At 35.6% G+C, this 72,089-nt stretch overlaps 1 long non-coding RNA gene across 1 annotated transcript; it reads right to left on the bottom strand.

Moving 5' to 3' along the window:
* Positions 1-34,118: 34,118 nt before the first annotated feature.
* LOC113324709 lies at positions 34,119-35,011 on the bottom strand. Its single transcript, XR_003347944.1, has 4 exons — positions 34,898-35,011; positions 34,748-34,812; positions 34,565-34,663; positions 34,119-34,162 (listed from the first exon to the last, which is right to left on the bottom strand). It is a non-coding gene; the product is annotated as an uncharacterized LOC113324709 (long non-coding RNA).
* Between the last annotated feature and the right edge of the window lie 37,078 nt (positions 35,012-72,089).

Below are 72,089 nucleotides of genomic sequence, written 5' to 3'. Positions count from 1 at the left end.
TAATGTTTGATCTATCCTTCTTTTCTTTCCCTTGGTTTTGGTCATTCTGACTTGTTGTTCTATCTTGTGAGTTAAACCTTTCTCCCCTTCCTCGGCCTCTGTTTACTCTACCACCTCTTCCACGACCTCTTCCTCTTGTTGCAGATTTTTGTTGGTAAGAGTTTGTGTACAAGAGTTTTACTTGAGTTTCTCCATTGTTTTCTTCATTAGAAATTCTCTCTTCATATGCTTTCAATCTTCCAATTATATCTTCATAGCTAGTTTTCTTTAAATCTAAGACTTGTTCGAGAGAAGCTATGATATGAATATACTTGGATCTTGGTAAACTATTGAGAAACTTCTTTACCAGTTTATCTTCATCAATGGATTGTCCAAGTGACGCAGCTTTTGAGGCTATCTCTAATAGCTTTCCTGCAAATCTATCAATAGTATCAGTGTCTTTCATCTTCACTCTTTCAAATTCAGACATTAAGATTTGCAAACGGGCTTCTTTAACTCGATCAGCTCCGAGATTACGTGCCTTTATTGCATCCCAAATTTTCTTTGAAGTTTCCTGTTCACCAACTTGTAGAACAAGACTTTCTGGTATTTCTTGAAAGAGTAATCCAATGGAAACATTGTTTTTGTCTGGGTCCAATGTACCAGGATCAATTGTTTCCCAAACTCTGTTGATTTTCATCAGTACCTTCATTCTCATGGCCCATACTGTGTAGTTTGTGGCGTTGAGGATTGGAACTTGTATTGATGGTGGCGTGAACTGTTTTGCACCCACAATGGTAGTTTCGTTTTCCATGGCTCAGAAACAAGCTCTGATACCAATTAATGGAAACTGCAAGATGAAACTTAGCTTATATAAAGGCAACTCTCTTTATTGATGTTTATAAAATCTCTCAAAACTAAACAAAAGCTCTAATCTTTCTCATGTGATCAACCACAACTTTGGTGATCATATATATATAGAACTATGAATTATTTTTCCTAGTCCTATTACCTTATTACATGTCTTTCCTTTTCTTAGAACTAGATGACTTCTAATTCCCTTAGGATTACATCAATTTCCTAATCTTGTCCTAACCATCTTGTTAGTGACTTCTATGTTGAAGTTTAACCAACATTCTCCCCGTTAAGCTTCAACCTTACCCGTGACATATCTTGTACTCCAATCAGTTGTCTCATTTCTTCAAACTTGATCCGAGCTAATGCCTTTGTCAATATATCTGTTTTCTTCTCAGTTCCTGGTATGTGTTCAACGTTGATGATCTCCTTCTCGATACATTCTCGTATGAAATGATACCTTTTGTGAATGTGTTTCATATTCCCATGAAACACTGGATTTTTAGTGAGTGCAATTATAGACTTATTATCAATCTTGATGAGAACTTTTTCAGGTTCTCTTCCTTTGATTTCACCCAACAATTCTTGAAGCCATATTGATTGTTTAGTTGCTTTTGTTGCAGCCATAAACTCAGCTTCACAGGATGAGAGGGCTACAGTGTCTTGTTTCTATGAACACCATGTAATAGGTGCTTCTCCTAGATAAAATATATGACCAGTTGTACTTTTTCCATCATCTTGGTCAATATTATGACTGCTGTCACTATACCCAACAATTCCTTTTGATCCTCCTCGACCATACTTCAATCCGTAGTTGATTTTTCCCCTTAGATATCTCAATATATGTTTTATTACATCATTATGAGACTTGCGTGGACTCTGCATATAACGGCTTGCTACTCCTACAGAGAAAGCCAAGTATGGTCTTGTGTGTAACAAGTATCTAAGGCATCCAACATTTCTTCTATAACTCGTTGGATGAATCTCAGCTTCTTCTTGTGCCTTTGAAACTTTAAGTCCAAACTCCATTGGTATGTTAGTTGGATTACAAGTTTCAAGTCTTGCTTCTTTCAGAATTCTCCTTGCATATGCTTCTTGTTTAATCTGAATCCCATCTACTCCTTGCTGGACTTTTATGCCAAGGTAATAAGTGAGTTTTCCGAGGTCTGACATCCCAAACTTTGATGACATTTCTCTCTTGAACTCATTGATCACCTTAAGGGAGTTGCCAGTCAAAAATAGATCATCTACATAGACTGCAATCACAAGAAGCATTCTCTTTTCTTCTCTTCTGTATACTGATGTTTCTTTAGAGCACATAAAAAATATGATTTCTCTTAAGATTTGATCTAACTTTGTATTCCAGGCTCGAGGAGCTTGTCTTAGACCATATAGAGATTTTGATAACTTATAAACCTTATGCTCTTGTCCTTTTACTTCAAAACCTTCTGGTTGTTAAACATACACATCTTCTCGCAATTCACCATGTAAGAATGCTGTCTTAACGTCTAAGTGGTGAATTTCCCATGAGTTTGATGCTGCTTCTGATATTAAAAGACGAATTGTCTCTAGTCTAGCAACTGGTGCGAAAACTTCATCAAAGTCTATGTCTGATTCTTGAACGTATCCCTTAGCTACAAGTCTTGCCTTATATTTGTTGACAGTACCATCAACATTCCGTTTTATTTTTAAGATCCACTTAAGACCAATCACTTTTACCCCACTTGGCTTATCAACTAGAAACCAAGTCTTGTTTATGTTGATTGAAATAATTTCTTCTCTACATGCTTGTGTCCATTTAGTCGATACCTTTGCTTCCTGAAAATTCCTTGGTTCATCATTAACATAAAGTAGCATTATCTCACATTCTTCTGCAGCTTGAAGAACATAATCCTCCAGATACTGTGGCTTTTTTATCTGTCTTGTTGATTTCCGCAGTGGAATGGGTTGAGTTATTTTATCGATCTCTTCTTCTTCTTCTTCTTCTTCTACTTCTTCGTTATTCTCAGTGTTTTCATTATTCTCTTCTTCTTCTTGATTAACATCATTGTTTCCATTGGTATTGATGATTATGGGTCCTTCGCCTTCATCAATTACTTGACCCCATCTCATGTGAAACATTCCTGGATCCCTACTTGGTCCATTATTAGTTTCTATCCAGTTCCAGTTTGCTTTTTCATCGAATACCACATCTCGACTCACTATCACTCTTTTCGTTGTTGGATTGGATAATCTGTAAGCTTTGAATCTGTCAAATGCTTCACTATTTTCTTTCATAAGAATAGACCACATATATCTTGAGAAGTCATCTATAATAAAAAATATTTATTTGTTATTTGCAAGGGATTGTGGTGTAATAAGACCACATAAATCAGCATGAAAAAGCTCTAATGGCTTTGAGGCTCTGAATGTTGTTGCTTTTGGAAAACCTTGACGCGTTTGTTTCCAAACTAAACATGATTCACAGATCCTTGATTCATCGTTTATTTGTAGTAGACCTCGAACCATCTTGTTCTGAGACATTTACTTTAAAGTTCTAAAGCTTATGTGTCCTAACCTTGCGTGCCACTTCCATGTCTGATCTTCAAGTATCATATTCATACATAATGGCCTTCCAATTATGAGACTTATCTTGTAGAGTCTATTCTGTGAGCGTGAGATTCTAACTAAAAGTCTTCCACTTGGGTCATTAACTGTTAGATAATCCGGTCGCATTCTAACATCACATCCAAGTTTTGTAGCTTGTCCTAAACTTAGAATGTTGCTTTGTAAGTTTGGGATGAAGTAGATGTTTGTGACAAGCTTCTGTTCTCCGGTCTTGCTCTGAAATAAAATTGATCCTTTCCCATCAATTTCTAAAGAAGATCCATCCCCAAACTTCACTTGTCCTTTGATTTTCTCATTGAGTTCAGAAAAGTAGTGTCTCTTACCAGTCATGTGATTGCTGGCTCCATTATCTAAATACCAGATTCCTTCTTCTCCATCCTTTGATTCGTAGTTCTTTGGTATTAGTTTACCTTCGTTTAAGAATACAACTTCGTGCATGAAAAGAGTTGTATCTGCTTCCCTTGTTTCATTCTTGTTTGCTTCTTCCATATTTTGTATTCTTTCAGGGCATACAAAGGAGAAGTGCCCTGGTTTATCACATCTATAACAAATAATGTTTGATCTATCCTTCTTTTCTTTCCCTTGGTTTTGATCATTCTGACTTGTTGTTCTATCTTGTGAGTTAAACCTTCCTCCCCTTCCTCGGCCTCTGTTTACTCTACCACCTCTTCCACGACCTCTTCCTCTTGTCGCAGAGTTTTGTTGGTAAGAATTTGTGTACAAAAGTTTTCCTTGAGTTTCTCCATTGTTTTCTTCATCAAGGATTCTCTCTTCATATGCTTTCAATCTTCCAATTATATCTTCATAGCTTTTAAATCTAAAACTTGTTCGAGAGAAGCTATGATATGAATATACTTGGATCTTGGTAAACTATTGAGAAACTTCTTTACCAGTTTATCTTCATCAATGGATTGTCCAAGTGACGCAGCTTTTGAGGCTATCTCTGATAGCTTTCCTGCAAAGCTATCAATAGTATCAGTGTCTTTCATCTTCACTCTTTCCTGCAAAGCTATAAATAGTATCAGTGTCTTTCATCTTCACTCTGTTTCAAATTCAAAGATCTATCAATAATATCATTGATGTTTGGATTGACTCACGTAACTTAAGCTTTGTGTTATTATCATTACAACGGGTGTAGTTGTGGGATTTTCCGCAACTACATTTTGGCGCTAGAAACAGGGAGGATTTATCCTCACCTGCTAGTAATCCACTAGGAATCATCAAATTCCCGAGATTACTTGTTATTTTCATGTTTATTATATTTCAATTCATCATGAAACTTTGACAAACACACCACTGCTTCACTCATAAATTCCGTCAAAACCCGTTCACCAACCAGAAAACTCTGAAGGATATAACATTGATGTTCTCTAACACAACTTTTAGCTCAGAAACTCTCAGCATACCTCCACAGAAGCTGAATACTCATTAATTAGCAGGATGGTACGAACATTCTTAAGAGTCGGGCATGTTATCGCCACGCGAAGAAGTAACATATTAGCAAACAGAAAAGGAGTGAGAAATGAAGCAGAGACTTCATCTGCTGGAGAAAGGCGAGGTGCAGAACAACAGAATCGAAACCGCATCGTGCTTTCTATCCTAGAAACAGACCAACAGAACAACTACACTGTCTCCCAAAATCAAAAAGTGCAAAACCATAATGAAGAGAGAATCATCTACGAAGAAGGTGTTGTACACACAACTGATACTGAAACAATGGAAGATGAAAATCAGGCTATGCAAGGTGGAGGCGAAACCAGGCAACAAGGACAACTTGACCATACAACAGTTAAGGGAACGAATCGCTCAAGACAGGAAAATTGAAAAAGAACTGAGGCAAGAACGCGAACGAAGTATGGAAAGAGATGCAGAACTAGTAGAAGAGCGATCAAACCTAGCACGACAGAATTCCATGCTAACATAGGAAATAACCGATTGGATGAAGGTATACGGACGTGAACTCATATTTGGGAAACCGGAACTCATACGATTAGAAGTTAATCAAGACGAATAAGAGAACATCGTGCTCAAAATAGAGAAGTGAAAAACGTCCGTGAAGAACACGAACAAGGAGTACGCGAAAGAGAACGGGAAAGGGAAATCATACATACGTGACAGAGAAAGAAGGTTGCAAGAACGAGCCGAGAGGAGAAGGAATCAAGAACAAAGAGAAAGCCCAGAGCACAAACTTCGGAGATATGATGGAAGAAGAGGAAGTAGATCAGAACGCGAAAGTCAAAGGTGTGGGAGAAACAGACCTGGAGCGAGATACTAGAAGGGGGATAGAGAGAAGCATGATAAAACAAATAGGGTTGGAGGCAATAATGGAGCCAAGACAAAGAGAAATAGAGCAGATCGGCGTGAATCAATCTATACTGCAACAACTCGAAGAACTCAGAGCAGCGGTGAAGAACAGTAATAGAAGGGGAAGAGGAAAGATGAAGTTATCAGAAGTCATAAAAGAGGCAAAAAGATCACCATTTTCGTGCGAGATACTACAACTGCCAATTCCCGCCAAATGCCCCTTCATGTATTCTCCAGCATCTTCTATGGAACGGGAAATGCGGTACAACACATGAAAGCATACAACCTCACAATAATACCATGGGCCCAATACCAAGCGGTATTATGCAAGTATTTTCCGGCGAGCTTAATAGGGGAGGCTTTACTGTGGTTTGATAATTTGTGCGAAGGATCAGTGACCTTGTTCGCACAATTACTAAAGCTATTTTTCAGAAATTACCGTAACTACTGGAAATCCAGTAGCACACCCAAGTAAGAAAAGAAACAGATCTAAGACATGATAAAGGTTTTGGATAAGAAATTCTTTATTGATTAACCACTCCAAGTAATGAAAGATATAAGTTATTGAGTACAAGGAAACCCTAATCTCTCACTTAAAGCAAAGCTCTCTCCTTCCCAAAAGAATCTGACCCCTCATACATTGCCCAAGGACCCTTATTTATAGACCAAGCAACCCTAATGGTGTACAACTCATTTTTCTTCGCCTGGATCTCGTGAAGATGCTTTATACTTCGCCCAGATCACTTTCCATGAAGTTTTTCCCTATCTTTCACCGACAACTTTGGGTGTTTGTCGGGATAGCTGTCTCTTTTCTTGTTCCATAATTTTCTCACTTCGAAAGTTATCTTTCTAGCCAAGTAACCTTACTTCGTCCATCTTTATTTCGTGTCTAGTGTCTTGCCGGGTACTCCAACTGATTCTTTGTAGTCTAGATTCCTTGTACGAGGTACTTCGCTTTTAGGATACTTCGTGTTTTGTGTTATTAGTTAGTGGCGAGATAATTATGACATTTGATTTGACAAGTCAATGACCGAGATCTTTAAGTGAGATTCTTCAGTCTCATTTCGTTCCTTCCTGTGCGGCCACGTGGCGAACCTATTTTGTGTACCTACATTTTTCCTTTTCTTATTTCGTTCGAATCTTATGAGAATGGAATAAGAACCGGTTGATATTCCTTGGACGCCACGTTCTCCACCTTCTTGCTTCCACGTGACCACGTTCTCCTGGTAAACGGCTATTACCAGTCGAGTTTCCTCGAACGTGTCGACAACTTGCTCTACCAGTAATCCTCCACTTGCTATAAATATCTTGCTTTAACCCTAGTTTGGGTTTCTTTTTCCTTCTCTCTTCCGTGAACTCAAGTTATTACTTCTCCTTCTCCTACCCTCGTTGTTAACCCTCTTTTCTCTTACTTTTCTCATTTTTCCTTCATCGTCATGGCTTCAAAGAATGTTTCAATGTCTGTCACCCTCAAAACCCTTGAGGAATTCCAGGCAGATTTTCAAAAGATGGGTCTTACTTTAACCCCTACCGTCGATTCTTCTGTATCTCCTCTTATTTATGCAACTCAAGACATGGAGCTGAACTATAGATGGATTCAGTCCGATACTTGGTCTTCAGACAAGATGATTGTTACTGCTGGTCAATTGAGAGCTGGGTTATCTTTTCCTCTCTAAAACCCTTCTAACCCTATTTTCCTGGAGATTCTGAATAAGCTTCAGTGAAGGGTTTTCCAACTTTCTGGTAATGCAATTCGTAACTCTAATGAGTTTTGGATTCGCTCCGAGGGAAGCACTTCGCAAGCTTCGTCAGGAGTTGAGAAGTATGACTCCCGCGATTACAATGTGGATTCTTTCGTGGCTAACTATTCGTCTAGGTTTACCAGCGAGAGGAAGTACCAGGAGTGGGGCATCGAGCTCATTATGAATGTCATTTCCGCTCCCTCCAAAGCTATTATGTTAGACCTGGATCCCTTCAAGCTTGGGCGAAATGACCAACTTCGCCTTTCTTGCGATGATGACTGGGCGATGTTTCCTCTAGTAGTTGGGGGCCCCTTCATTTGGGGTGTTGATGAGAAAGGATTTCCTTGTGAGGGTCCTCTTCCCAAACATTGTTATCTCGCGGGATGCAATCCTTGGAAGCTTCGATGGTCCGTGCCAGATGAGGTATTATCATATCTCTTAGGTCTTTCTTTTGTTCTGGGCTGTGTTGGTTTTCTTACCCATCTTCCTCTTTTATTTAGCACAAAATGCCTACCGCTGGTCTTCTCAAAGATCGAAAGGAGAGGGATGTTACTGCTGAATCTTCTGTTTTTAAACAGGTAGCCACCTCTCCCATTACTTTCTTTTAGGTGTGATAACCTTAAATTCTAACCATGTATTCCTCCCAGGATAACGTTCCCCTTGTCAAGCAACCTTCTTCTGAGTTAACTAAAGGACGGAAAATGTATGATCATCCTACTCCGTGATAAGTGCATAATTCATATGATTTTAGTGTCAATTCCATACTTGTTTTTAGGTATTATTCTTGCATGTATTCGTATTATTACGATTGTTTTCTCTTATTTGCCTCCAATATGTGAATCATCCAAAAAGGAGATACCAAGTGCTGAAAAGAGCTATAAAGATAAGTATTCCAAGTATCCAAGTTCTCAAGTCCAAGAGAAGTGGAAGAAATGCGACGAAAAGGAGCGAAACACTCATAATCAAGACACAGGCCAAAGACCGATATTAACTTATTCAAATTAAGGATTTATCATCGTCATCTTGAATATAATTTAAATATAAAAAGAATTCAAAAAGAATGAGGACATTCTGAGTTCTGACGAAGAAGTTGTGGCCAAAACAGTTTTCATTGAATACCGAAGACAGTGAAGTCCGCGAACTGGGTTTGTGAACCGAGTTCGCAGACTTATTTCCAAAAATATCTTCTGGAATTTGAAGTTTTCGGACTGGGTACGCGAACTTATCAAATGGGAAACGTGTATTCAAACCTTGGAAGGCCTAAGGGCACGTTTGGAGTCGTTATGTCATATTTTTGGGTCGGGTTCCTAAATCTAACTAAATACTTGGAGACCAAGAAATGTAAACCTATAAAAAGGTATTAGGTTATGTAAAAATATCATTGAGTCTCATATCACAAGTTCTACATCAAAACCTAGGGTTTACCCCTTTAGGGGGAAACCACCATTATTCATCTTCTTTGTAATATGAGTAGCTAAATCCTTTGTTGATTAAGGATGAATTCAATGTTCTAAGCGTGAAGCTTTATTAATAATACAAACCTATTGAGAGTTTTTATCATCATCATTTTTTTTACCATATCTAGGGTTTATGAGTGATTATTGGATTGATTTGGAGTGCACGCTAGATTGATCTATTAATTTTTCTATTTCTAGTGGAAGTTAGGAGATAAGTAATCGTCGAATAACTCTCTATACAAGTAGAAATCACGAGACCTTACAGAGGGATTCTGTGGAGGAACCGTGTATGAAAAAAACACCAGCAAGTAAACCTTGAGCTAAGAGTTTAACTACTGGGATTAACCTAATTCACAAAGCTTAAAGCATTCATTGGATTGCACCTTGACCGAGCTACTACTTGGTGGTTCAGTTGAATAGAATCTTATATTGAAGAGCTTCCGTATCCGTGGTATAAGGAGTTTTGGGGATAACACTGAGCTAGCTGTTATTCTACGGTTGGTGATGAATGGTTTTTATGAATAATAGATAAGTATATTAATCCAGTTACCGCTTGGTGACGGCGAAGGATTCCTTAATCATCCCTTTCTTCTTATTGTCTTTTCAATTATATCTTATAAACCAAAACTCCCTTTTGTTATTTACTTTATTTTGCTAATACAAATAACCTATCAATTACACAGGTCTCTGTGGGAACGATATCTTATTACCGCTATATTACCAGTTAATTAGCGGAAAATATATTTATTAATTTGTTGAGCCTACGACAGCCCATACAAATTTTGGCGCCGCTCCCGGGGAGCAGTTGCTAATTGATTTGTTATTTGTTTAGCTTATTTTTACTTTCTTTTAGGTTTTTGTTTTGATATTGTCTTTTGTTCTTGTGAGTCGTCATGTTTCCTTACGGAAATAACATGTACGGAGCACAAAATTACAAATACAACAGTGGTAATCAATATGGTTTTCAATCTCATTCATATGAAAACTACCAACCATCCCATGGGTATAATCAAAATCAATCTTTTGGCTGTGATCAATATCCTACGGAACCTTATGGTTATTCTCATGCATATCAACAACCTTATGACGGGTATGTAAGTGAAAAACCACAAGGATGAAGGGATATTTATGCTTCTAATCATGATTTTTCTAGTCTTACAGATCTAATGCACCGATTTATGGATAATATGGATCGAAAAAATCAAAAGTTGGACCAGCACATTCAAATGATGGATGAACGCGACCAAACTAAGAAAGTTATGCTCCTAAAGATAGCTTCTACTCTCTAAGATCTAATGAACCAATTTATGAATAATTTGGATCGGGAAAACCAACAGCTGGATAAACACAACAAAAAGACTGAAGATACACTTCAAGAACTTCAAGAGGTTATTGACAACCTAAGAAGAGAAATGGATCAAATCAAGAAGGGAATAATTAAGGAAGAAGTTTCGCCTCAAAGCAAAATCAATTCAGACGTTCCGGTATATTTTCCATTAAAATTTTCTAATTATCCAGAAAGAAACTAGGATATGAAAAATAGTATACTAAACAATTTGGAAGATCGATGGTTTATGTGGAAGTAATTTGAATTTCTTTCAAGTTTTTGCAAAATCCAATTTAAGCAAGTAAACTTCGACGGAGGGAGTATTAAGGAGTGAGTGAGGCCTGAGGGAGAGAGATATATAAACTCATTAAGGAATATATATTTTTTTTCTCGGTAAATAGAAATATATTAAGAAAAAGGCAACTTACAAAGTCTGCAATGCAGAAACCACCAAGCAAGGAAAGAGTTGACACAACAAAAGAAAACCAAAACCCAAAGAAGACTAGGGAGAATCAAATAACAGACCTCTCCAATTAGAAATTAAATAATGCCGGAAAAGATTTGAAGAGGTTAAACTCTTAGGAGCCCAATGAAAAACTCTGATTTTAGAATCAGAAATGATAGCCTCCAAAGTAAGCTTCCTTTTTGCCCGAAAATCCAGTACTGGTTCATCCCGAAAAATCAGAAACGCTCATTAAGGAGTAGATCTAAATATTTCTTTGTGCCCGAAAAATCTAGCTCCAACGCGGCCTTCCAAGAAAATAGTGGATTATCCGGTACTGGTTCATATACTTCCATTGTAACTACTAATGCCATGCACTAATTTCTTATCTGATCATTTCTTGAAAGGATTCGGATCTACGTAAGAGTATGAAATAAGAAATGAGTACCTGTAGGTGAAAAGAATTAACATTGTGCAATATTTTGTTAGGGTTTGAAGATCTTGGTGAGGATTTAAGCTTGATAGGTAATCTAATCTGATCTCAACAATATCAACTCTAGTTTCAAAAAAAAAAAAAAAACTCCAGTTTCTTTAGATTTGTCTATATCAATAAACATCTCATTCATAGATTTTCACAGTATTGGAGCACATATTAACGTCGAATATGTTCCCATTCGTCACTACAACGCAGAAATAAACAAAGTTCTATGAAGCAAACTAGATGGAGGGAGAAAGAGGCAGAGCATTTGTCTTGGTGAGTGGCTAAGATTAAATAAAATATTAAAGTAACTGGATATGGCCAGTGCTACATTCACTCCTGGGAAACATGAGACACAGACATGACACGACGCGGGCACACGGGCTGGCAAATTTAAAATTATTTTGACACAGACACATTTATATTTATATTAATTAAGTAAGTTTTATATACTAAGATCATAATGTTATACTATGTCAAATATATTAATCACGCAAATACATGAATATAATTTAATTTTATACCGTTAGATAAACCTACCTACAAAAAAATTAACTATTATACTATTTTTTGTAACACTAGATTACCCAACTAGTAGAGTATACATTTCTACTTATGCATCATGTCGGTAATTAACTATTATACTATTTTTTGTAACACTAGATTACCCAACTAGTAGAGTATACATTTCTACTTATGCATCATGTCGGTGTTCCATACGCGTCATGTGTTCGACGCAAGTCTAACATGGATACAAAATCAATATTGACATGTCTGTGCTTCACAGAATTTCGATATACTAAAATGCCGTCATCATCCAATTCAAGCTAATTGGCAATGCTAATATTTAAGCTGGCTTGATCGAGGTATACTCAGATTAATTGGGGTATACCCAATTTTAAGTGGACTCTATTTAAGGGCTAAGGGAGAGTCCTAATGGGTGAAGTTACAATACTATCCTTGCCCTTTATAATTCTATTACCCTAATCAATTTTTTATTTTCATTTCATCTTCCTTATTCTCTTCTTCTTCTCCCCCACCACCATACCGACCTCCCCCACCACCACCATCAAAACTCGACGATTAAATCGAGTGGATCGTCGATTCAAAAATTCCTATTAATCTTCAAACATGTATCCGCCACGACCTAGGGCTAGTCGTATGAAAGACGCTAATCGAAACCCTAATGAGTATAACCCTAAAATTGCAAGCTTGGTTCAAAAGAAAGTGAAGAAAAAAATGGTTGAAGAAGAAGAATTTGTAGCCGCTGAAAAATGAGAAATGATGCGATTAAGAAAGTAAGGGCTTACTTAAACTCACTCTAGTACTTGAATTTCATGTTTGCATGTCAAATTAGGTCGGCAAATCGAATGTTTGAATTTGCAGTTATTTGGCCGGCAAGGTGTTTGTTCCACGACCTTGCCGGCTTTTCATATTTAGGGTTTGGCTAGCAGGCTCTTAGGTTGAAGATCTTTCCGGCTGTTGAATACCTGTAACTGATTTTGCAAGGTCGGCAAGTTATTCAACCTAAGACCTTTCCGGCGGTAGTTTTTTTTGAAGCCGGCGTGTTATAATTTTTTACCCCCCCCCCCCCCCCCCCCCGGCGGATTGTTTTGAAAATAGTGGTTCCTGATGCCTAAAGCCGGAATGGTAATTGGATAAAACCATGCTGGCTGTTTTGTTAGCCGACAATGTATGGGTAATGGACCTTGCCAACCTGTAATGTGGAAAATCCTTGTATCCACTGTGTTCATATTTGTTATAAGCCGGCAGGTTATTTGAATGATACCCTGCCGGCTATAGTTTAGCCGACATGTATCTTTTAGTCTACCATTCCGACCTTTGGAATGGTAGACTAAAATCCAAAATCCCGACCATTCCGGCGCTACTTGGAGGAAAAGGGGGAAGCATTCGCATTCGATGCAAGATATCAATACATGATATCCAAAATCCCAGAGTATGCCCCGGACTTTATTAAGGGGGGAGATGAATGGGATTCCTCCAACGAAGATTGATGGTTTTAGTGTAGGTTTTGTGAGTAGATCCCTATGTAAACCCTCACGAGACTATAACTCGTCCACTAGGGTCGCCTAGGGGTTCAAAGGCTTGATGAATATGCTAAGTGCATTCGTTTTTCCGTCGAAAAGGAGTTGTATTTTATGTTTCAATCAATGTAGTAACCAAAATTGCATGAATAAAGTGAATTAAATCTGTTAGAATTCAGTTTTTTTTTTGTTTGGGATAACCAAAGTCGGCAAGGTTGTAAGATTACTACATTGCCGACTAAATGCTAGCCGGCAAGGTATGAAAGTTAATAAATGCCGACTACAAAAAGCCGGCAAGGTAATAAATCAATACCATGCCGACTACCTATGCATTTATAACAGTCTCTTATGTGTCAAAAAATAATAAAGCCGACATCTTCTTCATTCGTATACCTTGCCGGCCATGATAAGTCGGCATTTTCTTCATTCGTCGACCTTGCGGGCCTAAGATGGTCGGCATGATCTTCATTAGTCGAGTTTGCCGACTTTTCATACTTTCAGAACTGAAACTGTTGATTTCTTCTTTGATTTTGAGTATGATTTCATACAACAGATTTGCAATCCCCTTTTTAGAAGTGTTTCGGTTGTGTGCTTCATTTTCGTTGCAAGAGATATTCTCAAAATAAAAAATTCATCAAAAATCATCCTACAAAAGTTCAATCAAGAACAAAATTTCATAACTTAAATTCATAAGTTTTAATGTATTCAATCAATTTAAATTTAATTAATTAATCTAATCAGAATTTTAGTGTTAATTAAACGAGGATAACTTAGCCATTTAGAAAATACATGGTTAAGGGGTGGCTTGGTTTACTTCAAAATGATCCAGATTTTGTCTCATTAGGTATACCCCAATCAGGCCAGGATATTTAAAACGTTTTTTTTCTAAAGATAAATTATATTTATTCAAAATGAATAATGCCGAGAAACATTAAAATGATAGTACAACATGTAGGTGTCTAACCTAGGGCTGTCAATGGGTACCCATTACCCGGACCCGCTATATTTGGGTCCGGTTCCGGGTCCTAAAGTTGGACCCATTAGCTACTTAGGACCCGGCGGGTAATTACCCGATTGGACACGAATTTAAACGGGTCCAAACGGGTAATACCCGTTGGGTACCCGCGGGTATCGGGTACCCATTTATTCATTCTTTTATTCATGTTTTTAGCAAAATTACAAGTATTTTTGCTAGTTTTAGCTTTGATATTTTACTCATTTAAATTTTTTCTCTTACATTTAACCTTTATTTAGTACATTAATAAGAAATAATAATAAACTTTTATAAAAATTACTTAAATTCAAGCCAAAAAGAGAAATATATTAAGTTTTTGAGGTTTTTTTAATAGTTTTATTAAGACCCAATGGGTATCCGGAACCGACGGGTACCCGGGTATTTAAACGGGTCCGGTTCTGGGTCCACAAATTTAGGAACCGGACCCGGAACCGTTAGGAACCGGACCCGACCACTATAAGTAGGGTCCGGGTCTAGTGATACCCGGGAGGACCCGGACCCGTTGACACCCCTAGTCTAACCTTTATGTCAATCAATTGGACACCGACACAAGTTTTCTCTGTATGCTTCCAATATCATGGGATGTCCATGAAAGAACCATCTTTTGACCCATGAGCGTCAATGTAGGGACAAATGAAGGGTATAATATGCATATGTATTGCATTTTACATTTTTTTTTCTTTTATGACTTAAAAGGTTAAATTCCATTCATTAAAAAGAGAAAAAGAATACAAGAGAAGAACGTCTGGGCGAGTCCAAAGGTGATGGCAGATTCACCACCAAAACAAAGAAACCAAAACCAAAAGAGTTGCACCAAACAACTCCAAGACCAAAGAACAACCACAAAGGGAAAAAACTGACATAAACAACTGTTATCTCTATATCTTAAGAAGACAAACCACCAACTATTTGTGTTTTCTAGCAGCGGATCATTGACCTTTACCCAGATTCTCACAGTTCGGAATTTCGCCATTCCATTTGAGTCTTGAACGCTCTTTTTCTGTTTTCTTGCAAGCTCTGTCTTCGTAACCCAAATAAGGAGTATATCTATCTGATCCTACGTCGTAGAATTCTTCATTATCCTCCTCAAAATCTTCAATAATAACTATATCTTCATTTTGAGTAGTCTTATTCAACACTTTGAAAGAGTTGTTCACTTTGACCAGAATGTCACTGCTCCTATTGCATTTTACATTCAACTAACCGGTACACCTAATTTTCTCAATTTATGTCACCTAGTACTCTGATGGTACAATGTGGGTGAACCTATCTTTACACCTTCTTCATTAAATCTTCTACTAATCATATACGTATTTCTCTTAATTGGTGTGTCACCACCCAACTGTCAATTTTTATCCCAGCGATTACTCACCCAGTTAGAGCTGTCAAACGGGCAAGCTAGGGTCAACCCGGCCTTAGCTTGCCAACCCGTACTAGGGTTAGGGTCAACCCTAGCCCTAGTACTATTCACGAACAAGCTCAAAACCCCAACCCTATCCCTAGACGGGTCAACCCTGACGGGTTGGCGGGTTGGCTCGTTAACGTTATCAATTTAAAAATTAAATTTAAAATTTATGATTGTTTAGGATTTTTTATTTAGTAAAGGTCGAACCTAGGTCAATTTGGTGTTTAACTAGAAGCCCCACCACTGAGTTGTAAAGTGGACGTTTTTATTGCCACTTAATCAACGATATAGCCGGTTACAGCGGTTTAGTTTTCTTAGGAAGAGAACCCTAACATCAACTAAGCATTTTACTTTTTTTATTTATCATTTTATAAGTTTAAATTAATGTGAGTAAGACTAACTCACTGTTTAAATTATGCTAGTCCTTTTATCAATTTAGGACATCCCGAATAAATATGTGATTGATGAATCTAAGTTGTAATTTAATTTATTGGTTGATTATTTAAAATCTAAAAATTGTTATATTTGTTTGGGTGGATCCAAAATTAGCTTTATTTATTGATTTAAAATTAACTAATTCTAATATATGTTTGCAAATAATGGATTTTAAAGAGTTGCTGGGATTGAGGGATATATTTATTAATTTTGACGGGTTGACGGGTAACCCGCGTGTTGGCCCTAGCCCGGCTTGTTTTCTAGTAGGGTTGTATATGTCAACCCTAATCCGACCCGTTTAGACAACAAACCAAGCCGGGCCGGGTTGAAACAAGCCGGGTTAGGGTCAACCCGCAAGCCGGGTTATAAATTGACAGCTCCCCAGTACGCTTTTTGTTACCATAGACAATATAGTGGTAGGGTCCGACTCCCAAAGTGTTGTTCAAGCTTTTTGTAGCTTGCTAGCAACTCGGGGTACGCGAAACGTTTGGAAGGAGAGTATGAGTATTATACGAATTCGTAAAGTCAAATTTGGTCAAAAGTTTGTGATTCGGCAGTAATACAGGATGACATACTTGCATGTATAATCTGTTTTAGAGATATGAATTTGGCGTATAAAATTCGACATATACTAAACTATAAAAAGATCATTCTGGGTATAATCTCTCCTTAGATAATATGATTTTATAATTGGCTGCTCTTAAATGTAGTCCATGCTTTTATTAATCATAACTCATTTAAAATAAGTGTTTAATCTAACTAAACACAGTTTTAAAATCATTCCATATAGCCCACAAAATTATACTCCCTTCGTCCCTAATTAGATGACCTAGTTGTAGTTTGCACAATTTTTAAGACAAGGATGTTAGTAAACTTAGAAATGATTTATCTCTTAAACTATATCACGGTTTTTCGTAAACTTTATACCGTTGAAAAGCATTTTAAAACACCTACGTAACGAATATAAACATAACTATCAAATTATACATATTTCTTATAGTAACAAAAATAGGTCATCTATTTATGGGATAAAACTTAAAACCAAGTAGGTCATCTAATTAAGGACGGAGGGAGTACATAATTATTATATATAGCCGAAAATAATAAGATGATCATTAGATCCCTAAATCAACAACAACAACAACAATAAAAATAATTCAATTATCTAATTTTTATAATTAAATTTATGTAAGATATTTAACGTAATAAAGAGCATTACATTAACTAGTTGGAAGTCCAACAAGCTAAGCTCCAACAACGTACTACTACATTAATTGAACAAGTTGTCGTGCTAGCCTACCAACGAGCCTCCTGGGTAACCTAGCCAAGGGAGACGAAGCGGACGGGGGGCTGAGATTGTGTCACAAAGAGGTAAAGTTAACTCTACCTTCCATGTTAATTCCTGCAATATTTAACGTAATTAATGTTTTAGAAAAATAATCAATATCCTTAATCCACTTTGATGTAATCATGATTGATAAAAAAATCATCTCAGAGAGTTTTTTCTATAGATTATGTTTATGGAGTTTTAGGAAATTGGTCCAAAGAAAAGAATCAAAACCTTAGTTTATTCCCCTTAGATTAATATTGTTGTGAAATTTTTTGATTGTAATAATTAGAACATGCATCTCTATTAATTTTAATTTAACCATGACTAAGAAAAAAATTAAGAATTAGGGTTTATTTTGTTTTGGGAAAAAAAGTAAGAATTAAGGTTTACAATTAGTCAATTTATAAGAATACAAAAGAACAATTATAATTAATTTGAGTTATGATTAAAACAAAGTTATGGTTTATTTTGATTTTGGGGAAGAAAGACAAATTTTATTTAATTGTTTATAAAAATTAAAACTTGTTTGGATTATCATTTTAACTTAATTTTTTTGGGTTATGGTTAATAAATGTGGGGATTATATTTAAGAGAAGCCTTATAATATACATGTATTATACATATGATATGTATATTACAATCAGCAAATAACATGTTCGTTTGTGTTATTGAAATCAGATTAGTGTATGTATGATTTTAGAAGTCAAAAATATAATAAGAAATGATAATTCAGTGATGACGTGGAAAAGTATTATAAGGGGCGTATGATTCGGTAATTCGTAAATACGCGTGTAATTCGTTTTAGGATGGAAATTAGCAAAACTAAATTGAGGTTCCAAATGTACAGATCATACGTACAGATATAATTCGGGAACTTACTAACTAGATTTTGTAGTGGAAATCTACCTAAATGTGTCATGGGAAGATGGTGGTTATTGAAGATAAGCTATAATGAAATTTCTTTTAACATGTTTTTAGGGAAACTAATTTCTATGCAAATGCTATGTATAAATATGCCTAATTGAATAAGGGTGATTTTACTTTTTTCTCTGTCCAAAGATTTCGAACAGACTTCCTAACCAGCATAGAGGAGTATGGTATTAGTTATTTTAGATTCAAATTAATGCTACAATGGCCTTATAAGCCTGGTTCTTACGCTGTATTTATTGAATCTATTAATATTAATATAATTTTGGACTTAGCAAAAATGGAAAAAATGATAGTCACCCAGTATGCACTTGCTGCGAAAGAACCAAAATTTGAGGATAAATTTCTCTCACTGATCTTGAGGTATATGCATAAATATATAATAATATCATCTAAAAGTAGAGATATTTGTTGAATTTCATACATCACTAAGGGGAAGCAATTTAATTCTTACGCTAGTTTATTAAGTTTGCAGACTACGTGATCCCGTCTATATATGGCAAGTCCTTTAAGTTAACACGTACAAATTTCTTTTATAATTTTCCACTAATAAAGATTATTCACGTTCATTTGAATAATTTTGAATAAGTCTTTTTTTGACAAAAGAGAAAAACTTATTTATAATCAATGCTTCATTTTTGCGTAAAATCTTTGGATACAAATTTAACTTTAAATCGTTTAATATTGTCATACTAGGTCTGAAAGACCCACTTACTCACAACTGATTTGTGTCTTTCGAGATATTAAACAATATCTCGGACTTGATCTTCAACCATATGACTTTATATCTCATAGCATCAATAGATTAATTTGAAGAATAATTAGTTAAAAAACGAGTAAAAAAATTAATGACACATGGCAGTTTTCAATTGGTCCCCATACCCTAACCCAATTCGCCCCATCAAAAACTTTCTCGTATGATTGAGCAAACCCGACACCTACGCTACATATAACAAAATTTGGCCAAATCGTATTTTATCTCTCCTTCAAAGCCGTTCGATCTAGAACTCAAGTAGAACCCTATGTCCATTACTTGCAACTGTTATCACTTATCACTATGATTGACTTACAGGAGTAGTATGCACAGACATGGAGTTATCCTTCTTGTTCTTGGTAATATTGGTGTTAGTTATTGTTGTTCAATGGTTATGATGATCCAAAGGTATTGCTTTAGTTCTTGTTCTTGGTAATATTGGTGTTACTTATTATTGCTAGTGTCGGTAAAGGTAAACGAGATTTGGAAAACGTATCCATAAAGGAAAGAAAAAGAAGGGGGAAAAAAACTAATCGATTAATCAAGGGGAGACATACTGGAAAACTCATCATACACCAATACTCCATTTTTAAAGGCCCTTTTAATATCTCAGCAGCACTACTGTTTTTTTTTTGGTTGATTTGTGTATCAACAACTTGTTGCACTCCACTTGAATTTATGTAGCAATGGCCACCCCACTATAGCATGCAAGTAGGCGATCGGGCACACAAGTAGGAGAGGATAATATACGGGGCCGTTTGCTACGGTATATCATGATGATCACACCAAGTTGCTTATAGAAAAATAAACTAAAGTTCTTATGCCCCCATGAATCGATACCCTATAAATACATGCACCGAAAAACTAAGAGAAGCACAAGTTTCATAATTTATAGTCTTAACTAGCTCATAAATCAGTAATAATGGCTAATATCTCTTCTTCTGCTTTCTCCTTTCTGATCGTCCTTTCTGTTCTTCTTGCTGTAGCTAACAATGTGCGTATGTCTCATGGGCTAATCGTTCGAATTGCTGACATACCCGTGACTGCCCTTGCTCCGGTATTACCATCGACGGTTGTGGATATTCCTGTTGATATAACAGTAATCATTGGTAGGCTGCAATTAGTTTTGAATAGTCTTACATTGGATCTCACGTCAGCTACACAAAATATACTAGTCTTATTGAGTGATACTGTTACTCCAATCGATACGAGTTTGACTACCGTCATCGATGAGGTATCTGCTTTTACATGCAGCTTGATTGAAAATGCAAACCCTAGTGGCGTTTTGCTTGTTGGTGCAACCACAGCCAGTGTCGCTGACCTGATTAAGGAGATACTTGCCTGCCCCTAACCTCATAATCGGATACATATCAAGTACTGGATGCATGTATGTCAAGTTTTCTTATGTTACTGTGTTGATCAAAATCACGAGGTGTGACGACGAGGAATTAGAGACTGCCTTGGCTACCTAGTAATGTGCATGGCATTCTTCTTCTTACTTGTCTAATTAAGGTATCCTCTATCTTCCTCTATAATAGAGGATGGTTTCTCTTTTTTATGTTTGCGTCTCCTTTTGTTTTTTCCCTTTCTGTGTTTGTCTCTGTAAAAAAGAACAAAAACAAATAAAAATAGCTTGTTCTTGTATTACATTGTTGTTTCCTGCTCGGTATTTTTAATTTTTGTGAAGCAGTTGTTAGGGATTTACCTCGACCAAAACCATTACCTTTAGTCTCTTATCCAATACGAGATGGTATTTATTATTTATTTATTTATTTTTAAAATGAATCACATAATCATCTATACATGAAGACTAGTTCGTATACGAGTAGGAGAAATATTCCTGATGTACCGTTCTGATACGGATACGAATACGAAAACGAACGGATATATCTATATCCGTATCCATACTGATCCATTACCTCCCTTATAAAATGCTGAACACACCAATTTGCTTTAAAAAAAATATATTTTGTGTTTATCACCACAGGTCTCAAAATTTAAAAGTGCTTGAATTTTTGGCTACCAGGTCCTTTAAAGAAAGATTTTTGTGTTATAGAATGATTTAATCTTAACTGAATACAGAAAATTTAAAGTCACTTAATCATCTATACATGAAGACTAGTTCATGCTTCAGGAAAAAAAAATGAAGACTAGTTCGGATACGAATTACAGTGAAACTTTCTTAAAATAATACTCATTAAAATAATAAAATTCTTTAGTCCCAATTAGACTTGCATAGGTTAAATTTCTTCTCACTAAAATAATCAGTGTTATAAGAAATGGTGGTGTCTATGATGGACAAAAGACGGACGAGATCTTCTCTAAGTTGGACGATAGAGATTATGACCATAAGCTAAAGGCAATGTTGGGTCCAGTTGCTCAACGTCGAAAAACCCCAATCTCTTGGGTTTTGTTCGAAGGTTTAGGACATAGTGTGATGCCATGAAGATATGAAATAAGAAGTTTGGATTAAGTATGGAATGAAAAATCAGTTGAATAACAGAATCAGTTTAAGACCACACCGTACTTTTTCGAATTCTTTTGATGCTCTTCCCAGCACCATCTCATTCATAGCAAGCTTTACAACACCACCAGGTTACCCTATCATCAGTCACAAACTGCAACACCATCAGTTCCATCTCACGTTTAACAGATTGAATCTTCTCAAACTCAACAACAGTAAGGGTAAGCTTCAAACTTCAAGCCATGCATGGACCTTACGAAGTTGAGATATATCAGTTTTGGAGTTCAGGCTCTAATTAGTTTGTTTAGTTTAAAGTTTATTATTCTTAGTATATAGGTAATGTAAAGGAGAGAAATCATAAGATATTTAGTTGATACATTGATCCAGTTAGATCGAGATTTGAATTGTGGGTTTTTTTAATTTAATAAGTTTGATCGTGGGCTCCTCTCAGTTGGATTACAAAGTTGGATATGTGCAGTACCATTTGCGTCAGGTTGGTGGTTTGATTTTTCCACTCACAATTAAAGCTAACCCTCCAATTTAGCTTCAGGTCACCTGCCAATAGTCTTTTTGATCTTTATAATTTTATTTGGTTGTGCAATGTAATGGTTAAAGTTGCACAAACTTGGTGCTTTAGTTCCTCCACTAGCATTTACGGCTAGCTCCCAGATTCGTCTTTTACTATATATATGAGACCGACTAAAAAAATTTGGTTAACATAGTATTCGTTTCCGCTCCCTATTTTAGATATGCATTAGATTTGTAAAGAACTTCCAATGCGTGTCATGAAATGATATAAGAATCTTCTTCCCGCAACCACTGATAATAATAACAAAGCCTTGATATATGTGTGCATATAGACAGTGCCCTGAATTTGGATTTTATTGACATACATGAACAAACAAAGGAGCTCGGATGTAACGTTTCTTTATATTATGTCTGTTTGACATTATTATAGCGTCTGCCACACATTGCATTTGCATTTTGGTTCCTGCTACCGAGTCTTGGTATCTACTTCAGATGCAACCTCATAATGTTGTTTGGTATCGTAGATGTGATTTCTCTGTTTTCAAGTTAATGATTTTCAGCCATGCCAAATTAAGTACTCCCAAATACATACTGCATAGTCACTGCAAAATATGAACATTTCATGAATTCCGTTTCATCCCAGATTCTTGGTTGGAAATATAGCGAACACTTGCAGATATATCATCCTAAACATGTTAAAACGATGGGCAACATACACCCCGTAATTAGAACCACACATAGCATTTCTTATTCTACCAAGTCTATACTTTATGCTTCCGAGAAACAATTCTTGTCCGCAGTAAATTATTTTGGATTATATGCAGAAGTAGGCCTCGTCTGGACCCTCACTTTCATTTCTAGGCCACTTTTTTTATTTCTTGCAAAACTAGGCAAGTTAAACGGATTCCATCCACTTTAACCATCTCGGTCAATTTATCGCGTTGACTTGTCAATATCTCGCCAAAATATCATATAGGGAGATCTCATACATGTGGTAAGATTACTGAAATGTCCTTCACACGTGTGCGTCAGTCACACACGTTTAGATGTCCACCTGTCTCAATAAGATCTCCACGTGTTGCTATCTGAGAGACAAATCTAAGTAACACGAAATCTCGAGGATGGATTGAACGGCCAAGATAGTTCTTCATTGTTATTATCGACAGCGCGGGAAGGTGTAAGGAATAACAAAAGATTCTTGGATTGAGAAATCGATTCATTTAGTTTCTTCTTCTCTTTTGTTCTTCAGAGAGGGTTCTTCAGAAAGGGTTTTTAGATAAATCAGTGAAACAGTGTTTTGTTAGTTGAGATTCGAAGAACAAATTGAAGATTTCCTGCTGGTGAAGATGACGAGAAGGAAGAAGCGTTCTACAGAGAGGTAACAAAAAACACTACTCTGTTTTTTGAGGTTTCTCGGTTGATTTTAACGTTTCAGTGATGAACTTATTATGGGTTTTGTTTGTAAGGTTGATTTATTTGGGTTTGTCGAATTTCTAAGGTTTTCTATGTTTATAGAATTTTTATGAAGTTCGAATTTGTTCTGATGATAATGAAGTTCTACTGATAAATTTCTAGGGTTTCTTAATTTCAAAATTGGGTTCTGCTGATAATGATTAACTGAAATTGATTTCTAGGGTTTTTTATGGTTTGTGTGATAATTGATTTCTAGGGTTTTTATGGTTCTAGAATTTGTCTGAGATGGGTTTTCCATAAATTTGTCTGATGTATATTTTGTTGTTCTTAATTGTAGAAAGCAAGTGTTTAAAGTGGTTAAAGAGGTTCAACAGGACATATTTCCAACCAGAAATATTAAGGTGAAGGATCTAATCAACACTGCTATGTGTTTTGAGTTTAAGGGTTTGTCCAGAGAAGATATGGGTATAAATCAGTTAAAGTCTAGGATTATTCCTATGTTGAGATTAACCAGTAGGGAGACATTGGACCTTCTATGGTTTGTTGATCCATGCCTACCATCAAACATCATTAATGATGTAGAATTTTGGTTTTTCTGGGAAAATGCAATTGAAGATGAACATGGTTGGATTACATTGTATTTGCAAGTGATGCCACTAGATGAGAATGGTGAGATAGATGTATCTCAGGTTACTGCAGATTCACAGCCTCCTCCACCACAAATGACACCCAAAAAGAATGTGACTCCAAAGAAGCCAGTCTCTAAGACTCCACCTAAACCAGTTTTTACTAGTGGTTCATCACCTAAGAGATGGCATGGCAAGTCAGTTAGAAGAAGTCAAAGAATACAAGGATGAAGAAGAAGAATCCTACTAAAGTGTTTGTTGATTTAGCTGGTAGTGAAGAAGATGTTTCTGATGAATATGTTGATGATGGAGGTGTATCAGTTCCACAGTTTACTCAACAAACACAAGCAAGTGTAGCTGAGAATGATGATGGAGATGTTTATATTCCACAGTTTACTCAACAAACACAAGCAAGTGTAGCTGAGAGTAATCCTGTTTTGGAGGCTAGTGGAGCTGAACAAGGTAATGAGATACCTAGATTAGATGATTATTTCAATCATGACTTTTGGGTTGAAGCTACAACACAGGCAAAGTGGTGGAAGATTTGTTTGCAGTTGTCCCAAGAGTACAAGAAAAGTGATGAGTATGTCATGCACTTGAAAAATGTAGAAGAAGATGAATGTAACCCTGATGATGAGGATGTCCTGAAGATGAATGACAATGACAGTGAAGAGAAAGATATCAAGAGTTACAATAAGTTTCTACAAAAAGTTGAGAATGGGTATCTTTCAGATGGTACTGCAAGTGAGAGAAGTGATGGTGATAATGTTGATAATGATGCTGCAAGTGATGGTGATAATGTGATAATGATGTTGCAAGTGATGATGATAATGTTGATAGTGATGCTGGTGATCCAAACTTTGGGTAGGTGGAGGTTGAGAATGACAAGGAAGGTATGTGATTGCTTTGTCTCTTTTTAAACTTTGATGTGTTTGATTGTATAATCCTTTAATTTATTTAGTACTAATGCCCTTATCTCTGTGGTTTTGTAGAGGACCATTATGGGGACTTGGTCTCTGACAGAGAAGAAGAAGGTAAACTGTCATTTGTTTTGTTGTCTTTTGTTTTTCTTATTCTTTGTTTGTTTGTTATGTTTGTTTGTTATGTTTGTTTGAAGTGAAACTACATTTTTTTTGTACTGCATAACTTGTTATGCACATTTTTTTGTACTGCATAACGTTAGTTTTATGCATAACTTTTTTTTGGCATTATGCATGTTTTCAACTTTCTTGCATTCTAAGCTATGTTATGCACATTTTTATGCATACTTGTTTTGCTTATTGACTGCACAACTAGTTATGCATTTTTTTTGCATCCGCAGTGATTTATGATAAGCATAACCTTTGATGCATCTGCATAACTAGTTATGCACTTTTTGTTGTACTGCATAACTTGTTATACATCTGCATAACTGGTTATGCACATTTTCCCCTTGTTTGAAGGGCTCTAACTGAGACATTTGTTTTTGGGAATTTGTATCAGAAACCAACAAGAATGATGGGCTTGAACTTATAGTATCAGAAAGCAACAAGACTGATGGGCCTAATTATTCAAAGCCTAAATGTTCAAAGCCTCATGATAACACCAGTTTGAAGAAGAGCATGCACAACATTTTAAGGATGAGGAAGATGAGGAGATGTTCCCTGAGGGAATTACTTTTGAACAAGTGGATCCTTACAGCCTAGTGAAGGGAAGCAAGTTTGTCAGCAAGAATGCTCTCAAGAAGCATTTGAGGGCTACTGTGTGAAGCATAGACATTAGGTCAAGTTTAAAGATTCAAACACTCAAGATTAGGGTGAAGTGCATTCATCATGAGAAGACCAAGTGTCCTATGTTCATTTATGGAAGAGTTTTGAAGGGTGAAGGAACTACATTTACTCTGAGAAGTTGGAATGTGAAGCACACATGCAATGGAAATGTTAAAGGGGAGAACAGATGTGCAAATCCAGAATTTGTAGCTGACTGGTACATGCATAGGTTGGAGACTCTAGGTAAAAAAACAAAATCCCTGATCCTGAGTCATTGGCAAATGAGTTCAACAAAACAATGAGTGAACATTAAGTACCATACAGCATGGAGAGCAAGAAATATTGTGTTGCAGAAACTTCATGGCAGCTATGAGGAGCAGTACAAGAAAATTCCTGCATTCTGTGAAATGGTGAAGGTAACATTAATTGTTTTGTTGTTTGTTTGTTAATGTTTGTCTTAATATTACAAATTATATGGCATTAACATTACTTTGTTGTAATTGCAGGAAAAAATGCCTGGCAGTGTAGCTAGTTTCTCATATGGAAGCACAAACAACACATTCTTGTCAATGACACTCTGCTTCAAGCCTGCTATAGAAGGATTCTTGGCTGGATGTAGGAAAATCATTGGATTGGATTCTTGTTATTTGTATGGGAAGTATGGTGGTGTTTTACTGGTTGCAACAGGTCTAGATGGTCAGAATGGTTTAGTACCTCTTGGTATAATGGTGTGTAGGATTGAAACCATTGAGAACTGGAAGATTTTTCTCAAAGAATTGAAAGCTATACTGGGTGAAGACTTGCATTTCACCATTATATCAGACAAGCAGAAGGGGATTAGTGAAGCTTGTGACAAATACTTCTGCTTAGATGAGCACAGATTATGTTTCAGGTTAACTTTTATATCCTTAATATTTCCTAATAATATAAGTTCAATGACTAACTGTTTCTTATTGATAAATTGACAGACATTTGATGAAGAATTTCAAGAAGTATTTCAAGTCATACAGCTTACATGTTCATTTCTGGAATGCTGCCAAATGTTACAAGAAGAGAAACTATCAGGTATGCTCATTTCTCAAAACAATATAATGTAACTTCAAGTATTACATACATGAGTTTGATACTATTTATGTCATGTTTGTTTTTAGAAACACATGGATAAATTATTTGCTGGGGATGAAAAAGCTGCACTGTATCTCATAGATCAAAAACCTGAAAGCTGGTCTAGGTCTCATTTTTCTCAAATGACAGCAAGTGTGAGCACATCAACAATAATTTCTCAGAGTCTTTCAACAACATGGCCAATCCCTTTAGAGATAAGCCAATCATTACAGTTGCACAAATGTATAATACACAACCTTTAAGGGTTTCATATCTATCTTAACAAATATCTTTTCTTTCTTCCTCTCTTTGTGTAGAATATACTGGTAGAGTTCATTAATCCTCCTGTTATCATAAGAAAAACTGGAAGGCCAAGAAAGAAGAGGATTCCTTCTTATGATGAAGCTGGAAGTGTGAAGAAAATGAGAAAGTGTAAGAAGTGTGGAGTTTATGGTCACTATGCAATAACTTGTGCTGGTGGAGAGGTTGGAAAGAATCCAAAGGGAGAAAAACCTAGAACCTTTGTTGATGGCTCAACATCATCTACTCATGTCCCTGAACCACCAAAAAGGAAGTACAATAGAAAGAAACTAGTTGTTAGTGCTTCTGCAGGTGCATCTACTAATGCTAAGGATGGAATGAAGAACCAAAACAATTCAGAATCTTCTAAACAAGGTTCTGCAAAAGGGAGAAAGAGAAAGGATTCTTCTCAACCTGCTTTCAATCAGACTAATCAACATGTTGGATCTGTCAACAACAAAGTCACCTTCACAGTTGCAGATCCAAAGGGAAAGAAGAAACCAAAGAAGTACATGAAAGTCTGATGGGTTGGTTGTCTCTTTTGTTTTTGTTCTGTGACTGGATCTGAACAATATGGTTGATACTATTTATGTTTAATTTTGGTTATCCTTTGTGAATGGATGAATGGATGCTTTTGTAAGACAATGCAAGTTCTGAAATGGGAGAAATTTTATTATAAAATTGTTGCAGGCTACATTTTCAGATTTTTCTTAAATTCCTTGCATATTTCATACACTTTACCCTTCATTGTATCTTTGTTTTCAATGACAAGAGCATCTGAAGCCCATCTGAATGCATCACAGTATTATTTCTTGCACACAAGGTAAGCTATGTTGAAATTATGTTGATTTTTGCATATCTTCAGTTCTAATTGAGAGTTGCAGTTGTCTTTAAAGCATTTTTGAAACTTCAGTGGATAACTTGTAACACTGTGATTGTCTTCTCTACAGGCAATACAACCATGACCTGATGGAAGCTTGATTGGAAGTGCTGAAGAATGGGTAGAAGCTTGAGAAAACCACTCAAAGTAGTTGCAGGTAGGATTCAAGCATTTCAAGAACAAATTTCCATTACTTACATCTTTTTTAGACCTCAACAAATCTCTTACTCCATTACAAGGTACATGTTTGCACCTTGAATAAACCCATGGACATGCTTTTGTTTCATGATCTTCTTCCATTTCACACATTAAACACACTAGCATACTAGTTGAAGAACTTGCTTTATCATTCATACCACCACCCATTTTTCAGTTCTGAAAATGAAGAGAAGCAGAAGTATGTGGTTGTGGAGACGTTCATTTATGATTTATGGAGAAGAAGATAAGAGTGCCACGTAAGCAGTGTCACGTGGTCCTTGCCACGTAAGCAGTGCCACGTACGCACTGGGTGATGACGTATAAAGAGTCATAGTAGCTGGTTGGGTCGAAATAACCGATTCAAAGGACTTTTAGGTCTTTTTAAGTGCACCTAACGGTGTTAACTTTCCATCCATCACTTTTGGTCAAAACTTGCCTAGTCTAGCAATAAATAAAAAAATGGCCTAGAAATGAAAAACACCAAAAAACGGGCCTATTTTTGTGAAAAGCCCAATTTTTTTCAATGGTGCCATGCATCAAGAACTTCTTATGGTTTGACGGAATGTATACACTTCCATCTGTTTTCCCTCTATTACTTTAACATTACTGAAATTATTTAAATTCTTGGTTTCTTTGTCGATGGAATGACATGACAGAGATTATCTCTTGAGTTGTATGAAAATAAAATGTTTAAAGCCTTATTATTATCATATGGATTTTTCTCTAACCAAACGGAAGTCATTCTTCGGACGTTAGAGTTGAAACTCCAACGCTTTTTATCTTACTTCCCCGAATGCTGATTTCATGAAAGGAGTTTATCACTATTGCTAAAGTATGGTATGCTAAAGTGTGAATTTAGAACAATTTATGCTCACCGTATTTCGTTATTTTTTTTTTCTATTTCTTTTTTGTGCTAAACCGTATTTCGTCATATGTACCTTGCTAATTACTTCATATTTTGCATTGGTTATTTATGGCCTCTTTTGAATCCGGTTTTAGTGTCCCATTACAAGCTCGAATGATGTAAAAGTTTTGTTATGAAGAATACTTTTTTGGAAATTTACGTGAATGATGTCACGTGATATTTTGGTTTGACAAATCACTTTTACATTTTTACCCGATTATCTAATAGTAATTATGATAACCCTAGAAGCTAGCGAAGCACAAACAGGTTGAGGCCCGTTCATAGATCTGCCTCAACCGTAGACCGGGATGATACCTAATCAATGTTCTAAGGAAAGGTGGTGTCTACGGTGGATAAAGAATGGTTGGGATGCTCCAAAATTTTGGACAGAGGAGATTATGTTTTGGCCCGACCAAGTCTAGCCTTAACTTCCGGATTAATTTAATCCTAACAGTGTCTGCCCGTCCCCGGCTAACATTAAATCTGCTTTGGTAACGACCGTAGTACATGGGACTATTTGTTGGGCCCTGCATGTTCGATTAGGATTGCATGATTTATGCCGATAAAGTCCATTTCCCCCACCGATCCCATATAAGCTATTTTGGGTTAACTGAAAACAAATAGCCAAAATTAAGCCCTAATCATCATAACAAAGTGATTACATTTCCTACATTGTTCCTAAATATGGAACAAGAATGAAATAAATGACATCTAATCTAATTCAAACCCAAAGCCGAAAAAATCTCTAGGATTCCATACTCTAAATTTTAAGCAGGATTGACGTAGTTTATTTGGAGAAGCGGGTGAATTAGACTTAGGACACGATGGGACCAATATTGCAATTTAAGCCCCGAGTTGAGAGAAATGGACCTCTTTTTCTCTTACTTATGTATCCTTCTTTTTTGTATATTCAGTAGCGTACTTTGCTGATATTGTTTATGAACTAATCAAAAGGAGATGAGCTAATCAACCAAGCATTCTATAATGTGAAAAATAAATCATAACAACAAAAAGAAATAAAAAAGGTTGAGCCCGGCCGTAGGCCGGATGATACCTAGTAATCTCTCTAAGTAATAATTTTTTTCGTTCTCAGAACTATTATTTTGAAGAAGTTTTACTGTAAGAGTAAAATTCATGATATCCTTCCGTTTTGATACGAAATGTAGTCATCATATGAAAATGTCCTACTAAATCCCACAAACATTTCAGCTGTCCCTTGCCAGTGTCTATAAAGTAAAACGACCATTGGGAAACTATTCCAACACGGAAATGCTAAACATACCGAGGGAGTGAGGGGAGTATCTTGTACACTCTCCCGACTATCACATTTTTATAGGACTTATCAAATAGAAATATGACCCATGCTAAGCCCTGTGATCGGTGAAGCCCAAGTCTTTAAAACGGTGACACGTGCTTCGCAAGATATTGATATTCACACCAATGTTGATTTATCTGCCCCCATTCCATGAAATCTTTGGCAATTAAATAATTTGACGTTGTCGTGAAGGAGATATTGGAAAAAATTTCTATGTCCACACGTGATTGTGCTCTTTGACAGTGTAACAAGTCGGAACATGCTCAGGATTTCCTCAAAGCTTTACCAATTGCGAGCCTCAATCAGCAAGTGAGTGCACAAAAATTTAGAGCTTGTGCTATCGTTTGGGAATCCCATTATTTTCTGACGACAACCAATGTGCTTTATGTGATCGAGACTTGGATTGCTATGGGGATCATGCCTTATATGTTCACATGAGGTGGGGATCAAATTTCGGCATATATTTGTGCGTGACATCATAGTGGACATGTGTATTCGAGATGTTTTTCCAGATACAAAGGAAGTTTCCTTGGGGCTTACGACTAATGATGGTAGCGCTTTACGTCCTACAAATGTTTTTGTCTGCAATTGGGAAAGTGGTCGGGATATGTGCTTGGATGTGACTGGGGTCTCGCCTTTTTCTGTTAGGGGGTCCGGACCTTTCATCCCGGCTTAGCTTTGAGCAATGCTATTACACGCAAAAAGAAAAAAAAATACTTGGATAAGTGTTTGGCTCAAGGTTATGGATTTGGCACCCTGGCTTTCACGACGTTTGGAGAGCTTGGTGAGGATACAGTTGGTTTACTCAAGAGGCTGCATAATCATCTGTCTAGGTTTGATGTTCGTGCAAAGAAATGTAATTTCTTTTTTCACATATTAGGGAATGCGATTAAGCCACCTTAAAGAGGCTCGAGGCCAGCTCCTCGTTAGGATTCCAACTAATTTCTTGTCGTCTGATGATGCACTTGATATTTAAATCTAAATTGGAATTATTATTTTAGGGAATATTTCAAGAAAATAAAAACAGAGATTATGTAAGATAAACACAAGATTTATTAGGAATTTTATAACTATCAATAAATGTTTTTATTTATAATATATTAGTTTTTCTTTATCGACAAACTTGGAAGATGTTATAAATGGCTTACTAGAGGTAAGAAAGGAAGAGCTCAAAGAGCTTACAAACCCAGCTGCTTGACAAGAGCCGAAACGGTAAGCCTAAAAAAACTAAAAAGAAAATAAACTAAATTACGAAGAAGCTATCCCAACTCCCCATTACAATATCTAGACTAAAACCTTTTAATTCATTTGCGTTTCTCTTCCAAAGGTAGACTTGGATTATAACTTGCTCAATAACCCCTTGAATATCCGCATTATCATCGTCAGAAATAATTTTATTCCTAAAGTTCCAAATGGACCACTACAAGAAAAGTTGGATTAAGCGACCACGCATTTTTGGTTGGAAAAGCCCATATTGAGTCGCTCTAACCCTTAAAGCGACTTAATTTGGCTCTCGCTCTCGAGTTGCAAAAGGTGGGATTTGTACAAGTCTATAGCAGTTAGGCAATCGCTTTAGTAATCAAGCAACTATCATGTAGCGTCTGTTTTCTTAATTGCTTCATGGCTAGACCGACCTTCCTAGAGCAAGCAAAATAGTGATCGCTTTAAAGCTAGACCAACCAAAATACAACAAGTAAAACGCTGATCACTTCATAGATAAACCAACGATAATAGAGCAAGTAACGCCGATCGCTTCATAGATAGATCAACCATAATAGAGCAAGTGAAATGCCTGAAGTTAGTTGCTTACATTGTTGAGCTACCAAATTTTTTGCCCTGAAGTTGGTTGCTTACATTTTTGAGCTACCGAAGTTGGTTGCTTACATTTTTGAGCTACCAAACTTTTTGCCTTGAAGTTAGTTGCTTACATTTTTGAGCTACCAAACTTTTTGCCCGCTACATCTGTTGTTCTGGTGCCGGGACTATCTGGCCGATTTCAATTTTGATAATCAAATTGAAATTAAAATTAAAATTGATACTAAAACAAATTATGAACCAAATTAAAAACTAAATCAAGTTTTATTATATCACATAGATCAATTTACATCATTTCTTTAAAAAAGACAATCTTTACAGGAACAAAAAGATTAAAAATACAAACTAATCATTTCTTAAAAAAATGATGATTACAATTTCCTTAATTTTGAAACAAAAGATGAACACTCCTTCGACTTTGTAGCACCAAGCTCATAATAAGAGATTCATACTGCCATCATTTTTGTGTTTAAGTTCCTCTCTGATCATAGATGCAGTTAGAGGATACTTGGTAATTAACACCTATGTAAATGCCAAGATATTCAAGCAAGTTAGTTTTCACGAGAAACACAAAGAGATGAGATTGATACTATGAACTTAACAAACTGCAGAAAAAAAATGAACCAGAATAACAAAAAGCGAAATGCACAGGTAGTTCTTACATATAGGTTTGAGAAACTTTTCATTGTTAGGTTGAAACTGCAAAGTTTAAGGATCATTATCAATTAAGCCAACATACAAAACAACCTAAGACCGCAAGATGTCTAAATCTGAAATGAGTAACAACTTAAAATGTAAGGGTCAAATGACTACATGTCCAATAAGGAACAACAAACACGGGAGACAGACTCGCTATAAAAATACCCAATATACTGTCTAGTAGCATTTTAGAGGCCATACTAACCATTCTGCAACACCGAAAAAGGCATAATTGTGCCCTTTCAATTTGCACTCTCGTCTCATCTGCATCAACATGTATTCAATAAAACATCAAAAATCACCAGTAAATTCATTCACAAGCACATGGGAAAAAAATCTCAAATGGAATCAATAGTAATTCAGACAAACTGTACGGATTTTCATTATATATACAGGACAGTTTTTTTTGTAACAGATGTTTTTGATAATCATTTTTGAGAAATCAGAAAACCATGTAGTAGGTAGTCAAGACCATGTTCTGTAAAGTGATAACTATTTCCATTCACCAAAATCACTCTGTAACCCTATATGCAAAAGTACTAGTTTAATTGGATTACAATCTAACCCCCATACTTTATGTTCATTGAAACTGGAATGGAAAAATCTCAATCAAAATAAACTAAATGAATATCAGTTGGTTCTCTGGATCAATATGAATATCTTTCAAAACTGATAATAGAACTACTACAGCTTAGAAGAAAAAACCTACTTCTACAACTGTTTTATGTTCCAAATCTACGGTCTCCTGCTCTCCGAATCTAGGAATTATAAACCTGCAAAATAGAAGACGTCATCTCGAATTTTAGAAGGTTTAAGCCAATGATCATTAATTCTTCAATTATTGTATATTCCCAGTGAGAAAATTACCTCTTCTCATTTACCGTGGGGTCGATTGTCCCAGTGTACACATAAAGCTTAAAAATTTCATGAATAAAAACATTTATTCAGTCTGGAAGGAAGAGAATTACGCAGAATTACAGTAACACATAAAACAAGTGACTAAATTTTACCTAGGAAAATTCTCTCTTAGCTTCTGAAGAGCTGGAGGAGCATCTAAGATCAATATCTGAGAAGTACACATAGTCAGCAATAATAACTAAATATAAGAGATACAAATATTTGACATTTTATATATTATCATGCATACGATAGAAATCCTAGTGAGCGACAATCATTTTGATGGGTGTTCAAGATATCTAAACAGCATCATGCAATCTTGACTAATCACTTTCCACACCACAAACACCAGAACAATAAAACAAGAATCGAATCTCTTTGCACATACACAATATGAAGCTAAAGAATCATATCCTGAACGCATAAACTTGTCATAACAATAAACTATCATCAAGCATGCGGTCCTAACCCAAACCATGGTGGATAAGAGGCTTCTTAAAGCCACAGTAATTTATATTAACCGGAAATACACGATATAATATCATCAGTGGCAAAAAAAAACCACAATTACCTAAACAAAAAGACTTGAATTGAATCCCTTGAGCTCTTCAATCCTGCACCAATTGATATCTTTCAGATACTTGAGAGCACCTTCGTCACGCTCTGTGATCTACATTCCGGAAAGAGTAAATTAAACCGACAATTATGGAATCTTATTCCAACAAGGAGAAAAATGGCTAATAATATCACTTACCTCCTCCATTAAAACTTCATTTGTCTTCACAGCATTGAGCCAAAAATCAGGAACACCCTTCTCTACTGCAAATACACAATCTAGTTAAGATAATTCAAGCATTGTTTGGAAATTGAAAAACTCGAACAAAGATTAAAGTATATCTTATACCTTCTGCATCTTTAGTACTTTTCTGAAAAACTCGAACAAAGATTAGTACTCAATTTTCTCACAAACTCTCAATCTTGTTCTTCTCAGTAAAACCCCTAATAATTTACAGCAGATAACATCCTTTTTCTCGCTGAAACTCCGTTCAAATCCAATTAGAGACTCAACCAATTTCTTTCCTCGGTTGAACGGTGCCCACCATTTCTTCAAAACCTCTATTAATTCGAACCCATCTTCTACAAATCATGGATAGAAACTTTGAGTTTCTTCTAGCATAACTTCTTCATTTAATCTCATCATCTCCGAATCCATCACAAATTCCTATTTCTGCAATACCAATTTCCTTCTCCAGCAGCTCCAACATCAACTCAGTTCAGAACCCTAATTCCTATTTCCCATCACAAATTCATTCTCGAGTTCATCTTCAAAAAATCAACAAAACCCATCACATATCGAACCATCAACTCCTCTCTGTGAATTCAATTTCATCAAAAACCTAACTTATTCTCCTCCAAACCAAACTTTTTTCTAGCAGAAGCAACACATCGATCTTCAATTGCAGCGAGATCCCATTCTTCCTGTTGCTTTCCCATGCTCAACTGCAAACCACCAGCGTTTTTGAGTCACCTACAATTCCATCCATAATCTGCAGTATCATTTTCATCTACAACTGCAATGGTTTCTCAATACTGCTCCAGAGCAACACAAATTCATCCAGTTATCACCAGCAATCTTCAACAATCAGCTTCTCCGAAAACTTCATGAATCTCTCAAACCCATTAAACCCTAAATCGGTGTTTAATGAAATCTCATAAATCCCCATCATCAAACTCTCACTGCTACCTCTTCCAGATTCAACCCAAAAAACCATTTCGAATCAGACCTTTTTGTCCTCAAGAAGACCAACTCATTATTTCAACCTCAACAGAGATCAATTTCTGCATCCTCTTCTTCCCTGGCCCTCTATTCATCATCCAACCTCAATTAACAAATACCCATCTTCTATTCAACAGCAGCAGGTTCATTACCGTCTTCAATTAATTGTTTATTCTTCCAATTCGTAAACACCCTATCTTTGATTCAGTTGTATTCCGCAATCTAAAACAGCAAAATCCCCCTTTTCTTCTTGGTTGGAACATAGATCCAGATTTAAACCAAAACCCTAATCAACCACCATCAGTGGTTCGAATAAAACTTTATCTATCTTTTTCTCCCTCGATCTCTTGTTTTCTCTCTAGATCTCTTTTTCTTTCTCTCGGCAAAAGATTACAGGGGTGGTATCTGTGGAGGAGAGGAAGGGGGAGAAGAGGAAGAAAGAGAGCTCGAGTGATTGAGAGGGTTTGGTGAATAAACAAACGCTTCTCGCAAAAAAAAGTGTGGATCCGAATGAAAATGATCGACGGACTCTGTTTCGTTTGATCCACTCATACGGATTGAGAAAAGATCTTGACGGTTAAGATTGTATTTTTGATGCTCATACGGATTAAAAAACATTTGTGTTTCTTTTGTGTTAATACGAACTCATGTATCGGTTTAATTATCAACCTTTAACATGAAAAACAAATCCAAAAAAAATATAAATAAATTTAGAACATTATTTTCGACATTCTGATATAAAAAATTCCAAAAAATGTATAAGAATGAATCGGTAAAATGAAAAATGAGTTCGATAATTGGTGTGTTTCTTTGTGCTTTCCCTTTGTGTTTTTGTGCTTTCTTTTTGTGCTTCGGGTTTGAATTTCGACTAGTCATGAAGTAATTTTTACAAGTCATACAGGTCATGTAGTAGCTTTAGTTCACACTGGTAAACTCAGGTTATAAGATTACTAGAGATGGACCACGAAATTCATGATGGTTCGGACTTCACACTAGTACATTCTTACATAGTTTCCGACTTATAGTAGTCTACTCCCGGCCAGGTTTCGACCTTGGATCCACTTTCTTTTTCGAAGTCGCCGGAAAAAGGTTTTATCCGTTATATATTAATGTTATCCAATTTCTCTCGGCCTCACTCAATTTCTCTTAGATTCCCATTGGTTTAATTATAAGGTTACCAATTAATTCAAATCAAATTTCCATCCACTTCATTTAATTTTATTTGTTACCGGTCAACCAAATTTGGTTGCCGCATTCATTTTCAATCAGATATATCGATTTTCTTCTAATTATTCATCATTTTAACCGTAGCGTCGATTGACTATAGTCAATTTCACATGTTATCAATCAATTTTATTCAATATCACTCGACATCACTCGATTGCTCCTGGAGTCAATGGGTTTATATGGTTAACTATTAAATCAAATCGAATTTTCATTTAGTACAATTAATTTCTTTTTTTATCTGTCAGTTTTACTTTATGTCGGTCGACCTCACCCACTTTCTCTTGTATTACATCGGCTTCTCATGTTATTGATAATTTTAGCCGAATGTCCATATTCTTTAGTCAATTTCACATGTTATATATTAACCTTATCCAACATCGCTCGCTCCACACGATTTTCCTTGGATTCCATGGGTATAATTTTATTATTGCCTATTAATTTCAAACGAATTTCACCCGTTATTAATCAATTTTATTCAATAGTTACTCGATTTTTCTTGGATTCCATGTGTTTTATGGTTGACTATTAAGTCAGCTCAGATATCCATTTAGTTCACTTGATTTATCCGAGACCAAAAATTTCACCTTGGCCAAGCTGATTTCTATTTTTCACCGAGATGAGAACTGATGCGCTAAACGGCATAATTGACCAAGTTCCACAGATTTTTTGACCGGAGGAATTATCGATATAGTTTTAAATTTTCAAGGTTTCGGTAAACCAGTTAAGACAGTAGTAGCCAGAAAAATGACCGAGCGGACTGGGATCGGTTTCAAACGCAACCGATCCATCAACAGTTCAGTGGCAGTTTTGAAATCGAAAACCAAGGTGTATGCGGTTTGGTCAATGGTTTTGCCTAAAAACAGGACCGACGGGCTATTGTGCACCCCTATAGTAAACTAAGATAACAACCATGATCTGTATGACACTAATCTAACCAATAAGAAACTAAAATTAGATCATTATCGGTTTCAAATGGATACTTCCAAAACTGACTAATTTTTTGAACATGTGGTGGCCGCTTAAACTTGGTCGCTCAAAGAGGTTGTACCAACGGATTAATTTTTTAGTTGCTAGGAGTCGGTGCCTCAAAGTGAATATCCACCTGAGCAATTTTCAAGCTGCTATAGATGACTTGAAAGAGTGATGTAGCGAGCAAACACATTCGGTCGTGGCTAGATATTAGATGACACAGGTTTATAGCCGCCAAACTTTATGGAAGTTGCAACTTTGGATGCTTAAACCCTTAAGGTGACTAAAATTATGGGCTCTTGCTGGGATTTTGGTCGCTTAAGCCAAGTTTTCTTGTAGTGGACCAACAAATGGAGGCAGGAATAAAAGGCCAAAACAACTTCCCAATTGGATGAAGCAAATGTGATCTCCACCCCTTGATAATGAGATATATACAATTAGGTAAAGCACCGATGAAGCGAACGGCGTCCTCTAAATATTTCCAAATTTGTAACTGTAGTCGCAGGAAATCCTACACTACACCCCTCATGTGATTTCATTGTTGATCAACTCATTTTTATGTTTACACACTTAATTTTATTGATTAATTTTTGAATGTTCTTACAAGAAAGATAAAGAAGTCAAGAATGATCTCTGCTTTGGACTTTCTCTCTCCTATTTAATTGATTCTTACTCAAAAAGATCTCTCTCCCTCTTTACAACTCGAATGACTATTTATAAGGAAATACATAGTGGATGACAACTAATCTGTCCTTTATTTTCGGATGTGGTTTGCGACATTCTCGCAACCTTACAAATGTTAATATCGCAATCTCTCTAATTTTCGCAAGACTATCACATTTTTCTCATGATCCTTGCTGACGTCATTTCCGAAATTGTTCTGCGACGCTATTGTGCAATACCATTGATAATTTCGCTGAGACATAATTGTTGCGAGATTCTGATCCTACATCTTGCCTCTTCTCATATCTTCTCTCCAAAGTAGAGAATGATGTGAGAAATGCCGCAACTGCTTATCTATTCATATTCCACATTTATCACACGTACTCTCTCTTCCATTTATTTCTTGACACGTCTTCTGTAACCGCCACCTTTCAACCGCTCACGTCTCTTCGTCTTAATGGTGTTTATTTCTTCGAGAAGTAAATTTTCTTTATATACTCTTCTCCCTCCCGCTTTCCACTTTTCTTTTTACTTTCTCTTCTATTTTTATTCTCTCATCTCTGCAACTCTGTCATTCTTCTGCAAATTCTGCTGCTGTAATTTTTCTTCCTTCAATTATTTTACTTTCTATACATCCTCATACTCTATATTCAATCATAGCTCCAAGTGGTCATAGATATGAGCAGAATCTACAAGATTTCCAAAAAGATCTTGCTAATAAAGCTCTTACACTCTCCCCCATTCCTGTTGTGAATGCCAAATCAATTCTTTCTGTCAAGCTTTTCTCCAATCAAAATTGTGATGATCAATCAATCATAATTTAGCTAGGTCAAATTCTCGCAGGTCTCCCTATTCCTCTTTATAACTCAGACATTCTTTTATTTTATGAAATTCTCGCTCATCCGGGGTTTTCGCGAGCCATTTTCCAACTAAGTGGGGACTGCATCCGTCTGATGCTAGAGTTCGCTAATCGTGGTGCTGGTAGAGGATCTCTTTATTCCAAAGAACTTAGGGATCCAAAATTCGCATACCTAGAGATAGTTGCTGAGATATATACAGTGGAGAATTTCTTTGAAAACTACGAACTTATCTCCATGAAGAAAGAGAATACTCGATGGGGTATTCGATTAAGAAGAAAAGATAACATTGATGAAGCCAAAATTCTTATGCAAGATATTGACTGGCATTCTAGTAAAAACATAACTCCTCGCCAATCCAAAGATGATAAATGGTGTGTGTTTCCTTTAATGCTAAAGGGTCCTTACATTGCTGGATCAAACGTTCTTCCTGCGAATCTCGCTGCATATCAACCTTGGGTTTTCTCCTGGCCCGAGAAGGAGAAAGAGGTATACTTCTCCCCTTTAACTCATTTTATACTTCTTTATTGATTTTTACTATTCTGTTCGCTAACTCTTGCGATATTCCGCAGATCCAAAAACTAAAAGATAGTTATAACAGGACTGGGAAATCTAGTACTCTGTTAGCTCTTCGCTCATACACAGATGAGATAAGAAATTTTCTTTTATGACTTTAAATAGTACTGTTACTTTTATGCTTCCATTTCTTATTTCTATCTGTGTGTGAAGGTTATTGCTGAAGTAGAAGAATCTGTTGATGCTGCGAAGATTGGTGATAAAGGTAAAGGTACTCTTCGCAGGGAAAAATCAACTGGTCCTCCTCCAAAGAAAAGAAAAGTTCGTTCTCCTTCTCCTTCAAATGTTCTTCCTAACGAAGGTCCTGAAAATGATAAGGGTGATGAAGATAACGATGATCTTTCTGCAACTGAAGATTCTCCACCTGAATCTTCTATGGCTAAGCTTTCTGGCCTCTTTTTTGATTCTCTACAAGGGATGGGAGATAACCAATTCGCAAATACCTGCAAAGCTCTCGCTACCCTTTGTGATGTCCCTTCACTGGATTGTGATAACTCTCTTCGCGGAGTTTCTAGATCAGTGACTCCCGACTTCTTGCATTCTCTCAATAGTCTGGTATACTTTTATCTTTTTAATTTTTCATTATTATAACTCAAAGACTCTTTCTATATTAATTTTTTTTTATTTTCGCAGGCTGGAAAAGCTTCTTTTGTTGTTGCCTCAGATCTAGAGAGAAGACGCGAAAATCTTGAAAAGAATAATCTTCAATTTCACAAAAAGAATGAGGACTTGGAAGCTGAAGTTAAAAGTATTCGCGAGAAAAATAGGCAATTAGAAATTGATTCTTCCTCATATAAGAATAAAATTTCTAGTCTTTAACAAGCCAATAATCAGCTTTACGGTATGTTGCTTTTCTCTTTATTCATTCATCCTGTTGTTTTATCTTATTTAAATAATCCTTTTTGCAGACATGTATGGCCTTTATGATGAAGCTACCCTTCTTCGCTCATTTCCTAATGCCTTGGATAATGATACCCTTCTTGAACGCCTTAACAATTATTTAAATAGCTTCTCAAATGATAGAATTTCATCTCTTTCTCTAAATGAACTTAGATCGAAATTTCGCCTCTTAGAGATTGATCATAGATCCAGTTTAGGCTTAGCCAACAGATTTAAGCGTCTCCTTATTGATTCCAAAGAGAAAACCAATGAATTAAGAACCAAAATTAGCGGTCTCATAGATGATAAGGATTGTATCTCTGATCAAGGCGCCAAGGCTTTAGCGAAATTTCAAGAGGCTCTCCTTGAAGTTCAAATTGAGCGAGATGAAGCTAATCGCAAGAATATTGTACTCTGCGAAAGGGAAAATCAAATTCGTTCTCGTCTTCTCATAAGTAGTGAGGATGAATTTGTATGGGCTGCGAAAATTTTAGATGATGCTAGAAAAGATTTAGGCATAAATGTTAGTCTCCAAGTTGAACATACAGCCTTGATTAGAGACATGATTTCTGACAGAGAAGGTTGCTAATTGCTCTTCTTTACTAATCTTTTGATTGCCTTTTGTTCGCAGATTCTGAGAATAAATATCGTGAAAAGATTGAAGAACTTGAAGCTGAAAAGAAGGAACTCGCAAAGAATCTTTCTTCTCGCAACGACAAGTATTCTAGATTGAAGAATCAAATCATAATCACTATTGAGAATTTTAAGAATGACGCTATGCATTTTCTCAATCAAACCATCCAGATGGTTTCTGATGATCATAATATCCCTCATTCTGATTATCCTTGTCTTTTAGAAGAAATCCCACAAAATACTCCCAGTTTGATTATCTCTAATAGTGAAGCTAACGATGAAGAGTCTGATAGTGATAGAAGTTCTGATGGTGATAAAGATTCTGACGCAGATGAAGAAGGAAACAAGTCTGGTGAAGATAATGAGGATTAACCAAGAAATATTCTTTACTTCTTTCTTTGATTCTTTGTAATACTTGTACACTTATTTCTTCTTTCTGTATATTTGCGTTTCTTCCATTTTAACCTGCATGAATGAAAAAAATTCTTCTTTGCAATATAATTAATCAATATAATTATTAATTCTTGAATTTTTGAGTAAATATCTCATATGAAGATAAATAATATTTTCTAATTTCATACATTCCCATACTTGCCTCCGTTATTTAAATCTAAATGAGAGATTTCATATAACTTTTCTTAATGTATAATTTCGCAGCCTTTTGCGAAGTGATTTTTGTTTCTTTTCAAAATCTCATTCCTGTGTGGTCTTATTTGCATTCCTAATTAAAGGTCTTATTATGCCACATTTTGTCATTGCGACAAAATCGCAGGACGTCCTTGCATTTTCATGCAAAAACCCATTGATCTTGCCTTAACTTTTTCTTTTGTATTATGGCCTCTTCAGGAATGTTGCGACAATATGACAGGCCTAAATATTCTTGCGATAATAAAGCCCCATGACATTGTCGTCGTGCGACGAAATCGCAGGACGTCTTCGCATTTTCATGCGAAAATCCATTGATCTCGCCTTATCTTTTTCTTTTGTATTATTGCCTCTTCAGGATTGTTGCACAAATATGAAAAGCCTTAATATCCTTGCGAATAAAAAGCCTCATGACATTTGCGTCTTAAGACACTTATCAGCTCCCTAATGGAGGGTGCCGCCCTTATCTCCCCCCTGGTTGCCCCTTCAAGGAGGCGTACTTCTACCATACAAGGTTAGCTCCTCCCATCCAGTCTTAACAACAACCAGTTGTTTTCGCAGCCTCTTATCCCTTTTATCTGTAGGGTTTATGGTTACGAGACTGCACCCTAAGTGGGGTTTTCTTCAGGCCGAGTGCAGTATAAGCCAAGACTTGTCAAGAATGGAAAGGACGCTTCAAACGCCCTCGGCACCCTTGACTCAACCGTGTACCTCGGCGCCTTGATCAGATTCTGCACTCCTTGAGAGAGTCCTTATTACCTTAGTCGCCCAACCTAAGTCATATGCTTAAGTTGAGAATCCAAGGTGCCTCTCCCAGATGGGCTTTATTGACCCCAAATCTCCATGACTCAGGTTCCGGTGGCGGTGTAGCATTTCTGAGCCATGTAACAGGTACCCCCTAATATGACGTACTTTAGGTCTTACATTTGCCTCTTGCGAAATTTTATTCGCGAACTAGGGTGTACGCCATAAAGGTTCGCCTCTTTCTCTTTTGTCATTCTTTTCTGATTATTTTTGTAAAATTCATTATCACTGCGAGAGTCTCGCAATTCATAATATTGTATCTGAATTTCGCAATCTCAATTTTGTTGTTCAATCAAATGTATTTTTGAGAATTTTACTTATTGCGAGATTATCGCAGCAACTTAATCATTCATACATTTCTTGCTTTTATTACTTTTTCCCTCCTCTGCTTTTTTATGATTTTTTTCTACTGCTTCCTTGGTAATGGTATGTTCATCCTTTTTATCCTGAGCTAGCATTGATTTTGTAACATCTCTTCTCCTTTATTTTCGATTGTATCCACCATCAACTTCTCACTTCTTTGTACATCCTTGATTTTGTGTCGCCAGTTTTCCTTCTTGTTTATTCTTCCTTCGCAAGATTCTATCTCAGTTTCGTAACATTTGTTTCCTTCAACCCAATCTCCCTTTATGATTCCTACACCATTGGGGTGAGGGAATTTGATGAATTGATGGAAAGTTGAAGCTACACCTAGAATCCCATGTAGCCAAGGTCGACCAATTAACGCATTGTAGGGTGATTATACATCAACAACACAGAATGAGATTTTAGAAGATATTCCCTTCAATGGAATTTGCATAGTAACATCCCCTTTAGGCTTGTTAGCAGTACCATTAAAACCATAAATCTTATATGTTGATGGTATAAGATCATCATCTCTTCCACCCATGGTTTTATAAGTATGATAAAATAAGATGTTCACAAAAATGATTTGTTTCTGCCATTCCTCTAATCGCGAGATTTTCGCAATATTCATAATTTCTCTTCCATTATTATCTCTTGCGAACACTCTACTAAAAATATTAATATGAAAATCTTCAATTGTCTTATATGAATGTACGATAGAGTGACAGAATAGATTTTTTGCTTTGGCACCAACTTCTATGAAGAATGTTTCTTTCTTTTTCATCGTATTCACTTTGTGATGTTCTGGCGGGGGTGGTAATGGTTGAGGTTGCGGATGCCCTACCATAAAGTCGTTTAGTTTTCCTTGATATATCATTCTCAAAATAATTCTCTTTACATTTCTGCAATCGTTTGTGGTATGTCCATGAAAATGATGATAAGAACAAAATTCATGACTTCTGTGATTTGGAGGTGGTTCCGTTCCCATATTCCATGGTGTTGGTATATTCTCTATCAGGATTATAGCTTCCTATATCTTCTCCACACTTTCATTTAGAGGTGGCATCTTGATTTCTTCCCATACTACCTTGTGACCTCCTTGTTCTCTATTAAAGTTTGGTCTTTGACCTCCATAAGTTTCTTGCGGTTGATCGAGTCTTTGAATCTTGTTATTTCCTCCACGACTATAAAAATTTCTTTTTCTTTCATACTCTTCTTGATCTCGACTCCCCATAGCTACCAACTTCTGCTGATTGTTACCTGTCACCTTTTCTTGTTGTACTTGTGAAGTATTCGCCACTGTGTTTATCAGCTTGGGTAATAAGCTTGCATTCGCTTTTTGTGAGCTGGTGTTCGCAACTGGATATGATTCCATTTCATTTTGTCTTTCCTCTAAAGAAATGTATTCTTCTTGAAGTTCTCGCAATTCAGTCATTGTAATCGTATTCTTGACTCTGAAAATTTGGACATACAACAGGTTTATTGCAAACATAGCATTGATAAATGATAACATAAATGAATTTTATATGAGTAATTATTAGTCTGAGATAATGATGACAATCTCATTTTTTTGCAATTGTCAGAAGTCTATGTAAGGGTATGTCCAGTTTAATGGATCCCAAACAGGTACACACAACTCTCTTTGTCTCTAAGAGGCAAAGCTGGTACCTTGGGCCTTATACTAAAGGAAATTAAGCAAATTGATAGTGTTTTGTATAATTCTCTGATTATATCGCGCGCCAACAGCTTTGTTTCGTTCAAAGCATTGGGAGAAGTAAATGTGGAGACATGCATTGGATCAACAGACCATGATGATTTTGAATATAAATATGAAGATGATGATGATTAGTTTTATCGTGATATTTGGAAGATGTATTTTTGTTAGTAATTTGATTGAATAGGTTTGATTATTTGAATTGATTTTTGTTTGAAATGGAGATGGGGAAAGCGTTCTTCTCTATCTCTTTGATTTCATTAACATAAAGTTCTTACATTCTCTCTCTAAATTTGGTCAATATATATGACCCAAGAAAAGAGATACATGTGGACCCTCTTTGTCCATACATATTCTACACTAAAACAGATGTATTCATAAATGCATGATAATTATGTCTTGTACACAAGACCAAAGTAACCTGCATTCAAAAATGCATGTGGAACATTACATTAACTCTTAACAATCTCCTCCTTAATGTGATGTTCTCCAACTCCTAGTAGATCACGGAAATTTTGAAATTTACCTTTGGGAAGTGCCTTGGTGAATATGTTCGTTAATTGGTCTTCCGTCTTGCAATACTTGAGTTCTATCTCACCATCTTCAACCGTTTCTCGAATGAAATGGTACTTGAGTTTAATGTGTCTTTCTCTACAATGCTCAACCGAATTTTTGGACATAGAAATTGCCGATTTGTTGTCACAAAAAATTACGGTGCTTTCTTCTTGCTTCTCTTGAATGTCTTCCATGATTCTTCTTAGCCATACAACATGAGATGTAGCTATTGATGCCGAAATGTATTCCGCTTCCGTCGTGGATTGAGCTACGGTTTCTTGCTTCTACGATGCCCACGTGAATATACCCGAACCAAGAGAAAAAGCATTACCCGATGTACTCTTCATGTCATCAATACACCCTCCCAAGTCGCTATCACAATATCTAACTAATTTGACATCCAAATTTCTTGAATACATGATTCCAAAATTCATTGTTCCTTATATGTACCTTAACAACCTCTTTGCCACGCCAAGATGTAAATGACTAGGTGAAATCATGAACCTAGAAAGCATACTTGAAGCAAACATGATGTCGGGTCTTGTATGTGTAAGATACAACAAGTTTCCAATAAGACCTCTATAGTAAGTCTCATCAACCTTTCTTCCTCCATCATCCTTCTTGAGTTTCTCATTCACTACAAGTGGGGTAGATGTGGGGTTACAACCAAGCATACCAAATTTCTTCAACACCTTTTCGGCATACCTGCTTTGAGAAATTCCTACTCCATCTTCAAAAGGAGTTTTATCCCATACGGCTTTGGTTGGACACCTATTCATCAAGTACACGGCGGTGTTAACGGCTTCGACCAAAAACACTTTAGGCATACCCTTGTCATGAAGCATGGACTTCGCCATCTCCATCATGGTTTGGTTCTTTCTCTCGGAAACACCATTTTGTTGAGGAGTATAACCCACGGTTAATTGCCTTTCCAAGCCTTCATCTTCACAAAATTTATCAAACTCTTTGTTGTTGTACTCTTTTCCTCTATCACTTCTCAAAACTTTGATGTAGTGACCACTTTGCTTTTCAACAAGGCTCTTGAACTTCTTGAAGATGCTAAAAACTTCGGACTTTTGTCTCATGAAGTACACCCAAGTCATACGACTTGATCATCAATGAATAATATAAAGTATATATTACCTCCATGAGTTGGTGTCTTCATTGGTACACACACATCGGTATGTACCAAACCAAGAAGTTCTTTTGCTCTCCATGATACACCTTTTGGGAATGGTTGACGATGTTGCTTCCCAAGTGCACAACCTTCACATACTCCATATTTGTGGTTGATATGTTGTGGAAGTCCTTGCACCATTTTCTTGTTGGAAAACACCTTGAGACCATTGAAATTCAAATGCCCAAGTCTTTTATGCCATAACCATGTTTCATCAATGGTTGCCATCCTCAATGCAACATTCTTTTCCTTTTCAAAGATAATTGGAAAGCTTCTATGTTTCTCCATCTTGATACTCTTCAGGACTTGTCTCTTGTTGTTGTTCTTCTTGTCATAAATGGTGCAATATCCATCTTCAAAATGAACCGCATACCCAAGCTCCACAAGTTGCCCAACACTAAGAAAATTTTGTGCCAAATCCGGAACATATAACACATCTCTAATGTATTTTGCTCCATTGATAGTTTGCACACAAATTGTACCTATTCCGTTAGCTTGAACCATGTTTCCACCCCCCATCTTCACCATAGAGTTTATGGATTATCCATGTCAACAAACAAGCTCTTCACACCGGACATATGAGTTGTACAACCACTATCTACAAACCACACTTCACTCTTAGAAGTATCCATAACAATTTGACAAGCATAAAACAAATTTTGTTTTTCTTCTTTCTCTTCGGCTCTACCGGCTTGTTCTTCACCTTTGTACCTATAATCTTTTTCCAAATGTCCATACTTCTTGCAATGATGACATTGGGGTTTTCCTTTGTTCCAGCAATTCTTCTCCAAATGACCATTCTTGTTGCAAAAATTGCATCTTGGTGCTTGTGAAGAATCACACTTTGTGTAGTTGTTGGAATTTGCTCCTCCTTTCTTCTATTTTCCCTTTCCTTTGAAGTTAGATGAAGCATCACCCTTGTACTCATTTTTCTTCATTGCTGAATTCTTTGAGTTCAAGTTCAATTTTGATTGAAAAGCACTCTCAATTGACTTTTTGGAGTGTCTTGACAACCTTTGCTCATACACCTTCAAGGAAGCCCATAATTCTTGTGACTTCAATGTAGAAAAATCTTTAGTCTCTTCCAAAATCGCCACAATGGGTTAAAATTTCTCCGACAAACAAATCAATATCTTCTCACAAATTCTTCTTTCTTCCATTTTCTCACCACACATCAACATATTATTAACAACTTCAAAAACTCTTGAAGAAAACTCATTCAAACATTCATTCTCATTCATTTTTAGATTCTCAAAATCTTTTCTATATGAATGTAATTTTAATTCTCTTACCTTCTTATTACCTCCATACTCTTGTTGAAGAATATCCCAAGCTTCTTTAGTTATAGGAAAATGGATTACTCTTGGTAGAATAGTGTCTCCAACTCCTTGTTGAATGTACATGGATGCTTTTGCATTCTTCTTTCTACTCTCCTTAAGTAAATCCCTTTGGGGTTGTTCTAGAGTTGATGTATCTTCAATTTCATCATACCCATTTTTTTACAATCTCCCACACATCTTGAGACATGAACAAGGTCTTCATTTTGATGGCCCAAAAATCATAATTTTCTCCATGAAATAGTGGTATTGAAGGTTGTTAAATGTATAGACTTGAGTTACTACTACTTGCTATTGATTAGGTTGAAGATGATTGAAGAAATTGGGTTTTTTCTTTTCTAGATCTAGAATTTGAAAAGTTTGAATGTTGCTGATTTTTTGAATTTAATGGGTAGAAATTGATTTTTTTCACTCTCCAAGATCATATTCACTTGATTTACGCTCTGATACCATTTGTTAGTAATTTGATTGAATAGTTTTGATTATTTGGATTGATTTTTGTTTGAAATGGAGATGGGGAAAGTATTCCTCTCTATCTCTTTGATTTCATTAACATAAAGTTCTTACATTCTCTCTCTAAACTTGGTCAATATATGACCCAAGAAAAGAGATACATGTGGACCCTCTTTGTCCATACATATTCTACACTAAAACAGATGCATTCATAAATGCATGATAAATATGTCTTGTACACAAGACTTGTTCACAAGACCAAAGTAACCTGCATTAAAAAATGCATGTGGAACATTACATTAACTCTTAACAATTTTGAACCAACCTTTTGGTACATGTTTTCTGAACATGGTATTTCCAAGTGACAGAAAAATATTAATGCAATGTTTTGGTGTTATTGTAGTGTCTTTTAACGATTAATGCGAGAGAGTGGTTTGTTATTGATTTTATTTTGACTATCGAACGTTATAATCGGTAGCTATATATATGATATATCAACCGATTATTATCCCTGTTATGGGTCACAGTAGAATATGAATTCTCTATTTTTCTCGTAATCAGTAGAAATATTAAAACAGACTCTCGATTATATAAGTTCTTGTCAATATTTTGAAAAAATTATCTTTTGTGAATTTTGCTACTGAAAGTAGATTATGCTTCATGTCAGGCACCAACAAAACATTATTCATTCTAAAACTAGCTATAGAAAGTACCAATAGAAGTAATGGAAAGAGACTTACTATTGTCAACTTGCACTTGATCCTTTCCTTTATAGTTGAAAGTATTTTGTAAAAAAGCTCATCTCCAGTCATGTGTGCAGTAGCACCGGAATCAGATATCCAATGAGAAGCAGTTGAAGTAGAAGGATCAAAATAAGTATTATCTTCATTCAAAGTAGTAAAAGCCTGTTGAGTAGCATGTGGTGCTTCATTTGCAGAATTAGGAAAAGTTGGTGGGTGATATCTAAAGTAACATCTGCTAGCATAATGTCCCTTCTTTCGACAGATAATTGACAGTCTACTGAATAAAAATCTCTTGTACTCCCATTTGTACCATTACACTATCCAGAAGTACTACCTTGATACGAATCATTTCCTTGATATGAAGAATATGAACCGTTTCCTTGATATGAAGTATTGCCTTGATATGAACCATTCCCATTATTTCTTGAACTAGAAGGTTTCAAATTCTCATTATTTCCATTATGTCTTAGTTTACCTCTTGCATTACCATTACAACTATTACCAATTTCATTTCTACCATAAAGACCAGTAGGATGTTGTGCATTATAAGCAATAAAAAATATGCATCATGTTGTTGCTCAATGAGCCATTGTTCATGATTTAATAGCCTTGGTTTTATCTCTGCAAAAGTAAAAGGAGTCTCCCTATTTTGTGTAGGTACAACAAAGGTATCAAACTCTCTTCCTAACCCATTTAACACATACATAACCAAATTTAAATCACTAATTTTTTCTCCAATTGTTGCTAATGTGTCAGCTACTTATTTGACATTATGTAAGTAAAACAAGATAGTCAAATTACCTTTCTTCACATTATGAAGTTGATTCTTAGCATATTTTTTGTTGCTATAAATTGAATTCTAAAGCTAATTCCAAGAAATTCCATAATCTCTTTAACAATAGAAAGCCCCAAAATATCACCAGAAACAGAATCTGTAAATGTAGCCTTCATACAACTGGTAACAAAACAATCAATTTTTCTCCATAAAATCCATTGTGAATTCATTGAAAGAACTACATCAATTTCAATTTGCTTAACTGGTTCTTGTATATCACCATTCACATAACCATATAAATCAGTGGAAATCAATATTGATTTCATCTGATCACGCCATAACTAGAAATTATTTGGACCTAATTTTGTAGAAACAAAATTTGAGATGTTGGTGAATGGAAAATTAAAATCAGAAGAATTACCCATCTGAGCAACGGAATTCGAATGAGTACCCATATCATTTCTTATTCTATAAACAATGGTTGCAGATGACACGAACTAAATCCGTAAAAATTTTGAGTAAAGATTGTTGAAGAATCAGATCTCGATTTGAATCTGATTAAAAATTATTCACTGAATCGTGAAAAAGATATTAAAAAATTGATTCTTGTCTATGTGAAAAAAATTATTCTCAAGGGTTGTTGCAGACTAAAGGCTCAAGATCAGCTGTCTGATACAATGAGAAACATATGATATATTATTATTATTATTATTATTATTGAGAAAAGTGTTTTCAGATAATCTGCTGAAAGAATATTACAAAGTATTTAAGGACAACCATTTGTTTTCCTAACAAGACTAGGAAACCGATACAACACATGACATAGGTCAAGTCAACATTGACTTGTTGACATGACACACACTTTATTGACACACTTACATATATCTAATACAAATCAACACAGAACATTCCGAAGTGAGTTGGGGAGCATACAAGATAACATTACCCAAGAGGTTCTGTTGGATGAGATTCAACAAATTGTTCAGCCTACTGTATTTGAATCCATGGGAGCATGTATTCATAAATGAATTGGTGGTCAAAGGGATGCTCAACTTCAAGTTAATCTCGACAAAGCTTATAAGGTTGCTGATGAGCTAGCTTCGCCACAAGTTCTTAACTCCCAATTATGTTTTACTAAATTTTTCCTTTAGATTCACTTTGACTTGAGGACCGAAGTATCTTGTTTGTTTGCACGATTTGATAACTTAGTAACCTAGGAAAAATACTCTTGCCTGCTTGGGTAAAGAGTTTCACCGAAAATGGCTGTGTTTACCTTTACATATACTGGCGACTGGATTATTGGTACACTGGTATCAAATTTAGCTTGATTTCATAGTCAAATCAAAATGCACACATTCTTAACTCCAACTCAATTAATGTATGCTTAATTTCCCTAAAAATGTCTGCTTATTTGAATGCCGGAGTTTGTTTTTTTGCTTGTTGCAGGTCTCGCATTCTTGTTCTAGGTTTCTGCCACTTTTCTTGACGGTAGTGTTAGGTTAATATACATTTTATCGTTTACGGTGGGGAATGTTATCCGTTTGGCTTTCAGTGATTTTGCCTATATGCAAGTCTTAGATTAAAAGGAGGCAAATGTAGTCATGTGAGATTGAAAACTTGATGAAATGAGTTGTGGAGTTAAGGGTTTAGGGAATGAATTTTGGCCTAAATATTACCAATAAATGTGTGGAGATTTTCTAAATAATGCAAATTTGGGATTTCTTTTTCGGTACTTGCTTAATCTGATATGGAAGAACAAACATTTGAAGCAGCAATGGGCATACATCCATACACTAAAGCTTACAGTCGCGCGCCTGCTTTGTTCAACGTTTATTTTGATTCAGATTAATAAATTACACATATGTTGTCTAAAATGCAAATAGAATGTTAAAATAGTTTAACAATTTAACGGGTGTTATATTAAAATAGAATGTAAAATACACATATGTTGTTCAACTGGAACGGAGCATGGTCCTGACAAGAAGTATGCAGTGGTCACTCCAAGGACTTGTTATACTAAACTGGTTTATACCATGTGCCACGCCGGGCCTATAACTGAACCAAAGAATGATTTTGCTACAAATCATTTTTTTTTGCCGTATGGCATAAGAATAGGCCTTACAAAAGTCTAGTTTATCTTTTGGCAATCAAAAGAACAAGAGTTCCAAGCTGTGAGACTATGCGAGGCTATGTGGAGTATCCAATTACATGACCATACAAGATACTCCGGTATTCCATCCATCCATTTTAGATGCATCATCATGTCAAACACATGACACCAAACATGATGAGTACCCGGCCTCTAGCTATATTTTTACTGGAAAAGAGAAAGAAAAAAAAAAGTTTATTACCGTGGTAAAAGTAACAAAATGACGGGCTAAAGTTTTTAGATGGGAAAAATATGGTTTGGTCCTTTATAGGTGGTCCCATGTTTATTTGGTCCTTTCAAAAATCACATTTTTCATTTAGTCCATAATTATTTAAAAATATTAAAATATCTAAAATACCCTTTTTATTTCTTATTTCTTTCTCCTCACATAGTCACGTGAGTAATTTTTTTTCTCTATTCTTTATTTTCTATATTAATTTCTCACTCTTCTTAACTTTAATAAATAAAAACTTAAAAATGAAATATCTCTCAAGATATAAGTCGAAAATTAATAAATTGTATATATTCGGAAAGCATTCGACGATAGCTTTCCAACGAGTACCATTGTCGCTATGTTTCGGTGCTTTTATTTTTTTTCGATATAATAGTAGTTCATTTCCGAGAATGAACACTATTTTTGAACATGTTGTTCATTCTAGTTCTAGCAGTTCATTTCGTAAAATGAACTCGTATATACTAGCAATTTATTTTGTACAATAAACTCATAATAGTAGCAGTTCATTTCGTAAAATGAACTCGTATATACTAGCTACTTTTTTTTGTAGAATAAACTCATAATATTAGTTCAATTTGAAGAATGAAGTCGTAATGATAGTTCATTATTATAGTTCTTATTGAAGAATGAACTCGTGATAGCTGTTCTTAATTTGGAGTGAACTCATAATAGTTATTCATATTGTAGGATTGATAATTCATGTTGTAAAATAAACTCGTAATAGTAATTAAGAATGGTAGTTCATATTGTAGAATGAACTCGTAACAGTTGTTCATTATGGTAGTTCATTTTATAAAATGAACTCGTAATAATAGTTCATTATACCAGTTCATTTTGTAGAATGAAGTCGTATGATAGTTCGTTTTGTAGAATGAACTCGTATGTTATTTAATACAAAGAGTTCACTTTTTGGAATGAACTAACGAGCATGATAATTCATTAAACTAGTTGATTTTGTAGAATGAACTCGTATAATAGTAGTTCATTAAAGTAGTTCATTTTGTAGAATGAACTCGTATAATAATTCATTTTATAGCTAAAAAATAAGGCAAAAATACAAAACTCCGAAACATAGCGACAATGGTACTCGTTGGAAAACTATCGTCGAGGACTTTCCGAATATATAAAATTTATCATTTTTGGACATATGGTTCAAAAGATATTTATGTTTTAAGTTTTATTTAATTCTTTTAATTAAGAGAGAGAAAAAAGAGAAAATAATATTTTTCTTAGTATTTGGTCTTAGGATCAAACCATTATTTTCTAGGACCAAACAATAATATAAGGGTATTTCTGCCACCAAATAATGAAAATTACATCATCCATGACATCACCCTAAGACCAAACTATAATTTGTAGGACCAAACTATAATATATTTTCACAAATAGAACCAAACAGACACATGACTGAGTCAACTGGCCTAGACTCTCTCTAATATATTTCCTAGGACCATATGATATTTCCTACTTTTTAGATCTGAAATTTGAAATTCAAATTTCCCGCCAAAACTGTATTGTCTCTCTTTTTTCTCGATGAACTCAATGAAAGAATAACAAATATCTCGTTTCTTTATTTTTTAGATTTCGGTTCTAAGACTAAACTCTCTCGCTCTCTCTCTCAATAATCTCCATATTAATTTTTGGTATGATTTTGATCTCTGTAGGTACCAAAAACCTTGATAATGAGATATATACAATTAGGTAAAGCACCGATGAAGCGAACGGCGTCCTCGAAATATTTCCAAATTTGTAACTGTAGTCGCAGGAAATCCTACACTACACCCCTCATGTGATTTCATTGTTGATCAACTCATTTTTATGTTTACACACTTAATTTTATTGATTAATTTTTGAATGTTCTTACAAGAAAGATAAAGAAGTCAAGAATGATCTCTGCTTTGGACTTTCTCTCTCCTATTTACTTGATTCTTACTCAAAAAGATCTCTCTCCCTCTTTACAACTCGAATGACTATTTATAAGGAAATACATAGTGGATGACAACTAATCTGTCCTTTATTTTCGGATGTGGTTTGCGACATTCTCGCAACCTTACAAATGTTAATTTCGCAATCTCTCTAATTTTCGCAAAACTATCACATTTTTCTCATGATCCTTGCTGACGTCATTTCTGAAATTGTTCTGCGACGCTATTGTGCAATACCATTAATAATTTCGCTGAGACATAATTGTTGCGAGATTCTGATCCTACATCTTGCCTCTTCTCATATCTTCTCTCCAAAGTAGAGAATGATGTGAGAAATGCCGAAACTGCTTATCTATTCATATTCCACATTTATCACACGTACTCTCTCTTCCATTTATTTCTTGACATGTCTTCTGTAACCGCCACCTTTCAACCGCTCACGTCTCTTCGTCTTAATGGTGTTTATTTCTTCGAGAAGTAAATTTTCTTTATATACTCTTCTCCCTCCCGCTTTCCACTTTTCTTTTTACTTTCTCTTCTATTTTTATTCTCTCATCTCTGCAACTCTGTCATTCTTCTGCAAATTCTGCTGCTGTAATTTTTCTTCCTTCAATTATTTTACTTTCTATACATCCTCATACTCTATATTCAATCATAGCTCCAAGTGGTCATAGATATGAGCAGAATCTACAAGATGTCCAAAAAGATCTTGCTAATAAAGCTCTTACACTCTCCCCCATTCATGTTGTGAATGCCAAATCAATTTTTTCTGTCAAGCTTTTCTCCAATCAAAATTGTGATGATCAATCAATCATAATTTAGCTAGGTCAAATTCTCGCAGGTCTCCCTATTCCTCTTTATAACTCAGACATTCTTTTATTTTATGAAATTCTCGCTCATCCGGGGTTTTCGCGAGCCATTTTCCAACTAAGTGGGGACTGCATCCGTCTGATGCTAGAGTTCGCTAATCGTGGTGCTGGTAGAGGATCTCTTTATTCCAAAGAACTTAGGGATCCAAAATTCGCATACCTAGAGATAGTAGCTGAGAAATATACAGTGGAGAATTTCTTTGAAAAATACGAACTTATCTCCATGAAGAAAGAGAATACTCGATGGGGTATTCGATTAAGAAGAAAAGATAACATTGATGAAGCCAAAATTCTTATGCAAGATATTTACTGGCATTCTAGTAAAAACACAACTCCTCGCCAATCCAAAGATGATAAATGGTGTGTGTTTCCTTTAATGCTAAAGGGTCCTTACATTGCTGGATCAAACGTTCTTCCTGCGAATCTCGCTGCATATCAACCTTGGGTTTTCTCCTGGCCCGAGAAGGATAAAGAGGTATACTTCTCCCCTTTAACTCATTTTATACTTCTTTATTGATTTTTACTATTTTGTTCGCTAACTCTTGCGATATTCCGCAGATCCAAAAACTAAAAGATAGTTATAACAGGACTGGGAAATCTAGTACTCTGTTAGCTCTTCGCTCATACACAGATGAGATAAGAAATTTTCTTTTATGACTTTAAATAGTACTGTTACTTCTATGCTTCCATTTCTTATTTCTATCTGTGTGTGAAGGTTATTGCTGAAGTAGAAGAATCTGTTGATGCTGCGAAGATTGGTGATAAAGGTAAAGGTACTCTTCGCAGGGAAAAATCAACTGGTCCTCCTCCAAAGAAAAGAAAAGTTCGTTCTCCTTCTCCTTCAAATGTTCTTCCTAACGAAGGTCCTGAAAATGATAAGGGTGATGAAGATAACGATGATCTTTCTGCAACTGAAGATTCTCCACCTGAATCTTCTATGGCTAAGCTTTCTGGCCTCTTTTTTGATTCTCTACAAGGGATGGGAGATAACCAATTCGCAAATACCTGCAAAGCTCTCGCTACCCTTTGTGATGTCCCTTCACTGGATTGTGATAACTCTCTTCGCGGAGTTTCTAGATCAGTGACTCCCGACTTCTTGCATTCTCTCAATAGTCTGGTATACTTTTATCTTTTTAATTTTTCATTATTATAACTCAAAGACTCTTTCTATATTAATTTTTTTTTTATTTTCGCAGGCTGGAAAAGCTTCTTTTGTTGTTGCCTCAGATCTAGAGAGAAGACGCGAAAATCTTGAAAAGAATAATCTTCAATTTCGCAAAAAGAATGAGGACTTGGAAGCTGAAGTTAAAAGTATTCGCGAGAAAAATAGGCAATTAGAAATTGATTCTTCCTCATATAAGAATAAAATTTCTAGTCTTCAACAAGCCAATAATCAGCTTTACGGTATGTTGCTTTTCTCTTTTCTCTTTATTCATTCATCCTGTTGTTTTATCTTATTTAAATAATCCTTTTTGCAGACATGTATGGTCTTTATGATGAAGCTATCCTTCTTCACTCATTTCCTAATGCCTTGGATAATGATACCCTTCTTGAACGCCTTAACAATTATTTAAATAACTTCTCAAATGATAGAATTTCATCTCTTTCTCTAAATGAACTTAGATCGAAATTTCGCCTCTTAGAGATTGATCATAGATCCATTTTAGGCTTAGCCAACAGATTTAAGCGTCTCCTTATTGATTCCAAAGAGAAAACCAATGAATTAAGAACCAAAATTAGCGGTCTCATAGATGATAAGGATCGTATCTCTGATCAAGGCGCCAAGGCTTTAGCGAAATTTCAAGAGGCTCTCCTTGAAGTTCAAATTGAGCGAGATGAAGCTAATCGCAAGAATATTGTACTCTGCGAAAGGGAAAATCAAATTCGTTCTCGTCTTCTCATAAGTAGTGAGGATGAATTTGTCTGGGCTGCGAAAATTTTAGATGATGCTAGAAAAGATTTAGGCATAAATGTTAGTCTCCAAGTTGAACATAAAGCCTTGATTAGAGACATGATTTCTGACAGAGAAGGTTGCTAATTGCTCTTGTTTACTAATCTTTTGATTGCCTTTTGTTCGCAGATTCTGAGAATAAATATCGTGAAAAGATTGAAGAACTTGAAGCTGAAAAGAAGGAACTCGCAAAGAATCTTTCTTCTCGCAACGACAAGTATTCTAGATTGAAGAATCAAATTATAATCACTATTGAGAATTTTAAGAATGACGCTATGCATTTTCGCAATCAAACCATCCAGATGGTTTCTGATGATCATAATATCCCTCATTCTGATTATCCTTGTCTTTTAGAAGAAATCCCACAAAATACTCCCAGTTTGATTATCTCTAATAGTGAAGCTAACGATGAAGAGTCTGATAGTGATAGAAGTTCTGATGGTGATAAAGATTCTGACGCAGATGAAGAAGGAAACAAGTCGGGTGAAGATAATGAGGATTAACCAAGAAATATTCTTTACTTCTTTCTTTGATTCTTTGTAATACTTGTACACTTATTTCTTCTTTCTGTATATTTGCGTTTCTTCCATTTTAACCTGCATGAATGAAAAAAATTCTTCTTTGCAATATAATTAATCAATATAATTATTAATTCTTGAATTTTTGAGTAAATCTCTCATATGAAGATAAATAATATTTTCTAATTTCATACATTCCCATACTTGCCTCCGTTATTTAAATCTAAATGAGAGATTTCATATAACTTTTCTTAATGTATAATTTCGCAGCCTTTTGCGAAGTGAATTTTGTTTCTTTTCAAAATCTCATTCCTGTGTGGTCTTATTTGCATTCCTAATTAAAGGTCTTATTATGCCACCTTTTGTCATTGCGACAAAATCGCAGGACGTCCTTGCATTTTCATGCAAAAACCCATTGATCTTGCCTTAACTTTTTCTTTTGTATTATGGCCTCTTCAGGAATGTTGCAACAATATGACATGCCTAAATATTCTTGCGATAATAAAGCCCCATGACATTGCCGTCGTGCGACGAAATCGCAGGACGTCTTCGCATTTTCATGCGAAAATCCATTGATCTCGCCTTATCTTTTTCTTTTGTATTATTGCCTCTTCAGGATTGTTGGACAAATAATAAAAGCCTTAATATCCTTGCGAATAAAAAGCCTCATGACATTTGTGTCTTAAGACACTTATCAGCTCCCTAATGGAGGGTGCCGCCCTTATCTCCCCCCTGGTTGCCCCTTCAAGGAGGCGTACTTCTACCATACAAGGTTAGCTCCTCCCATCCAGTCTTAACAACAACCAGTTGTTTTCGCAGCCTCTTATCCCTTTTATCTGTAGGGTTTATGGTTACGAGACTGCACCCTAAGTGGGGTTTTCTTCAGGCCGAGTGCAGTATAAGCCAAGACTTGTCAAGAATGGAAAGGACGCTTCAAACGCCCTCGGCACCCTTGACTCAACCGTGTACCTCAGCGCCTTGATCAGATTCTGCACTCCTTGAGAGAGTCCTTATTACCTTAGTCGCCCAACCTAAGTCATATGCTTAAGTTGAGAATCCAAGGTGCCTCTCCCAGATGGGCTTTATTGACCCCAAATCTCCATGACTCAGGTTCCGGTGGCGGTGTAGCCTTTCTGAGCCATGTAACAGGTACCCCCTAATATGACGTACTTTAGGTCTTACATTTGCCTCTTGCGAAATTTTATTCGCGAACTAGGGTGTACGCCATAAAGGTTCGCCTCTTTCTCTTTTGTCATTCTTTTCTGATCATTTTTGTAAAATTCATTATCTCTGCGAGAGTCTCGCAATTCATAATATTGTATCTGAATTTCGCAATCTCAATTTTGTTGTTCAATCAAATGTATTTTTGAGAATTTTACTTATTGCGAGATTATCGCAGCAACTTAATCATTCATACATTTCTTGCTTTTATTACTTTTTCCCTCCTCTGCTTTTTTATGATTTTCTTCTACTGCCTCCTTGGTAATGGTATGTTCATCCTTTTTATCCTGAGCTAGCATTGATTTTCTAACATCTCTTCTCCTTTATTTTCGATTGTATCCACCATCAACTTCTCACTTCTTTGTACATCCTTGATTTTGTGTCGCCAGTTTTCCTTCTTGTTTGTTCTTCCTTCGCAAGATTCTATCTCAGTTTCGTAACATTTGTTTCCTTCAACCCAATCTCCCTTTATGATTCCTACACCATTGGGGTGAGGGAATTTGATGCATTGATGGAAAGTTGAAGCTACACCTAGAATCCCATGTAGCCAAGGTCGACCAATTAACGCATTGTAGGGTGATTCTACATCAACAACACAGAATAAGATTTTAGAAGATATTCCCTTCAATGGAATTTGCATAGTAACATCCCCTTTAGGCTTGTTAGCAGTACCATTAAAACCATAAATCTTATATGTTGATGGTATAAGATCATCATCTCTTCCACCCATGGTTTTATAATTATGATAAAATAAGATGTTCACAGAAATGATTTGTTTCTGCCATTCCTCTAATCGCGAGATTTTCGCAATATTCATAATTTCTCTTCCATTATTATCTCTTGCGAACACTCTACTCAAAATATTATCATGAAAATCTTCAATTGTCTTATATGAATGTACGATAGAGTGACAGAATAGATTTTTTTCTTTGGCACCAACTTCTATGAAGAATGTTTCTTTCTTTTTCATCGTATTCTTGTGATGTTCTGGCGGGGGTGGTAATGGTTGAGGTTGCGGATGCCCTACCATAAAGTCGTTTAGTTTTCCTTGATATATCATTCTCAAAATAATTCTCTTTACATTTCTGCAATCGTTTGTGGTATGTCCATGAAAATGATGATAAGAACAAAATTCATGACTTCTGTGATTTGGAGGTGGTTCCGTTCCCATATTCCATGGTGTTGGTATATTCTCTATCAGGATTATAGCTTCCTATATCTTCTCCACACTTTCATTTATAGGTGGCATCTTGATTTCTTCCCATACTACCTTGTGACCTCCTTGTTCTCTATTAAAGTTTGGTCTTTGACCTCCATAAGTTTCTTGCGGTTGATCGAGTCTTTGAATCTTGTTATTTCCTCCACGACTATAAAAATTTCTTTTTCTTTCATACTCTTCTTGATCTCGACTCCCCATAGCTACCAACTTCTGCTGATGGTTACCTGTCACCTTTTCTTGTTGTACTTGTGAAGTATTCGCCACTGTGTTTATCAGCTTGGGTAATAAGCTTGCATTCGCTTTTTGTGAGGTGGTGTTCGCAACTGGATATGATTCCATTTCATTTTGTCTTTCCTCTAAAGAAATGTATTCTTCTTGAAGTTCTCGCAATTCAGTCATTGTAATCGTATTCTTGACTCTGAAAATTTGGACATACAACAGGTTTATTGCAAACATAGCATTGATAAATGATAACATAAATGAATTTTATATGAGTAATTATTAGTCTGAGATAATGATGACAATCTCATCTTTTTGCAATTGTCAGAAGTCTATGTAAGGGTATGTCCAGTTTAATGGATCCCAAACAGGTACACACAACTCTCTTTGTCTCTAAGAGGCAAAGTTGGTACCTTGGGCCTTATACTAAAGGAAATTAAGCAAATTGATAGTGTTTTGTATAATTCTCTGATTATATCGCGCGCCAACAGCTTTGTTTCGTTCAAAGCATTGGGAGAAGTAAATGTGGAGACATGCATTGGATCAACAGACCATGATAATTTTGAATATAAATATGAAGATGATGATGATTAGTTTTATCGTGATATTTGGAAGATGTATTTTTGTTAGTAATTTGATTGAATAGGTTTGATTATTTGGATTGATTTTTGTTTGAAATGGAGATGGGGAAAGCGTTCCTCTCTATCTCTTTGATTTCATTAACATAAAGTTCTTACATTCTCTCTCTAAATTTGGTCAATATATATGACCCAAGAAAAGAGATACATGTGGACCCTCTTTGTCCATACATATTCTACACTAAAACAGATGTATTCATAAATGCATGATAATTATGTCTTGTACACAAGACCAAAGTAACCTGCATTCAAAAATGCATGTGGAACATTACATTAACTCTTAACAATCTCCTCCTTAATGTGATGTTCTCCAACTCCTAGTAGATCACGGAAATTTTGAAATTTATCTTTGGGAAGTGCCTTGGTGAATATGTTCGTTAATTGGTCTTCCGTATTGCAATACTTGAGTTCTATCTCACCATCTTCAACCGTTTCTCGAATGAAATGGTACTTGAGTTTAATGTGTCTTTCTCTACAATGCTCAACCGAATTTTTGGACATAGAAATTGCCGATTTGTTGTCACAAAATATTACGGTGCTTTCTTCTTGCTTCTCTTGAATGTCTTCCATGATTCTTCTTAGCCATACAACATGAGATGTAGCTATTGATGCCGAAATGTATTCCGCTTCCGTCGTGGATTGAGCTACGGTTTCTTGCTTCTTCGATGCCCACGTGAATATACCCGAACCAAGAGAAAAAGCATTACCCGATGTACTCTTCATGTCATCAATACACCCTCCCAAGTCGCTATCACAATATCTAACTAATTTGACATCCAAATTTCTTGAATACATGATTCCAAAATTCATTGTTCCTTATATGTACCTTAACAACCTCTTTGCCGCGCCAAGATGTAAATGACTAGGTAAAATCATGAACCTAGAAAGCATACTTGAAGCAAACATGATGTCGGGTCTTGTATGTGTAAGATACAACAAGTTTCCAATAAGACCTCTATAGTAAGTCTCATCAACCTTTCTTCCTCCATCATCCTTCTTGAGTTTCTAATTCACTACAAGTGGGGTAGATGTGGGGTTACAACCAAGCATACCAAATTTCTTCAACACCTTTTCGGCATACCTGCTTTGAGAAATTCCTACTCCATCTTCAAAAGGAGTTTTATCCCATACGGCTTTGGTTGGACACCTATTCATCAAGTACACGGCGGTGTTAACGGCTTCGGCCAAAAACACTTTAGGCATACCCTTGTCATGAAGCATGGACTTCGCCATCTCCATCTTGGTTTGGTTCTTTCTCTCGGAAACACCATTTTGTTGAGGAGTATAACCCACGGTTAGTTGCCTTTCCAAGCCTTCATCTTCACAAAATTTATCAAACTCTTTGTTGTTGTACTCTTTTCCTCTATCACTTCTCAAAACTTTGATGTAGTGACCACTTTGCTTTTCAACAAGGCTCTTGAACTTCTTGAAGATGCTAAAAACTTCGGACTTTTGTCTCATGAAGTACACCCAAGTCATACGACTTGATCATCAATGAATAATATAAAGTATATATTACCTCCATGAGTTGGTGTCTTCATTGGTCCACACACATCGGTATGTACCAAACCAAGAAGTTCTTTTGCTCTCCATGCTACACCTTTTGGGAATGGTTGACGATGTTGCTTCCAAAGTGCACAACCTTCACATACTCCATATTTGTGGTTGATATGTTGTGGAAGTCCTTGCACCATTTTCTTGTTGGAAAACACCTTGAGACCATTGAAATTCAAATGCCCAAGTCTTTTATGCCATAACCATGTTTCATCAATGGTTTCCATCCTCAATGCAACATTCTTTTCCTTTTCAAAGATAATTGGAAAGCTTCTATGTTTCTCCATCTTGATACTCTTCATGACTTGTCTCTTGTTGTTGTGCTTCTTGTCATAAATGGTGCAATATCCATCTTCAAAATGAACCGCATACCCAAGCTCCACAAGTTTCCCAACACTAAGAAAATTTTGTGCCAAATCCGGAACATATAACACATCTCTAATGTATTTTGCTCCATTGATAGTTTGCACGCAAATTGTACCTCTTCCGTTAGCTTGAACCATGTTTCCACCCCCCATCTTCACCATAGAGTTTATGGATTATCCATGTCAACAAACAAGCTCTTCACACCGGACATATGAGTTGTACAACCACTATCTACAAACCACACTTCACTCTTAGAAGTATCCATAACACTTTTACAAGCATAAAACAAATTTTGTTTTTCTTCTTTCTCTTCGGCTCTACCGGCTTGTTCTTCACCTTTGTACCTATAATCTTTCTCCAAATGTCCATACTTCTTGCAATGATGACATTGGGGTTTTCCTTTGTTCCAGCAATTCTTCTCCAAATGACCATTCTTGTTGCAAAAATTACATCTTGGTGCTTGTGAAGAATCACACTTTGTGTAGTTGTTGGAATTTGCTCCTCCTTTCTTCTATTTTCCCTTTGCTTTGAAGTTAGATGAAGCATCACCCTTGTACTCATTTTTCTTCATTGCTGAATTCTTTGAGTTCAAGTTCAATTTTGATTGAAAAGCACTCTCAATTGACTTTTCGGAGTGTCTTGACAACCTTTGCTCATACACCTTCAAGGAATCCCATAATTCTTGTGACTTCAATGTAGAAAAATATTTAGTCTCTTCCAAAATCGCCACAATGGGTTAAAATTTCTCCGACAAACAAATCAATATCTTCTCACAAATTCTTCTTTCTTCCATTTTCTCACCACACATCAACATATTATTAACAACTTCAAAAACTCTTGAAGAAAACTCATTCAAACATTCATTCTCATTCATTTTTATATTCTCAAAATCTTTTCTATATGAATGTAATTTTAATTCTCTTACCTTCTTATTACCTCCATACTCTTGTTGAAGAATATCCCAAGCTTCTTTAGCTATAGGAAAATGGATTACTCTTGGTAGAATAGTGTCTCCAACTCCTTGTTGAATGTACATGGATGCTTTTGCATTCTTCTTTCTACTCTCCTTAAGTAAATCCCTTTGGGGTTGTTCTAGAGTTGATGTATCTTCAATTTCATCATACCCATTTTTTACAATCTCCCACACATCTTGAGACATGAACAAGGTCTTCATTTTGATGGCCCAAAAATCATAATTTTCTCCATGAAATAGTGGTATTGAAGGTTGTTGAATGTATAGACTTGAGTTACTACTACTTGCTATTGATTAGGTTGAAGATGATTGAAGAAGTTGGGTTTTTTCTTTTCTAGATCTAGAATTTGAAAAGTTTGAATGTTGCTGATTTTTTGAATTTAATGGGTAGAAATTGATTTTTTTCACTCTCCAAGATCATATTCACTTGATTTATGCTCTGATACCATTTGTTAGTAATTTGATTGAATAGGTTTGATTATTTGGATTGATTTTTGTTTGAAATGCAGATGGGGAAAGTATTCCTCTCTATCTCTTTGATTTCATTAACATAAAGTTCTTACATTCTCTCTCTAAACTTGGTCAATATATGACCCAAGAAAAGAGATACATGTGGACCCTCTTTGTCCATACATATTCTACACTAAAACAGATGCATTCATAAATGCATGATAAATATGTCTTGTACACAAGACTTGTTCACAAGACCAAAGTAACCTGCATTCAAAAATGCATGTGGAACATTACATTAACTCTTAACAATTTTGAACCAACCTTTTGGTACATGTTTTCTGAACATGGTATTTCCAAGTGACAGAAAAATATTAATGCAATGTTTTGGTGTTATTGTAGTGTCTTTTAGCGATTAATGCGAGAGAGTGGTTTGTTATTGATTTTATTTTGACTATCGAACGTTATAATCGGTAGCTATATATATGATATATCAACCGATTATTATCCCTGTTATGGGTCACAGTAGAATATGAATTCTCTATTCTTCTCGTAATCGGTAGAAATATTAAAACATTGACTCTCGATTATATAAGTTCTTGTCAATATTTTGAAAAAATTATCTTTTGTGAATTTTGCTACTGAAAGTAGATTATGCTTCATGTCAGGCACCAACAAAACATTATTCATTCTAAAACTAGCTATAGAAAGTACCAATAGAAGTAATGGAAAGAGACTTACTATTGTCAACTTGCACTTGATCCTTTCCTTTATAGTTGAAAGTATTTTGTAAAAAAGCTCATCTCCAGTTATGTGTGCAGTAGCACCGGAATCAGATATCCAATGAGAAGCAGTTGAAGTAGAAGGATTAAAATAAGTATTATCTTCATTCAAAGTAGTAAAAGCCTGTTGAGTAGCATGTGGTGCTTCATTTGCAGAATTAGGAAAAGTTGGTGGGTGATATCTAAAGTAACATCTGCTAGCATAATGTCCCTTCTTTCGACAGATAAGTGACAGTCTACTGAATAAAAATCTCTTGTACTCCCATTTGTACCATTACACTATCCAGAAGTACTACCTTGATACGAATCATTTCCTTGATATGAAGAATATGAACCATTTCCTTGATATGAAGTATTGCCTTGATATGAACCATTCCCATTATTTCTTGAACTAGAAGGTTTCAAATTCTCATTATTTCCATTATGTCTTAGTTTACCTCTTGCATTACCATTACAACTATTACCAATTTCATTTCTACCATAAAGACCAGTAGGATGTTGTGCATCATAAGCAATAAAAAATATGCATCATGTTGTTGCTCAATGAGCCATTGTTCATGATTTAATAGCCTTGGTTTTATCTCTGCAAAAGTAAAAGGAGTCTCCCTATTTTGTGTAGGTACAACAAAGGTATCAAACTCTCTTCCTAACCCATTTAACACATACATAACCAAATTTAAATCACTAGTTTTTTCTCCAATTGTTGCTAATGTGTCAGCTACTTATTTGACATTATGTAAGTAAAACAAGATAGTCAAATTACCTTTCTTCACATTATGAAGTTGATTCTTAGCATATTTTTTGTTGCTATAAATTGACTTCTAAAGCTAATTTCAAGAAATTCCATAATCTCTTTAACAATAGAAAGCCCCAAAATATCACCAGAAACAGAATCTGTAAATGTAGCCTTCATACAACTGGTAACAAAACAATCAATTTTTCTCCATAAAATCCATTGTGAATTTATTGAAAGAACTACATCAATTTCAATTTGCTTAACTGGTTCTTGTATATCACCATTCACATAACCATATAAATCAGTGGAAATCAATATTGATTTCATCTGATCACGCCATAACTAGAAATTATTTGGACCTAATTTTGTAGAAACAAAATTTGAGATGTTGGTGAATGGAAAATTAAAATCAGAAGAATTACCCATCTGAGCAACGGAATTTGAATGAGTACCCATATCATTTCTTATTCTATAAACAATGGTTGCAGATGACACGAACTAAATCCGTAAAAATTTTGAGTAAAGATTGTTGAAGAATCAGATCTCGATTTGAATCTGATTAAAAATTATTCACTGAATCGTGAAAAAGATATTAAAAAATTGATTCTTGTCTATGTGAAAAAAATTATTCTAAAGGGTTGTTGCAGATTTTGACTAAAGGCTCAAGATCAGCTGTCTGATACAATGAGAAACATATGATATATTATTATTATTATTGAGAAAAGTGTTTTCAGATAATCTGCTGAAAGAATATTACAAAGTATTTAAGGACAACCATTTGTTTTCCTAACAAGACTAGGAAACCGATACAACACATGACATAGGTCAAGTCAACATTGACTTGTTGACATGACACACACTTTATTGACACACTTACATATATCTAATACAAATCAACACAGAACATTCCGAAGTGAGTTGGGGAGCATACAAGATAACATTACCCAAGAGGTTCTGTTGGATGAGATTCAACAAATTGTTCAGCCTACTGTATTTGAATCCATGGGAGCATGTATTCATAAATGAATTGGTGGTCAAAGGGATGCTCAACTTCAAGTTAATCTCGACAAAGCTTATAAGGTTGCTGATGAGCTAGCTTCGCCACAAGTTCTTAACTCCCAATTATGTTTTACTAAATTTTTCCTTTAGATTCACTTTGACTTGAGGACCGAAGTATCTTGTTTGTTTGCACGATTTGATAACTTAGTAACCTAGGACAAATACTCTTGCCTGCTTGGGTAAAGAGTTTCACCGAAAATGGCTGTGTTTACCTTTACATATACTGGCGACTGGATTATTGGTATGCTTAACTCCAACTCAATTAATGTATCAAATTTAGCTTGATAGTCAAATCAAAATGCACACATTCTTAACTCCAACTCAATTAATGTATGCTTAATTTCCCTAAAAATGTCTGCTTACTTGAATGCCGGAGTTTGTTTTTTTGCTTGTTGCAGGTCTCGCATTCTTGTTCTAGGTTTCTGCCACTTTTCTTGACGGTAGTGTTAGGTTAATATACATTTTTCCGTTTACGGTGGGGGAATGTTATCTGTTTGGCTTTTAGTGATTTTGCCTATATGCAAGTCTTAGATTAAAACGAGGCAAATGTAGTCATGTGAGATTGAAAACTTGATGAAATGAGTCGTGGAGTTAAGGGTTTAGGGAATGAATTTTGGCCTAAATATTACCAATAAATGTGCGGAGATTTTCTAAATAATGCAAATTTGGGATTTCTTTTTCGGTACTTGTTAATCTGATATGGAAGAACAAACATTTGAAGCAGCAATGGGCATACATCCATACACTAAAGCTTACAGTCGCGCGCCTGCTTTGTTCAACGTTTATTTTGATTCAGATTAATAAATTACACATATGTTGTCTAAAATGCAAATAGAATGTTAAAATAGTTTAACAATTTAACGGGTGTTATATTAAAATACAATGTAAAATACACATATGTTGTTCAACTGCAATGGAGCATGGTCCTGACAAGAAGTATGCAGTGGTCACTCCAAGGACTTGTTATACTAAACTGGTTTATACCATGTGCCACGCCGGGCTTATAACTGAACCAAAGAATGATTTTGCTACAAATCATTTTTTTTGCCGTATGGCATAAGAATAGGCCTTACAAAAGTCTAGTTTATCTTTTGGCAATCAAAAGAACAAGAGTTCCAAGCTGTGAGACTATGCGAGGCTATGTGGAGTATCCAATTACACGACCATACAAGATACTCCGGTATTCCATCCATCCATTTTAGATGCATCATCATGTCAAACACATGACACCAAACATGATGAGTACCCGGCCTCTAGCTATATTTTTACTGGAAAAGAGAAAGAAAAAAAAAAGATTATTACCGTGGTAAAAATAACAAAATGACGGGCTAAAGTTTTTAGATGGGAAAAATATGGTTTGGTCCTTTATAGGTGGTCCCATGTTTATTTGGTCTTTTCAAAAATCACATTTTTCATTTGATCCATAATTATTTAAAAATATTAAAATATCTAAAATACTCTTTTTATCTCTTATTTTCTTTCCCCTCACGTGAGTAATTTTTTTTTCTCTATTTTTTTTTTCTCTATTAATTTCTCTCTCTTCTTAATAAAAAACTTAAAAATGAAATATCTCTCAAGATATAAGTCGAAAATTAATAAATTGTATATATTCGGAAAGCATTCGACGATAGCTTTCCAACGAGTACCATTGTCGCTATGTTTCGGTGCTTTTATTTTTTTTCGATATAATAGTAGTTCATTTCCGAGAATGAACACTATTTTTGAACATGTTGTTCATTCTAGTTCTAGCAGTTCATTTCGTAAAATGAACTCGTATATACTAGCAATTTATTTTGTACAATAAACTCATAATAGTAGCAGTTCATTTCGTAAAATGAACTCGTATATACTAGCTATTTTTTTTTGTAGAATAAACTCATAATAGTAGTTCAATTTGAAGAATGAAGTCGTAATGATAGTTCATTATTATAGTTCTTATTGAAGAATGAACTCGTGATAGCTGTTCTTAATTTCGAGTGAACTCATAATAGTTATTCATATTGTAGGATTGATAATTCATGTTGTAAAATAAACTCGTAATAGTAATTAAGAATGGTAGTTCATATTGTAGAATGAACTCGTAACAGTTGTTTATTATGGTAGTTCATTTTATAAAATGAACTCGTAGTAATAGTTCATTATACCAGTTCATTTTGTAGAATGAAGTCGAATGGTAGTTCGTTTTGTAAAATGAACTCGTATGTTATTTAATACAAAGAGTTCACTTTTTGGAATGAACTAACGAGCATGATAATTCATTAAACTAGTTGATTTTGTAGAATGAACTCGTATAATAGTAGTTCATTTTGTAGAATGAACTCGTATAATAATTCATTTTATAGCTAAAAAATAAGGCAAAAATACAAAACTCCGAAACATAGCGACAATGGTACTCGTTGGAAAACTATCGTCGAGGCTTTCCGGATATATAAAATTTATCATTTTTGGACATATGGTTCAAAAGATATTTAAGTTTAAGTTTTATTTAATTCTTTTAATTAAGAGAGAGAAAAAAGAGAAAATAATATTTTTTTTACTATTTGGTCTTAAGACCAAACCATTATTTTCTAGGACCAAACAATAATATAAGAGTATTTCTGCCACCAAATAATGAAAATTACATCATCCATGACATCACCCTAGGACCAAACTATAATTTGTAGGACCAAACTATAATATATTTTCACAAATAGAACCAAACAGACACATGACTGAGTCAACTGGCCTAGACTCTCTCTAATATATTATTCCTAGGACCATATGATATTTCCTACTTTTTAGATCTGAAAACTGTACTGTCTCTCTTTTGTCTCGATTAACTCAATGAAAGAATAACAAATATCTCGTTTCTTTATTTTTTAGATTTCGGTTCTCAGACTAAACTCTCTCACTCTCTCTCTCAATAATCTCCATATTAATTTTTGGTATGATTTTGATCTCTGTAGGTACCAAAAAGATCTTTCCCCCAAATCTTCTTGAACAACAGATTCTTCTGAGGTGATCCCAAAGGATTCTGTTGATTCTATTTTTTATTTTCTCAATTTATTTTGGTGTGACATTTTCACAAACATCTTATGTTCTAAATCTCCAGTATCTTGATTTTGTTTTCGTAGCCGTGGAATGATGATCTTCAGGCAACAGGAGGGTTTCAGTTCCAGGACCAGCAGCTGCTTTTACTTTTAGCTTCTCAGCGCCTCAATGATTTTAAGGTAATTAATTACCAATCTCAGCCTTCCTTGTTTCTCTAATTCTTCCAATAATTTTCTATAATCAATTTTAGATGTTATTTCCAATGCTATGAGTTTGTGATTGCTTTTCTGGTTGAGCTTGTTAAAATAATTGCTCTTTTTTTTTTTGAACATCTGTACAATTTGGAGAGTTTTTATTTTTATCAACATCTGTCTAGAATATAGATACTCTGGATAAGCTAATTGATATCAGTCAGAAAGTGATTTTGGGTAGAATATCTTCCACAGATTGTGTGGAGATTCAATCTTGTATTTATATGAATTACAGATTACATTATTTAAAACTATAAAACAGAAATACTAGGAGATCCTAGATAGTAGTCGGAGAAGGTTATAGACCAGACTTAGTTTTGATTTGTTGAACTGTTTCCGAGCTTTGTGCAGATGGGTGTGACTGATTCATTATTTGTGCTGACACCCTCCCTCAAGTTGAACCGGAGTTGACAAATGTTAAACTTGTCTCTTATTTGCTGAAACCTTGGTGAAGACAATCCTTTAGTAAAAATATCAGCTAGCTGATCTCTACGGCTGATAAACTTAACATGAAGCTGTTTCCGAGCTACCCTTTCACGTACAAAGTGGTAATCAATTTCGATATGTTTAGTGCGCGCATGGAATATGGGATTGGCAGTGAGGTAGGTTGCACCGAGGTTGTCACACCATAGGGAAGGTGTAGGAGAAATAACACCCAATTCGACCAACAAGGACTGGATCCATATAATCTCAGAAGTGGCAATAGATACATCGAGATATTCATCTTCTGTACTTGATTTTGAAACTGTTTTCTGCTTCCTAGCACTCCAAGAGATGAGATTACCTCCAAAATAGATGCAAAACCCACTGGTAGATCTCCGATCATCAAGACTTCCTGCCCAATCTTCATCAGAATATGCATGAAGTGAATAATCCTTCCCAGGTTTAATGAACAACCCATAGTCAATTGTTTTCTTCAGATATCGCAGAATTCTTTTCACCAACTCCCAGTGTTCTATATATGGCTCATGCATATACTGACAAGCCTTGTTAACAGCTACAGAGATATCAGGCCGTGGAATGTGCAAATACTGCAAGGCACCTACAACACTTCTATATATTGTTGCGTCTGAAAAATTTTCAGTTCCCAGTTTTTCAAGTCTTATATTGGCAGCCATAGGAGTGCATACTGGTTTGATTCCATCAAGTTTTGTGCGACGCAGCAAATGAGCTATGTATTTCCTTTGCGAAAGAACCAATGACTGTCCTTGTTTCAATACTTCGACACCTAGAAAATAAGACAATGCCCCCATGTCCTTCACTGCAAATTCATTACCCAAATCTGTAATTAGGTTATCAACCAGACGAGAGTCTGAACCTGTCACAATGATATCGTCTACATAAATCAAAACATATGTCACTGATTTTCCATTCTTTTTGATGAACAAGGAGGAGTCTGCAATGGAAGCCGTAAACCCTAGCTTGAGAAGATAGTTGCTGAGGAGAGAGAACCACGCACGCGGTGCCTGTTTAAGGCCATATAAAGACTTATGTAACTTACATATGTGATTAGGATAGTTTGGATCCACATATCCAGCTGGTTGCCTCATGTACACCTCCTCCTCCAAGATACCATGTAGAAACGCGTTCTCCACATCCAGTTGACGCAATGACCATTGATTCATGACAGCAAGTGAAAGAACCAGCCTAATTGTGCATGGTTTAATCACCGGAGAGAAAGTTTCACCAAAGTCGATGCCCTCTTGCTGGTTGAATCCTTTTGCCACCAAACGATCCTTGTACCGCTGTATCGTCCCATCTGGGTTTCTTTTTATTCGATAACCCATTTTGAACCAACTATATTCATTCCATCCTCATACTT

Source organism: Papaver somniferum, chromosome 1 (assembly GCF_003573695.1).
Source record: "Papaver somniferum cultivar HN1 chromosome 1, ASM357369v1, whole genome shotgun sequence".
NCBI lineage: Eukaryota > Viridiplantae > Streptophyta > Magnoliopsida > Ranunculales > Papaveraceae > Papaver > Papaver somniferum.
The sequence above is the reverse complement of the archived record's forward strand: the minus strand, read 5'-3'. Positions and strand labels throughout refer to the sequence as shown.